Here is a 72,089-nt window from a genome sequence, read left to right as displayed (position 1 = left end):
TTTCATGCTTGGGAGTTCATGCATATCATGGTTGAGGAAGAAGCAACCTATTGTGGCCACTTCCAGCTCTTTGATACCGAGCTTTGTGGAGAGGTCACAACATGATAAAGGGCTCATCATATTCCATCCTCGAGTCATACCCCCCCACGCCCGCAGATATATTGTGCAGGCTTGACATGCTCTAGCAAATAGAAAAATGTAGAGTGGAAGAAAAACGTAGTGTAGGAGAATTCTCAACGCTTTTCAAAATAGTCACGTCTTCAACTACCTCACATGTATAAGATGTCTCTATCCCACTAATGTAACATTTAATGGTCTCGTAACTTGTGTGTAGCGGAAAATAGCATGAACATAGTGATCATTTCATTAGAATAGCCTCCTCATGAGAATAACAAGAGTGCTTGGGTGGAGAGAGAAACAAAAATCATAACACCTAGTTAGATAGCACGAACAATACTTCAAAAGAGAGAGAAATTAAGCAATTGACAACAGTTGAGGACCGGATTTTCATGGAGCCGGTCCCCCCTCCAAAAGGCTTTGTATTATGGTTTCTCCCATCAAGAGAGACATTTTACAATACAATTTCTTGTGTACCTTCAATACTAGCTAGTGCAATGAAGATGGAAACTTCATGCACTACGCAAAACACTTATCAAACACAACATCAATTCCCTCACGGTCTTAGACCCAAGACCTCACACACCTTCAAAGATGGTGAGAGCTAGCGGGGTATGAGAGTAGATTGAGAGGAAGAAGGAGTATTCTTACGAGAAATATGTACATCTCCTCACATAATCACTCATATTAGCATAGCTTAGCTTTGTAATTAGCATGGTAGAGGAGATGAGCATGCATTGAAGCTTGGCTCTTGGTTGGATTTGCATCACAAAGCCAAGAGTTGTTGGTGTAGGCCTCCCTTCTCACCAGCTTGGAGTAGGTGATAAGCTTTCTATTAAAGCTTGAGAAGGAGAGAGAGTCTTCTTTACTTCACACATGAGATTGTGTGAATGTGTGTGTGATAATGCCTTCCAAAAATCAGCTTCCTCTCTCTCTTGGTCGACCCCTCTTGCTTTTTTCTCTTGCTAGCATCCTATTGGACCTCCCGAGGCTTAGCTAATGGTAATTAAGCAGCATAAGTGATAGCCTTCTGACATGTGTCCCCCTTTCCCCTTTTGTGAGAGCTTTAGGTAATTATTTAATTCAACTAAACTCTCATTGGACCCCTTTGCCTCCTAGCCAATAGGAATGAGGCTAGCCATTGGGCTGCTGAATGCTCATTGGTCCCCTTGGCAGACTGTCCAATAGTCTTCTAGAGAGATTAATTCTTATTGGTTCTTTTATTAAGTGTTTTTAAATTATTTGAACTAGATTTACTCTAGCCTAATTCTCATAGGTCCACCTCCAAGGCCATCCAATAGGAATTGGGTATACCTTGTGGGCTTCTGGGCTAGGGAGCTGACATGTGTCCCTCATTCCCTTTGTGTAAAAAGGGAGCTTGTGTGTGTGTGTGTGTGTGTGTGTGTGTGTGTGTGTGTGTGTGTGTGTGAGTTTCTCTCTCATCCCCTACTGTCAAGGCTCGCCCCCTCCTATGTAGGGATTGCTAAAGACTTTTGGGACACACACAAAGCATCCAATTCCCCCAATGCTTGACCTTTGGACACAACCTTTGAATTTTGGAACCTTAGCATTTTGGAAGTCTTAATGGGCTGAATCTTAGGGTCTTTTAAGCCCATTGTTGCACATTGCTCTTTTACAGATGGACCCCCCCTTTGGATCCCTATTTTCCCTCTTTTGGATCCCTCTGTGGCCGGTCTGCTAGCTTAACCAATTTCTAGCTTTTTCTCCCTTGGCATTTCCCCATATTAAATGATCAGTTTAGCATGAGAATATCATTTAGGAGAATTGGATATTGATTATTATTACATTACCTCTCTCTTGAAATCATAGTCATCCTCGACTATGGGGTAGAGAAGATAAAGCATATTCATTAGTTTTTTTCTTAGTGGGTAGAGGATCCCTATGTTACCTACGACATCATTCCACAATGGATGACTAGTCCATTTGGCACTTGAGAGCCTGAGGCTACCGCAAGCATGTCTGCAGATTAGTCCTATCATCTTCCATAGTAGAGTGACAAGCTCTACTTGGTGTTCGGGAGACGTCGTCTCCGTAAACTTGATCTAAGCATGCATACTACTTCATTTTTGTGCACAATAAAGAAAAAGAGAGTCTTATAAGACAAAAATTTTGTTCATTTTTAACATTTGTACATTTGCTTACTCTTGGGAAGCATTGTAAGCATTGACAAGGTTTAGGTTATCCTTTAATTGTATGCCTTGCATCCATCTAGCATCTTCAAAAAGATAATATTTAAACTTAATAAGATATCGTCGGATAGTCTTACCACCTCTTAGTACCTTGTATTCATGTCGGAGAATGGACTTGGGTTGCAGCACCTCTTCTTGGTCCTCGATCTCCGGTGGGTCTTCAATAGTTTGTTCTTGAGGTGGCTCTCCTTTGTAAGGATTTAGTAGGCTCACATGGAAAGCATTGTGTATGAGCCAATGGTTGGGCAACTTAAGTTGATGCCATCTCATTGATTGGCCTAAGAATCTGGAAGGGATCATAGTACCTTTTTGCTAACTTAGCATAGTACTTTTGGTGTCCCGTAGGATTCTTGCCCGTCCTGTGCCTTAATCAAGCCTTGGGAAATTTTAATAAGACCCAATCATTTTCTTTAAAGGCTTGGGCTCTTCTGTGCTTGTCAGAATAGCCTTTTGCCATTGCTGTGAGATAAAGATAGCATCCTTAATCTTTTGGAAAGATTCTTGTAGGTGTCGACTATACTCATCTGCAGCGAAGACCTTCCCGTGTACCTTAAGTAGCAAGGGACTTTTTGATCTTCCCTCAATTACCTCAAAAGGTGCTTTTCCGGTGGAAGTATGTAAAGTGTTATTGTAGACATACTCCACTAAGGATAAGTACTTCTCCCATTGGAACCTTTGATCTACTTCCGTTACATAGGCTTTTAGTAGATCGAGAATTGTTAGGTTAGCTATTTCACTTTGGCCATCCGTTTGCGGGTGATAGGCTGAAGAGACGTTTAGCCTTGTTCCTAAATTCTCAAAGAGACCCTTCCCAAAATTACTGGTCATTCTAGGATCTCTATCCGACACTATGGACATTGGCAAGCCATGATACTTGAAGATTTGTGAAATGAAGAGGGTTGCCATTTGATGGGCTTTGATAGTCTTTTTGACGGGTATAAAATGAGCTTGTTTACTGAACCTGTATACTATTGTCCATATTCCTGTATTCCCATGGATAGACTTAGGCAATCCAAAGATAAAATGCGTGGATATGCTCTCCCACGGTGAATTAGGGATTGGCAAAGGTTGAAGCAATCCAAGTTGCTTCTCTCTATCAAACTTTGTCTTTTGGCATACCACACATTTAGAAACATACTCTTGTATGTTTACTTTCATGGTAGGCCAATAGAAATATGTTTCAATCTCTTTTAGGGTAGACTGAATCCCTCTATGCCCCGCATAAGGAGGAGCATGAGATTCATACATTACTTTCTTGCGTAGTGAGCTAGTAACGCATGATCTATTGCCATAGAGAAGATAACCATCTTGTAAAGTAAATGGTTCTTCCCTAGTGCAAGGGCTGAAATCACATCTCTAAAATTGGGATCAATAGCATACTCATCTATCATAGAAGATAGATCATTGTGAGTTGCTATGGAAACCGCATTCACTCTCGGCTATCTTGAGAGTGCATCGGCTACTTGATTATGCTTGCCAGTGCTCCGAGCCTATCACAAATTTTTGTTTATCATATTTTGTTGGTTTTCCTTGCTGCTAGAGGTTTACAATAAAAGAAAGAGTGAGAACAACCTCTTGGAAAAATTTTAAAAAAAAAGATTTGATAGGAATTTTTTCTTGACTAGTTCACCGGAGGTGAAAGGTAGAGGGAGAACCTAGTGGTAAAGGGAAGGGAAAATATGTAAATGTGAAAAGAATAGATATGATGTGGTTGTGGAGCCATGCACCCATGATTCAAGGGTCATGAGTGGCTCATATCATCATGGCTTTGGAGCCATATGATGATTCAAACAAATGGGACCCAAGTGGAAGACTTGGTAAAGGAAGGAACCAGACACATGATTTTGCTGAATTTTAAAAAAATACTTCCACTTCGATCCAAGAAAAGTTGTCTTCATCAAAGTTGTAGCTGATGAGCTGGAAATTCTGGCCATATTTTTTATATAATTTTTGCATCTACGGTCTAGGAGATATGGCCAAAATGGCGGACGCCAGTTTTTTCAACTGTGGTGGAGACCACCCCCTCTACCTTTACACACACACACCCTTCCTTTTCCACATTGAGACCTTCTCTAAAAATCAGCCATTAGTCTTCTCACCCTCCTCTCCTTCCTCCTCTCCTTCCTCCTCTCTCTCAAGCTCAAAAACCCATCAAAATTCCTCTTCTAATCACCTCTCAAGTCATGCTTAATCTTGTTGTAATTCATAAGTTCTCATTCAACCCCTTTCTATTATTACTAGATATGTATTGATTTTATGTAGATTCTTACATTTTAAAATAAGGAAGCTCTTGGACTCAAGCTATGGAGGAAGGAGTGAAGACAACACAAGTGATGATGGAGCTAATTGGTCAACAAATCACTTGGAAGGAGCTTCTTCATTGGTTGAATGTCCCTAATCAAGCTTCATTTGTACAAATTACACTTGGATCTTAACCTCACTCCTAATCACTCTCTTTCCTATATAAAGAGGCCTTCCCCTTTGTAATTTCAAGCCTCCTTCAGCCCCATTGAGTCTTTGTATCACTCACCATGAGCCCATAAGCTCATTCATTCACTCTATTCTTGCACATTCTAGAGTGCAAATTGTTTCATGCTAGTAACCTCTCCTCCTCTAACTTATGTTAATTAAGAGAAATCTTTTATATGTGTGTGAGAGTGCTTGATGTGATCTTGGCTAATCCTTGAGTGGTTGTTTGGTAATCTACATGACTATTTGTGTTGGGAGTGTTTGAAGTCATCCATTCCTTGTACACACACTAAGGTTAATGCTTCATTCATAGTGATCTCTCTCTCTCTCTCTCTCTCTCTCTCTCTCTCTCTCTCTCTCTCTCTCTCTCTCTGTAGCGGTCCTAGCCCACGCTTCCAAGACTAGGTGGTGCCCTTATCTCATTTCCCTTGTGGCGCAATGGAGTTTGTTTTGGTGTAGAGGCCGCCATTCCAAATTTCCTTCGTCATAAATTGGTGCCCCCACGGAGGAGTTCTCAAGCACCGCTCTGTCAATCCTATGAAGGAAGATCCATCAAATTCTCCGAGACTTCCACTATGGTCTCTCCAAGAAGCTCGAGAAAAGAAGCGTCTTTATCGACAAATGGCACATATGCGGGTAAAGAGAGTTAACTACACACACCCTTCTTTGCTTCAAGGAAATTCTTGTAGTCATCAAGTCCCTAGGTCAAAAAATTGTGTTGAGTGCTTTGTGGCTAGTGTGAAGACACTTCCTTTGAAGCCTCGACTTCAGGTGGTGAAAGCACTCTCAAACTCGGGTATTAACAAGTTTTTGGAGGGGGAGCTACACATCAATGGGGTGCGGTATTGGCAAGAGGCTACATATGGTGATGCACTCCAACTACTACTAGCAAGAAGGCTCAAGGTGGTTGAGAGGGTAGCCATCGAACCCTATGAACTCTACAAAGCTGAAGATGGTCACACCAAAGCTAGGCTAATCACTGGTGAGCAAATTCTTCGCATCTCTCAAATGGTGGGATCCAAGAGAGCTCAACTTCAATGAAGTGCTTCATGGAAGCTTGTATTTAATGCACCAATGAATAATCCCATTTTCTACAACTTTCAATCAGTTCAGAATATTAGGGTGAATGTGCGCATTGATAGAAAGATTTTTTTCCAACAAAGATTGGTCTTCTATTTTGGAGCTGAGAGGTTGAGAGAGATATTGTTGTCCCTTGACCCTATAATATTTCCTATTTTGGAGTATAATGTATCTTTTGATGTTCACATCTTCATCTTGCTTTAAGCATACTCCATGAATCATAGGGATTTATATGGACCTTTCCAACCTCTTGCTAGACAAACTGTGCATATAATAGCTAGCACAAAGCTTAGGTTCCAAAACATCATAAGGAACTTACTAGGCCCTCGTCGTCTAGCTGAGATTAATGCATCTATCAATCCATTTATTCTACCCTTAATAAGATATGATTTGGGCCTAGACGTTTTCATCTTTGTGCTGTATTGAGAGGAAGGCAACCCACTTTTATGATGGCTTTCCCAAATTTTTTTGGGCGTAGTGGGGAAAATGCTGGGGATTTTTTGGATAACTTGGAGATGGCTTTCCTTGTCTCTGGGAGGGATGATGAAGTATTGAAATTGAGAGCTTTTCCTTTGGTGCTCAAAGAAGAAGCTAGGGTATGGTTCCAGGCTCTAGATCCAACCCAAAGAATTGATTGGGAGGGATTGAAGGCGGCTTTCCTACGAAGATTTCAACGAGCCAATTCGGCAGAAGAACTATGGCAACGGCTTCTGGCCCTTCATCAAGTTGACCCTCATGGTTATGCAACCTATGAGGAAGGTTTTCTGAAAATTTGGGGGCAATGGTCAGACTCACTAAACCCTGGTGAGCGAGCTCCCAATTGCCTCCAAAAGGATCGATTTATCTCAGGTTTGTACCCCTTGCTAAGGGAGAAGGTAAAGAGCAAATTTCCAAATGCTTTTGAAGATGCCTTAAGAATTGCTAGGGAAAAGAATAGAAAGATTCTCTATCAAGCCCAAGCTGGCCAGCTAGCTTTGGGAGGCAATATCACAACTATGGAAGCTTCTCACATACCTCCAAATGTGCCTAATGCACCAGACCTCAATAGAGGTCAACAAGAAGATATGCTCCAACAAATAAACAATCTCACAAACCAGCTAGAGGGGTTGAGAGTAAATCTTGTGCAGGGTGCAAGAAGGCCTATTGAGGGAAATGGTGGGAATCGGCCACCAATGCGACGTCAAGCAAGGGAAATGTTGTGTTACAATTGTGGGGAAAATGGCCACGACATGTATAATTGCCCTCATCCCAGAAGATATGACTACCCTGTCAGAGGTCCTCGACAACAAGTAAGTCCTCCTCGTGCTAGAGCTCAAGCACAAGAGCAACCGCAACCTCAAATTTTGCAGCCACCTCGTGCTCAAGCTCAAGCCCCTGCTACTCAACCAAATGTGAACATCATAAGGATGGAGGAGGTCCTCAAGGGCAGAAGCAACCAGGAAGAAATAGCTAAAGGGAAGATGAAGATAGATGAAGTGGCTACAATGCCTATCAAACGTGTGCGTGTCCAAGATGAAGTAGGTAAAGAAACAAGCAAAGATGCAAGCAATGAAGCAAGTACATCTCGGGCAACTAAAGATGAAGCCAAGAAGAGAAAGACCCGTACTAGGTCTCAAATTGACATCTCTGATTTCCCTATGGGATCTCGGACACAACCTTATGACTTGACAGCTGATGTGAGTTATCAAGGACCAAAGATTACTTGGCCACAACTACTTCATATCTCCCCAAAGCTTCGACGACAATGGTCAAAAATGGTGAGCACGAGGGCAAAGCGAAGTAAGCTAGTAAGTGTAATCAAAGCATATGGTCTCAAGGATATAGTGCCTTTGGTGGAGGCTCAAATCAAGGGACAACGGATTCCAAAAACTTACATTGACAGTGGAGCAGAGGTTTGTGTCATGACAGAAAAGCTAATGCATCAATTGGGTTTAGAGGTAATGGAATCATCAAACTTTAGGGCAAAAATGGCCAATAATGTCTCTGTCACTTGTGTGGGTGTAGTGAAAGCTTTGAGAGTTTCTGTTTTTGGAATCACTACAGAGGTTGATGCTTATGTGATGCCAGTAAAGGGAGAAGGATACCCCCTTATTTTAGGACGACCTTGGCTCATGGGTATAGGAGCTAGGCAAGATTGGGCAACAGGAGACTTGGAGTTGAGGCCTCGCATGGGTGGCCATAGTCGGAAGGTGGTTTATAACCTAAAGAATGGGCGACAAGAGAACCTTGAACTAGAAACGTCAGCTGATGAGTGGAGCTCAAGTGGATGCTCCTCATCCATGGACGAGGAAGAGAGTTCAAGTGAAGAGAGTGATAGCACTCTCGAAGTCATGGGCGTCACCATAAAGGAAACTACCTCATCAGAAGACAACCCAAGGATCCAAATGGAGAATGTGTGGGATGCCAGCCTAGAGGAGATGTTATCCAAGGATATAAAGGAAGAAGAAAAGGAGGGTTATGTAAATGTTCTCAAGAAGCATGCATCATTGTTTATTTCTGATTACACTCACATTACAGGTGTCACTGCAGTGAAGCATCATATCCATCTAAAAGAAGGGAGCAAGCCAGTAGTACAAAAACTAAGAAGATTAGGAGTTGTGCAACAAAATGCACTGTTGTCTGAGGTGAAGAGACTCTTAAAAGCAGGATTCATATACCCAGTAGAAGATTCAGAATGGGTCTCCCCAGTAGTGGTGAGGCCAAAGAAGAATGGTAAATGGCGAGTGTGCATGGATTACAAGCCACTAAATGCTGCAACAAAGAGGGACCACTTCCCTCTCCCATTTCAAGATGAGATTCTAAATGAAGTAGCAGGCCATGAGAGATACACAGTGTGTGATGGCTACTCTGGCTACTTTCAAATACGCATTGCAGAGGAGGACCAGAAAAAGACTACTTTCATCACACCATGGGGATGTTTTGCATTTCGAGTCATGCCTTTTGGTCTCACCAACGCTCCAGCCACCTTTCAACGATTCATGAACATGGTCTTCCAACCTTACTTTGGTAAGTCCATAAGGGTTTTCATAGATGACTTTTGTATTTACAGCTCCAAAAGTATGCATCTCGGCAAGATTGATGAAGGATTTACTCGTTTAGCTAAGCTGGGTGGACAACTAAACAAGGACAAATGTCACATTGGGGAAAGCAAGGTTACACTATTAGGGCATGTAGTGTCCATTGATGGAATCGAGGTAGATCCTAAACAGATAGAAACATTGCTAAATCTACCTTCCCCAACTTCCATCAAACAATTAATCTCTTTCTTGCAAAAGCTAATATATTTGAGTAGATTCATACACTTACTCTCCCAAGTGATATTTCCTCTACAACAGCTGACTTGTCAAGAGACGCTTGTTTGGAGTGAAGAAAGTGATGGGCATTTTAGAGAGATTAAAAAAATGTTAGGGTCACTACCTGTAATCCTCCAGCCTTGTTGGGAAGAAACATTCTTTGTAAACCCTAGTGTGGGAGAAGAGGCCATTGGTGCTGCCCTCCTACAAAAAGATCCAAAAACATCCTTTATGAGGCCTGTGTATTTTGCTAGCCGCCTCATGGAAAACACAGAGAAGGCCTACACCCTGATGGAACAGCTAGTGTTAGCTCTCATGTTTGCGGTAACCAAATTTCGGCCATACTTGCTGCCGAAGAGGTTTGTAATTATGACTGTGGAGGATATGTTTCCCTATGCACTACAACATATGGAAATATCTGACAAAATAGCAAAGTGGGTGGTGCGACTTCAAGAGTTTGATTATACAATACAGGTTGAAAGAACAACTCGAGCATGCTTAGCCGACATTTTAACAAACAAGTGCTATGAAAAAGTTTTCCATTTGAAGAGAAAGGAACTTCCACCACCTCCAGCTCCAGAGGCTTTGGTCAATGCTTATAGCCTCTACTTTGATGGAGCATACAAGAGAACCAAGGATAAGGCAACTGCAGGCATCGTGGTCTTATCTCCATTGGGAGAGAGGATCCATGGTGAAGGGATCACTCTAGAAGATGTCCACTCCAACAATGAAGCAGAATACCATGCTCTAATTCATGGCCTTTGTTGGTGCCTCGATAATTCAATTAAAAGATTAAACGCTTTTGGTAAGGCAAATGCAAGGTACATGGGCTTGCAAAAATGCCCGTCCCTCTACTAAAATGAGAGAAGCCAAAGCTCTTATGAGGAGATTTAGGGAGGCACAAGTACATCATGTGCCAAGAGACCAGAACAAGGATGAAGACCACCTAGCATCATCAAAGTTAAATGAGTCAATAGTGGGAGCAGTGGACATCAAACTTCCACTTCAGCAAGGCAAGGAGGACTTGGAAGATATTATGCACATTCTGGAGCAAGGAGAGGCTCCTAAACACTTGAATGCAGGGGAAAGGCGATGGTTAGCTAGGAAGGCTACCAGGTATCGCATAGTAAATGATGACTTGTATTGTCTTGGTAAGGATGGTGTGCTTAGAAGAGTGCCTTTGAAGAGTGAAATTGAAGAGATTTTAAAAGCTTGTCACGATGATATGTGCGGAGGACACTTTGCACACGACGTCACTAGTAGAAAGGTTCTACAAGCTGGGTTTACTTGGCCAAGTCTTCATCGTGATGTCAAATACTGGTGTCAAACATGTGATGAATGTCAGAAAGCAGGACCACGACGGCTCATAGCTGAACCTCAGAACCCAATAAAGGTATATGGGCCCTTTGAGAAGTGGGGAATTGATGCCATAGGGCCTCTACCACGCACTCAGTCAGGTAAAGAGTACATCATCATGGGAGTAGACTACATGACTAGATGGGCTGAGGCTATGCCGACCAATAGAATTACTGCTAAGGATGTGAGTCAGTTCATCTTTGACCACATCTGTTGCCGGTTTGGCACCCCTCTTGAAATACTATCTGATAGAGGACCAGGGTTTAGAGCAGACTTGGTAGGAGAACTCATGAAGAAGCTAAATATCCAGCATCAACACTCTACTCCTTACTACCCTCAGTGCAATGGTTTGGTGGAAAAGGTAAATGGAATCATTTGCAAAATTCTCACCAAACAGGTACATGCCAGGCGCCAAGATTGGGACAAACACCTGAATGGAGCTCTATGGGCCTATAGAACCTCCTTCAAAACCACATTAGGGTACACACCCTTTCATTTGGTTTATGGAAAGGAGGCGCTTTTGCCCATTGAAGTGAAGTTAACAAGTCTTCGAATATTGGGTAGCTAGGTAGGCTCTCAAAAGGAGAAAGTACATCAAAGGATCATGGATCTAGAGAGGCTGCAATTGGATCGTGAAGAAGTCATCAACCACTATTCTCAAGAAGCAGAGAAGCGCAGAGAAAAGTTCAACAAAAAGCTAGCATCCAAAGACATCAAAAAGGGATCTCTGGTGCTTCGATATGACAATCGCTTCGACACTCGTAAGGATGGAAAGTTTCTTTTTCGATGGGAAGGCCCGTTCTTGGTCACCAAAAAGTTCAAAAATGGCTCTTACAGACTTCAAGACATTGATGGTAAAGTGCACAAGACCAGGACAAATGGATGGCTTCTAAAGCCTTATCACATCAGGATAAGGTCAGCTCAAGATCAAAGAAAGTAGGCTAGAGGCATAAATACCCCTAGCCAGGTTTGGGGGGGCTATGATCCGAGCCTATCACAAATTTTTGTTTATCATATTTTGTTGGTTTTCCTTGCTGCTAGAGTTTTACAATAAAAGAAAGAGTGAGAACAACCTCTTGGAAAAATTTAAAAAAAAAAGATTTGATAGGAATTTTTTCTTGACTAGTTCACCGGAGGTGAAAGGTAGAGGGAGAACCTAGTGGTAAAGGGAAGGGAAAATATGTAAATGTGAAAAGAAAAGATATGATGTGGTTGTGGAGCCATGCACCCATGATTCAAGGGTCATGAGTGGCTCATATCATCATGGCTTTGGAGCCATATGATGATTCAAACAAATTGGACCCAAGTGGAAGACTTGGTAAAGGAAGGAACCAGACACATGATTTTGCTGAATTTTAAAAAAATACTTCCACTTCGATCCAAGAAAAGTTGTCTTCATCAAAGTTGTAGCTGATGAGCTGGAAATTCTGGCCATATTTTTTATATAATTTTTGCATCTACGGTCTAGGAGATATGGCCAAAATGGCGGACGCCAGTTTTTTCAACTGTGGTGGAGACCACCCCCTCTACCTTTACACACACACACCCTTCCTTTTCCACATTGAGACCTTCTCTAAAAATCAGCCATTAGTCTTCTCACCCTCCTCTCCTTCCTCCTCTCCTTCCTCCTCTCTCTCAAGCTCAAAAACCCATCAAAATTCCTCTTCTAATCACCTCTCAAGTCATGCTTAATCTTGTTGTAATTCATAAGTTCTCATTCAACCCCTTTCTATTATTACTAGATATGTATTGATTTTATGTAGATTCTTACATTTTAAAATAAGGAAGCTCTTGGACTCAAGCTATGGAGGAAGGAGTGAAGACAACACAAGTGATGATGGAGCTAATTGGTCAACAAATCACTTGGAAGGAGCTTCTTCATTGGTTGAATGTCCCTAATCAAGCTTCATTTGTACAAATTACACTTGGATCTTAACCTCACTCCTAATCACTCTCTTTCCTATATAAAGAGGCCTTCCCCTTTGTAATTTCAAGCCTCCTTCAGCCCCATTGAGTCTTTGTATCACTCACCATGAGCCCATAAGCTCATTCATTCACTCTATTCTTGCACATTCTAGAGTGCAAATTGTTTCATGCTAGTAACCTCTCCTCCTCTAACTTATGTTAATTAAGAGAAATCTTTTATATGTGTGTGAGAGTGCTTGATGTGATCTTGGCTAATCCTTGAGTGGTTGTTTGGTAATCTACATGACTATTTGTGTTGGGAGTGTTTGAAGTCATCCATTCCTTGTACACACACTAAGGTTAATGCTTCATTCATAGTGATCTCTCTCTCTCTCTCTCTCTCTCTCTCTCTCTCTCTCTCTCTCTCTCTCTCTCTCTCTCTCTCTCTCTCTCTCTCTCTCTGTAGCGGTCCTAGCCCACGCTTCCAAGACTAGGTGGTGCCCTTATCTCATTTCCCTTGTGGCGCAATGGAGTTTGTTTTGGTGTAGAGGCCGCCATTCCAAATTTCTTTCGTCATAAATTGGTGCCCCCACGGAGGAGTTCTCAAGCACCGCTCTGTCAATCCTATGAAGGAAGATCCATCAAATTCTCCGAGACTTCCACTATGGTCTCCCCAAGAAGCTCGAGAAAAGAAGCGTCTTTATCGACAAACGGCACATATGCGGGTAAAGAGAGTTAACTACACACACCCTTCTTTGCTTCAAGGAAATTCTTGTAGTCATCAAGTCCCTAGGTCAAAAAATTGTGTTGAGTGCTTTGTGGCTAGTGTGAAGACACTTCCTTTGAAGCCTCGACTTCAGGTGGTGAAAGCACTCTCAAACTCGGGTATTAACAAGTTTTTGGAGGGGGAGCTACACATCAATGGGGTGCGGTATTGGCAAGAGGCTACATATGGTGATGCACTCCAACTACTACTAGCAAGAAGGCTCAAGGTGGTTGAGAGGGTAGCCATCGAACCCTATGAACTCTACAAAGCTGAAGATGGTCACACCAAAGCTAGGCTAATCACTGGTGAGCAAATTCTTCGCATCTCTCAAATGGTGGGATCCAAGAGAGCTCAACTTCAATGAAGTGCTTCATGGAAGCTTGTATTTAATGCACCAATGAATAATCCCATTTTCTACAACTTTCAATCAGTTCAGAATATTAGGGTGAATGTGCGCATTGATAGAAAGATTTTTTTCCAACAAAGATTGGTCTTCTATTTTGGAGCTGAGAGGTTGAGAGAGATATTGTTGTCCCTTGACCCTATAATATTTCCTATTTTGGAGTATAATGTATCTTTTGATGTTCACATCTTCATCTTGCTTTAAGCATACTCCATGAATCATAGGGATTTATATGGACCTTTCCAACCTCTTGCTAGACAAACTGTGCATATAATAGCTAGCACAAAGCTTAGGTTCCAAAACATCATAAGGAACTTACTAGGCCCTCGTCGTCTAGCTGAGATTAATGCATCTATCAATCCATTTATTCTACCCTTAATAAGATATGATTTGGGCCTAGACGTTTTCATCTTTGTGCTGTATTGAGAGGAAGGCAACCCACTTTTATGATGGCTTTCCCAAATTTTTTTGGGCGTAGTGGGGAAAATGCTGGGGATTTTTTGGATAACTTGGAGATGGCTTTCCTTGTCTCTGGGAGGGATGATGAAGTATTGAAATTGAGAGCTTTTCCTTTGGTGCTCAAAGAAGAAGCTAGGGTATGGTTCCAGGCTCTAGATCCAACCCAAAGAATTGATTGGGAGGGATTGAAGGCGGCTTTCCTACGAAGATTTCAACGAGCCAATTCGGCAGAAGAACTATGGCAACGGCTTCTGGCCCTTCATCAAGTTGACCCTCATGGTTATGCAACCTATGAGGAAGGTTTTCTGAAAATTTGGGGGCAATGGTCAGACTCACTAAACCCTGGTGAGCGAGCTCCCAACTGCCTCCAAAAGGATCGATTTATCTCAGGTTTGTACCCCTTGCTAAGGGAGAAGGTAAAGAGCAAATTTCCAAATGCTTTTGAAGATGCCTTAAGAATTGCTAGGGAAAAGAATAGAAAGATTCTCTATCAAGCCCAAGCTGGCCAGCTAGCTTTGGGAGGCAATATCACAACTATGGAAGCTTCTCACATACCTCCAAATGTGCCTAATGCACCAGACCTCAATAGAGGTCAACAAGAAGATATGCTCCAACAAATAAACAATCTCACAAACCAGCTAGAGGGGTTGAGAGTAAATCTTGTGCAGGGTGCAAGAAGGCCTATTGAGGGAAATGGTGGGAATCGGCCACCAATGCGACGTCAAGCAAGGGAAATGTTGTGTTACAATTGTGGGGAAAATGGCCACGACATGTATAATTTCCCTCATCCCAGAAGATATGACTACCCTGTCAGAGGTCCTCGACAACAAGTAAGTCCTCCTCGTGCTAGAGCTCAAGCACAAGAGCAACCGCAACCTCAAATTTTGCAGCCACCTCGTGCTCAAGCTCAAGCCCCTGCTACTCAACCAAATGTGAACATCATAAGGATGGAGGAGGTCCTCAAGGGCAGAAGCAACCAGGAAGAAATAGCTAAAGGGAAGATGAAGATAGATGAAGTGGCTACAATGCCTATCAAACGTGTGCGTGTCCAAGATGAAGTAGGTAAAGAAACAAGCAAGGATGCAAGCAATGAAGCAAGTACATCTCGGGCAACTAAAGATGAAGCCAAGAAGAGAAAGACCCGTACTAGGTCTCAAATTGACATCTCTGATTTCCCTATGGGATCTCGGACACAACCTTATGACTTGACAGCTGATGTGAGTTATCAAGGACCAAAGATTACTTGGCCACAACTACTTCATATCTCCCCAAAGCTTCGACGACAATGGTCAAAAATGGTGAGCACGAGGGCAAAGTGAAGTAAGCTAGTAAGTGTAATCAAAGCATATGGTCTCAAGGATATAGTGCCTTTGGTGGAGGCTCAAATCAAGGGACAACGGATTCCAAAAACTTACATTGACAGTGGAGCAGAGGTTTGTGTCATGACAGAAAAGCTAATGCATCAATTGGGTTTAGAGGTAATGGAATCATCAAACTTTAGGGCAAAAATGGCCAATAATGTCTCTGTCACTTGTGTGGGTGTAGTGAAAGCTTTGAGAGTTTCTGTTTTTGGAATCACTACAGAGGTTGATGCTTATGTGATGCCAGTAAAGGGAGAAGGATACCCCCTTATTTTAGGACGACCTTGGCTCATGGGTATAGGAGCTAGGCAAGATTGGGCAACAGGAGACTTGGAGTTGAGGCCTCGCATGGGTGGCCATAGTCGGAAGGTGGTTTATAACCTAAAGAATGGGCGACAAGAGAACCTTGAACTAGAAACGTCAGCTGATGAGTGGAGCTCAAGTGGATGCTCCTCATCCATGGACGAGGAAGAGAGTTCAAGTGAAGAGAGTGATAGCACTCTCGAAGTCATGGGCGTCACCATAAAGGAAACTACCTCATCAGAAGACAACCCAAGGATCCAAATGGAGAATGTGTGGGATGCCAGCCTAGAGGAGATGTTATCCAAGGATATAAAGGAAGAAGAAAAGGAGGGTTATGTAAATGTTCTCAAGAAGCATGCATCATTGTTTATTTCTGATTACACTCACATTACAGGTGTCACTGCAGTGAAGCATCATATCCATCTAAAAGAAGGGAGCAAGCCAGTAGTACAAAAACTAAGAAGATTAGGAGTTGTGCAACAAAATGCACTGTTGTCTGAGGTGAAGAGACTCTTAAAAGCAGGATTCATATACCCAGTAGAAGATTCAGAATGGGTCTCCCCAGTAGTGGTGAGGCCAAAGAAGAATGGTAAATGGCGAGTGTGCGTGGATTACAAGCCACTAAATGCTGCAACAAAGAGGGACCACTTCCCTCTCCCATTTCAAGATGAGATTCTAAATGAAGTAGCAGGCCATGAGAGATACACAGTGTGTGATGGCTACTCTGGCTACTTTCAAATACGCATTGCAGAGGAGGACCAGAAAAAGACTACTTTCATCACACCATGGGGATGTTTTGCATTTCGAGTCATGCCTTTTGGTCTCACCAACGCTCCAGCCACCTTTCAACGATTCATGAACATGGTCTTCCAACCTTACTTTGGTAAGTCCATAAGGGTTTTCATAGATGACTTTTGTATTTACAGCTCCAAAAGTATGCATCTCGGCAAGATTGATGAAGGATTTACTCGTTTAGCTAAGCTGGGTGGACAACTAAACAAGGACAAATGTCACATTGGGGAAAGCAAGGTTACACTATTAGGGCATGTAGTGTCCATTGATGGAATCGAGGTAGATCCTAAACAGATAGAAACATTGCTAAATCTACCTTCCCCAACTTCCATCAAACAATTAATCTCTTTCTTGCAAAAGCTAAGATATTTGAGTAGATTCATACACTTACTCTCCCAAGTGATATTTCCTCTACAACAGCTGACTTGTCAAGAGACGCTTGTTTGGAGTGAAGAAAGTGATGGGAATTTTAGAGAGATTAAAAAAATGTTAGGGTCACTCCCTGTAATCCTCCAGCCTTGTTGGGAAGAAACATTCTTTGTAAACCCTAGTGTGGGAGAAGAGGCCATTGGTGCTGCCCTCCTACAAAAAGATCCAAAAACATCCTTTATGAGGCCTGTGTATTTTCCCGATTAAGGGAGTGACTGAAGCTTCTTGCCCCTTGAAAGCACCATGTGGAGGTAGGACATCTCCCATCTCATAAGCTTGGTGGCCAACTCTATGGATATGAAATTGTGAGTAGAACTACGGTCAAAGAGAATAAAAGCATCATGTTCTCTTACCTTTTCCCAAGCATGGTATAGAGGAGATCCTTTGTGGTGAGCTTCCTCTTCTTGGATTTTGACCAAGGTAGCTCTAGGAGGCTCATGGCGGATGTTCTTTTGGGGACAAGCGTGGTACGCATGTCCTTGCTTTCCGCACTTGAAACAATGGTTATCCTTGAGATAACGCTCAAGCTCTTCAGAAGAGAGTTTGTTTTTGCATTTGTAAACTCCCTTCTCCTTAGCTTTGTTGGGATTGCCCTTAGGAGACTTTCGGACATTGTCCTTCCCCTTAGGCTCATTGGAACCCTTGTTTTTAGGGGCTTAGAACTCCTCTTAGCCCCTCTTTGGAAATTGATTGAAGAGGCCACCATAGTATGATGTATTATCGCCGATATGGTGCAAATTGCTGCTTTTGCTCTCCAAAATCCAACTTTTTGAAGATAGTGGCTTTGAGTTGTAGGTCCCAAAACTTGTCTACATATTTGTGGATGGATTCATAGGGAGAGAGCTTTAAGCTTCGCCATTCGGTGAGTACTTTGTCTTTGGCATTGGTGGCCAAAAACTGCTTCATAATGGAAGCTCTTAAATCTTTCCATGTTCGTGGAGCTTCACTGTTGACCCATAGGCTAGACCACCATTGTCTGGTGGACTTTTGAAAGTGCATAGCTACATGGCGTAGCTTAGAGGACTCCGTAAAGCCCTCATCTCCAAACGCTGCATCGAATTGTTGGATAAAGGCCAACACTTTGTCCGTAGCACCAAAAGTGTCATTGTATGTAAGCAAAGAGACGCTCTTCCCTCCCTCTTTGAACTTCTTGAGCTTGGATGACCTCTTCCACGCGGCATAGGATTTCCTATGGCCTCTTCTTTTTGATGGTTCAATGGTTGCACCATCACTTTCTTCAGAAGATGAAGAGTTTGAGGAAGATGGAGAAGAGGGTGACCTCTTTCTCACCTTTTTCTTTCCTTGATCTTCTTTGTCTTCACCATCACTTTCATAAGAGGAAGAGGATGAAGAAGAAGGAGAAGAGGGTGTCCTCTTTCTCGCCTTTTTTTGCTCTTGCATTTTGTCATCCCTCTTTGAAGTATGGTGTGGAGAAGTATGCGATGTTCTTCTTTGTTTTGGAGGTGATGGAGAGCGTTTAGCCCGCTGTCTTCGTGGAGCCATCTCCACCGAGGTGGCAGGAGACTCACTTCTTTCTCCTTCTTCGGTGGAGGCTCTTGAATTCTCTTTTGAGAAGGAGATGCGTCATCAAGGATCAAATTTCTGAGCCATTCATAGGGATCCTCTTCTTCTTCTTGAATCGGAGAGAGACTTCTTTTGGAAGTCTTGCAAAGAGGCTTCCTAGGTGTTCTCTTGTCATGGTGAGGAGCTTGGAGAATCCCATGAGCACGAAGCTGCCGTTGCACTTCACTTTGGAGGGATGGATTGCCCATGGCTTGTTGAAGCCTAGAAACAAGATAGTTAACAAGCATCGGGGCATCATTAGTAGCTTGCTCATTAGCAAAATCAAAGTTATAAATATTAAATTCACTATCTTTACTATTGTCAGCCATTCTAACAACTTTTAGGTGTAAACTTTTTAGGTGTACTTTAGCACTTCAAGCCCTAGTTGCTACTCCTCTTTACCCCTTTAGAAAAAGCACTCAAGCTACTGTACCCGTGGCTCGAATACCATTAATTGCAAGGAATAGAAGAGAGGGTTGTTCAACAACAAAACAACACCAGCTCTTGTCAAGCTTCTAATAGCTCAATAGTGGCTAAGCCATAGGCAATCCCCGTAGGACTCCACTATTAAGACCATAGCTCTCAACGGTGATGCCCCTTTAACTACACAAAGGCAAGCGCACTGCAAGGCTGAAAAATCCCTATTCTACTTACTCACATGCAATTAATAGTACCAACCATTTATAGCTAGCTTGAGGACCTCCCTTCTTGAGCAAGAAAAGAGAAACCTTGTGCTCTAATACCAATGTAACATTTAATGGTCTAGTAACTTGTGTGTAGAGGAAAATAGCATGAACATAGTGAGCATTTCATTAGAATAGCTTCCTAATGAGAATAACAAGAGTGCTTTGGTGGAGAGAGAAACAAAAATCATAACACCTAGTTAGATAGCATGAACAATTCTTCAAAAGAGAGAGAAATTAAGCAATTGATAATAGTTGAGAACCGGATTTGCATGGAGCCGGTCCCCCCTCCAAAAGGCTTTGTATTATGGTTTCTCCCATCAAGAGAGACATTTTACAATACAATTTCTTGTGTTCCTTCAATACTAGCTAGTGCAATGAAGATGGAAACTTCATGCACTACGCAAAACACTTATCAAACACAACATCAATTCCCTCACGGTCTCAGACCCAAGAACTCACACACCTTCAAAGATGGTGAGAGCTAGCGGGGTATGAGAGTAGATTGAGAGGAATAAGGAGTATTCTTACGAGAAATATGTACATCTCCTCACATAATCACTCATATTAGCATAGCTTAGCTTAGTAATTAGCATGGTAGAGGAGATGAGCATGCATTGAAGCTTGGCTCTTGGTTGGATTTTCTATTGGACCTCCCCAGGCTTAGCCAATGGTAATTAAGCAGCATAAGTGATAGCCTTCTGACATGTGTCCCCCTTTCCCCTTTTGTGAGAGCTTTAAGTAATTATGTAATTCAACTAAACTCTCATTAGACCCCTTTGCCTCCTGGCCAATAGGAATCAGGCTAGCCATTGGGTTGCTGAATGCTCATTGGTCCCCTTGGGAGACTGTCCAATAGTCTTCTAGAGAGCTTAATCCTTATTGGTTCTTTTGTTAAGTGTTTTTAAATTAATTAAACTAGATTTACTCTAGCCTAATTCTCATTGGTCCACCTCCAAGGCCATCCAATAGAAATTGGGTACACCTTGTGGGAATCTGGGCTAGGGAGTTGACATGTGTCCCTCATTCCCTTTGTGTAAAGGGAGCTTGTGTGTGTGTGTGTGTGTGTGTGTGTGTGTGTGTGTGTGTGTGTGAGTTTATCTCTCATCCCCTACTTGCAAGGCTCGCCCCCTCCTATGTAGGGATTACTAAAGACTTTTGGGACACACACAAAGCATCCAGTTCCCCCAATGTTTGACCTTTGGACACAACCTTTGAATTTTGGAACCTTAGCATTTTGGAAGTCTTAATGGGATGAACCTTAGGGTCTTTTAAGCCCATTGTTGATGGACCCCCCCTTTGGATCCCTATTTTCCCTCTTTTGGATCCCTACTGTGGGCGGTCTGCTAGCTTAACCAATTTCTAGCTTTTTCTTCCTTGGCACTTCCCCATATTAAATGATCAGTTTTCCATGAGAAAAGCATTTAGGAGAATTATAAATTGATTATTATGACAACTAAAATCATTAATGTTATGCTCTACTTGAGTACCTCTTATTTCTCCAAAAAATGGTCTAAGTTGGAAACCATTCAATCACTTGGCAATTACCTATCGTGACTCATCAGCCAAAATAAAGTATTAGGCCCCACAAACTAACTATCTAACATGGTCCTACATACCTCAATTTCAGTTTTCTAGGTCTTGGTCCCAGTTTATTGTTGTAAACCATCACCCAATCTCCTGCAATAAAAATCTTAAACTTTGTATTCCTGTTGATCTAAGCTCGCCTTCTTTGGTGGATAACCTCTGCAATATATATGCTTTGAATTCTATCTTCTTCCAGTTTCAGTAATGATTTCTTTCTATAGTTGACTAACTCTTTAGGAGATAATTTTTGCTAAATTGCAACCCTGAGGCTTGGTACTAGAAACTCCATAGAAAGTACTACTTCCAATCCATACACCAACTTGAATGGTGTCATGCATGTAGTCACCTTAAATGCTCTCTTAAAATCCCAGAGTGTTGAATCCAACTTCTCATACCAATATGTCCTCTTCTGATTCACCAACTTTTTTATTATCCTGATCAAGATCTTATTGGTACTCTCTGCTTGTCCATTTGCTTGAGGATAATATATAGTTGATTTCTTGTGCAGTATCATGTGTAGTTAAATCAGTTCAATGGTCTGCCCTCCCTTTGGCACAACAAACACTTCTTATTGAATTCTTGAGCATCCTTTATAACAATTGGCCACAAAAGTCCAGCTTGAAATATTTTTCTTGCAGTTACATCTCCTAAAAAATTCCCTCTTGAATTACTTGCATGAGTCTCTACCAGTACTGCTTTTTGTTCAAACTAAGGAACACATCTCCTAATCACCTGATCAATTCCTCCTTTGTACAAAACTCCTGTAATAACTGTAAAAGGTTTACTTCTTAATGCTAGTCTTTTCCTCTGATCTTTAGTCATTGCTCCAGATAACACCCCTTCAATCAAGAACTGAATCATATCATCATACCAGTCCCCTGACCGGTCAGTCACCTGAACTAGAAACAGCTATGCATTAGACAATTGATCAGGCACTCCTACAGAATCTTCCTCTTCTATTTCCAAAATACTAATCGGCTAATACATGAAGTCTTCCTAGAGTATGTATCACCACATAATCAATTCCTGCAAAAACAGTATTCACCTGGCCAACCTCCCTGAAAGGTGGGGTGTATTCATGAAGTAGATCAATGCCTAGTGATCCACATGAAAAATTATCCTATTTTCCAATAGGTAATGTCTAAACTTCTATAGTGCATAAATCATTCCCAAGCACTACCTCTCAGCAACTATGTAATTCTTCTTTGCAGGTGGTAGTACCTTGCTTGCATAGTAAATAGGTATGAGCCAACCTCTACTGGTTTCTTGCATTAATCCTGCACCCAGTGCTACATGAGATGCATCCATAAAGATGTGAAATGTCAACTTGAACAATCAAAACTGGTGCTACAGTCAGCATCTTCTCCAAATTCCTCAATGCTTTGTTCTACTCTTCTCCCCATTCAAATACAACATCGTTCTTTGTAAGCTCTGTTAATGGTGTGCATACATGAGACAAATACCTCAAGAATGTGTTATGCCACTTCACTTGGCACAAAAATATGCTCTATTGTTTAATTGTTCTTGGTTCTGGTGCCTTACTGATAGCCTCCACCTTTCGTGGATCAATAGACACACTTTCTTTAGAAATAACGTGCCCTTAAAAAAATCCTCTTTTAACTGTAAATGCACATTTGGCTAGGTTTACTGACAATCTAAATTTCTTGCATTTTTGAAAACACAACCTCAAGTGTTGAAGATGCTCTTGCTTCTTTCCAAAAACACTAAAATCATCCAAGAAAACCCTCACAAATGCTGTAAAAGGAATTCAACAAACACACGTTGTACTACTTTCTCAAATGTTGGTGGAACATTTTTCAAGCCAAATGTCTTCACATTGCTATCATAAACTCCCCATTCAGTCACAAAAGTTTTTTTTTCCATGTCTTCAAGTGCCGTTGATATTTGGTTTTTGTAACCACTAAAACCATCCAAAAAACTATAAATCTCATGTCTAGCTATTGCATCTAGTAGTGTATCACAAAAAGCTAAAGGAAATGGATCAGTTAGTGTAGCATCATTCAATTTCCTATGGTCCACACACACCCTGATCTTTCCATTCTTCTTTAAAACTACAACAATTGATGACAACCAAGTAACTTCATCCAATGGAGAAATGAAACCTATAACCAACAATTTGTCAATCTCTTTTTTAACTTGTTTGGCATAATTAAGATTCATATTGTACCTTTGTTGTTCACATTAATTTTGTGTCGATAAAAGCTAGCATCCACTCCTTTCATATCTGTGTATTTCCATGCAAAATCATAATTGAATTCTAACAACAATTCCTTCAATTTCAATTTAAATTCCTCGTCCATATCTGCTGATACCTTCACTATCTGTGGTTCTTCCTAAGTGTTCAAGTTCAACAGTTCATCCTGAGTCACCCTACCAGTTCTTTCCATCCGATGTTCAAAGGATCTCTCTGCTTGCTTCACTGCTTCAATGGCTTCCACCTCTTCTTTATTTTCAATTTGTATATTCTTCAATAGATCATTACCCATCTTGTTAGTTGATTGCTTAATCTCCTGAGAAATCATTGGTTTTTGAGTTATTGATTGTATCTCATCATCTTCTGGCTGTAACACATACTTGGTTGCTATCTTGTACACATCAACTTCAAAGATAGGTACAACTGATGAATTGGTTCTAAGAAATTATTCCTCTACATCCTCTCCAATTTCTTCTACCATATTCAGTCCTTATATATGCAGTGCCCTGAAACTAGGTGGTATTACTTTTTTTGCATCCATCTACATTATAGCTTTCTTCTTTCCTCTTTTGATCATTATAGCTCCCCATAGTGGCTTTAATCTTGCTAGTATTAACCAGGGTCTTCCCAACATCATTGGATAAGAGCAAGTAGACTCTTCCAACCTGAGAAGTACAAAGTTGGCTACAAACTGCAGTCTCCCAACTAAGATCTTCAAATTCCTCAAAATCCCCAAAGGCTGAACCCATCTATGGTTTGCCATCTTCACCTGAAAAGGTGCTGGATCCCATTTCAAGAGATTTAGAGGTTTGCAACAGGTTGACTCAGGGAGAATAGTAACTCTTGACTCGCCATCCAAGAATACTCCTGGAACAAACACCTTTTCAATAGATACCCCCACTATTGGTACCTTGTAATCAACATCCATTGGCAAGACTTCACATGCTTCTCCACAAAAAAATTCTTTAGTTTCCCTGCCTATTGCCTGATTTGTTCCTTCCACTTCATTAGTCAATCTTTTCAACAATTGTTGTGAAAATGCACCAATCTCAACACTTGCTTTACAGTAATTGATTTTGGAGTTGACAATAAAGCTTCAAAAAATTCATCACCATTGTCCTAATCTTTTAGTACAGTCTTGCTTTTCTCTAATTCTGTTTTCCCTTGGTCAGCCAAGGAGCCTGCAACAAACTCCCATTCTTCAAGTGGTATATTCCCTCCTTGGGACTCTCGCACTTCCTTGAGTGTTTTTGTTCTCACTGCTTTCTGCTCCTTCCAATTCAGAGTACCTTGACCTTCTTTTTCTTGCACGATTGCCTTTCTTGGTTTTGATTTTGACCTTGTTACAACCATGACTTTAGTGCATCCACTCCTCTCAGGAATATCCTCAATTTGGATACATGCAATCACACTTGTAATGCTTACCCATTCCTTGAGTGGACTGACACTCATGTACTTTTTAATTAAGTTTATGCTCCTCCTGATGAAACTTTACTCTCTCTTGAATCCATTCCTCTCCATTCCATTCTTCTTCAATCCATTCCTCCAAAATCACTAAATTAGCTTAACCTGGAGGTATTTGTTGCTGTTGGGGTGGAGGTTGTTGATTCTCTTCCCGAGGCTTGTTATATTGTTATTGTTGTACCTGGTGATAGGGATGCCTCTATTATTTCTGTGTCTACACCATAGTTCACAGTCAGGTCCTTGTCTATGTCCCACTACTCCACAATAATTGCATTGTAAATGTTGTATATTATTCTGACCTGTGTTTTGGTACCCCCAATTATTTGGGTTTTGGAACCTTCTCTGAGGTGCAGGTACCTGATATATCCTGTTAACAGTTTGAGGAGCTACCACATTTGCAACTACCTCTCTCATTTTTTGAGTAATGTACTCATGTTTTCTTCCTCTGAAATTGAATTATAATAACAGTTTTCATACTCATGACCAAATCTTTGACAAACCTAACAATATGGTTTTCCTGAAATTCCAAAATGGCTCATTCCAATTGTCTTCAGTTTATTCTGAATACTTTTGTTGACTGCATCTATAGTTACTACTTCCTTTTCCTGCTTCTTTTATTTATTGTGTTTACCTTTATCCTTCGTCCACTCCTTCTTTTCTTGCTTCTTCTTCTTCTTCTTTTTTGACAATCTTCATCATGAGTATCAGTTTTCTCTTCAATATCTTGATCTGAATTCCGAATCATTTGACTCTAAGTCTAAATCCTCACTCTGCTTTTTCTTCTTTTCCTTTAGTTTTGCCTTACCTCCACATCTTCATTCAGCTCTTGCAACTGCTTCAATCAAAGCAGTAAAATCCTGTGCATTTGCCAATGGGGTCACCTTGCTACTGCACTTCTGTATTCCTTTTTGAGTCCCTTACAAAATTAGTCTCCCAATTTCTCCATAGAAGGATGTTGTGCTGCCTCTAGTCTATTGTTCAAAACTTTGAAATTTCTGTGCATAATCTTCAACCAACAAGTCTTTCTGCTTCAATTTCCTTAATTTCTTCAAAATGTCTTCAGGTGTTTTATCATCCTTGAACATTAATAAAAATATCTACTTCAAATCATTATAATAATTCAGGTGTTTTATTATCCTTGAACCTTAATAAAAATCTTTGCTTCAAATCATTATAATTAGCAATGGCTGCCATGCCATACTGCAAGAACCAATCCATGGCCTTACCGTGCAGTGTTGCTGCAAAATGCTCTTTCTTCATTACGTCCAGATGTAATGCCTCATAGCCACTTGTAGACCACCTTGTTTGAAACTGACCAACGTGGTTGTTAGCATCTTGGAACTTTTTGTGCTAAACTTTGCCGCACCCACTTTGGGATTTGGTGCAGCCATTGGAGGTATCAAAAGTACTGTAAGTGCTCTTACTAGGATTGGATTGAAAGGAAAAGTAGGCGTCCTTGATCGTAAAAATTGCAATTGTCTTCTTTTCCTGAAGATTGTCTGAGCTAGCAATATATTAACGAGTTGTCCCAAAAGTGGGTCTGCTGTGGGAAGAATTGTTTGTTGGCCTCCTTGGTTTGCAGGTGGGTTCTCCTACAGCCTGTGTTCAGGTCCTTGTAGTTTAGTCCCCGCCCCAACAGTTTTTACTCATGCAACAACCCCCCTTATAGGTTTTTCTTGGTCATCACTACCAGACTCTTCTTCCCATCTTCCCCTTGAAGAGAATTCTCTCCTTAATTCAAACCCACTCATGCATTGCTTCTTCTCTTCTATCTTAAGTACTGTACCAACACTTTCCTTTCATAAAAGCTTTAACATGAAGGCAAATTAAAGGCACCAAAAGGTAAAAATGATGTAACTACCTTGTCAGCAATTTCAATTTTGATTTCTCTTGGTAGCTTTGGGAAGAATTCCTCCAAGAAGTTTGCTGCATATTCCTTAGACTCTTCTTGCAGGGCTACCCCATTTGAGAATTCCTTAGGCGGTCTATGTCAACCAACATTTCAATACCCTCCAATACTCCTCAATGCCATATGGTGCATGCTAAGTTCGAAACAACCGCCGCAGGATTGCCAAAGTGCTAGGAGCTCACAACCCTAATAGAGATTCGGTAAGAGACATACAATACAGGGGAAAGAGATGACAATAGACCGCACATTAAGTCACAAATTTGCAAAGCATATGAATAATAAGCACCATGATTGAGAGAAAGAAGGTGCTGGTTTACCGTGTATTCATCATCATCATCAATTACAGACCCAAAACAACAATACAACTACAAGAAGCCCAAACTACAAAACTGCCCGTTGGTTACCCAAAAAATTGCTACACGCCATGACACAACTCGGGTATTTAAACTACCTAGGCATTAGACACTTGTGAAAACATGCCCCTAAGGTTTAAAACTAAGACCTTAGTTACAATCAAAATGGTAAGTACCCTGACACATCAAGCACCAACAACGGCTATAAGGTGGGTGGAGCAATATGCCTTGGTCCATAGAGCTTCAATTTAGGACTGTAACATAATCTCTCATAAGCATTTGAAAACATTCAGCTTGGACCTTTGTATAAGTATCCTGCTTTGGCCTCCAAACCTGTTGTATTTGCAATGCCTTGACCAACCTATGGTGTTGATGGTTGTTTTGTGCCTTTGCCACTAGGACCCATATCCAAGGCTGATTTCTTTGTGCCTGATATAACTCTTTGGATACCCAGATTTGCTTTGCTGGCTATTGAGTCGCTAAATGTTGCCTTTGCTCTTGATTTGGTACCTTAGGGAATTTTGACATCCAAATAGACGTCGAGTTGTTTTGAGCTCGAACTAACTTCTTTGGTACCCATACCTTTGTGATAGAATCCTAAGTTGGTATGGTTTGATATGGTTTTTGGGTCTGTACTGGCTTGTGGGTTTGTGGTGTTTTTCTTGCATTGGTATATCTTTCCTAACCCATACTTGCTTTGTGCTTTGTTGTCCCTTGGGTAGCCAAGGTTGCTTCTTGTTGTGCTTTTGTCTTCTCTGTTCTTGTGTCGTTCTTGATGTTGGCGATGTTGTTGCCCTCTGTCTTTCAAGTGTTGGTTCTTGTGGAAACCTTTTTGGGATCCACTGGTTGTTTTCTATATACAAGGGTTTTTTGCCTGCTTTCCCATTGCTAGCCCGATTTTTGTTATTTTAGTGAATGGAACCGTCTCACTCTTGGTTTCATGTTGAATTTGTACCAGATTGGAACTCCAATCTATATGAACATTGTACTTCTTTTGTGAGGGTTGTCCAAGCAAGAGTTGGTGTTGGTTTTGATGATCAACTACCACATAACTTTATATGTGGGTAGACATATGGATTGATTTGAACAAATAAAGTTACTAGCCCTAGAGGTTTGATATGGTGGTTAGTATAGCTCTGCACTTCTTGGTGTGCCGGTTAAAGCTTTTCTTTGTGGCCAGGGTGGTTATATAATATGAGGGAAATGACATTTCCTTGGGCCCTTGTATCGAGTAGAGCGATGGCTTCCACTTGATTGTTGTCAACTTTGACCTTAATTACTGGATCAACTCTATCTTCTTAAAATTCATTCAAGGAAATAGCCTTAATCTGTAATGGTCTCCATGTTGCTACTGTTCTCGTATAAGCCTTCATTTAGCCATTCATTCTTTATCCTCTACTTGTGCTTCTTCAACAATCCACTCTTTCTCTTTAGTTTGTTGTTTTTCTTTGTGAATATGCTATAATGTATCCTGGGTTAATGGCATAAGATACTTCTTGAGCCTACACCCCTTAATCTAGTTAGGAATTTCTTCTCCTTCTAATGCCGCAAGCTTGATGGCCCCACTTGGAGATATATTTTTGTTCTCACAAAGGGTCCCATTGCTCGCTTTTTAAATTTTTAGCATGTTGTTGCAAGATATAAACCAAGACATAGTCACCCATTTAAAATTCTTTTGATTGCACATGCTTGTTGAAGAACTCTTTTTGCCTTTGTTTACTAGCATAGATAGATGCTACTGCTTTAAGACGTAGCTCATCTAGCTTTTCTATGTCATCTAATCTCAAAGACAATTCATGACCTATCCATTTAAATTGTTTAGCTACTCTCAAGGCTGGGATTAAGAATTCAATAGGCAGAATGGTGTTAAGACCAAACACCATATTGTAAAGTGTTGTGTCAATGGATGTCTTATAGGCCATCCTATATGCCCATAAAGCATAATGTAACTTTTGGTCCCAATCCATTCTTGAATGTCATAATTTTGGTTAGTACTGTGCAAAGTGTTTTATCAGTAGCTTCACCCTATCCATTGGCTTGTGGGTGATATGAACCAGACTTGGTATGAATGATCATAAATTCCTCTAGAAGATTTTCAATAACTTCGTTTAAGAAATGTGTGTCTCTATCACCAAAAATTTCTTTGGGTAATCCATACCTTAGAAAGAAATTTTTGTAACTGTGCAATGGTTATAGCATCTTCTTTTTGTGTGGCTTTCGCTTCAGCCCATTTTGTGAGATAGTTCGTGGCAACAATGATATATTGGGCATGAGATTTGTAAGTGAGAGGTGAGATAGGTTCCGGAAAATCTAATTCCCACTTAGCAAATGTCCTTGCTCCCATCATTGGCTGTAATGGCATCTCATCTCATTTTAGAGGTACTTTAGTACGTTGGAAATCATCACATTGTTCAACATATTCTTCCACGTTCATGTGTAATGTTGGCCACCAAATTCCAACAATTAAGACAGTCTTAGCTGTCTTATCTCCCGAGAAATGGTCTCCACTAGTTCCTCCAGATATTTGTTTTCTATTGCACATATCCTGCACTAGTTATCTTTCCCTCTTTTGTAAAGTTGGTTTTCAATTAAGGTGAAATCTCTAGCCTCCAATTCAATGGCTCTTTGTTTGGACCTTGTTATGCTCTCAAGGAATGTCCTAATTGTTAGGTAATCAACCATATATTGACTCCATTGAGGTGCAATTGTTACCTAAAATAATGTGGCATATTCCACAGGTGGATTGTTCCTGCATGAGCACAATTCATGACATATCTATGTACACCAACATGCATATGTGGCCAATACACTCCAAGTTGCTTTAGGCATTGGTGTGTCTTCTTTTGGGAACAATGGAAGTCTATGTTCTGTACATGCGATTCCATGAGATATCATTCATATTCCTTTGGACTTATGTATAATCACAATATTTTGTCCGAGTCTAGATGGTACAAGTGTCCTCCTATAATTTGAAAGTTCTTAGCTTGTCTAATCGTTTGTTGCTTAAAGTCTTGTTCAATCCTATCAAATGCACCTTATTAGGTCAAAAGTGTGACTTTTTCTTGAGACCATTTAGGAACCATCTCGATGTTGAAGAGGTATGGATCAGGTATGTCATCATCTACCCCTTCTACTTCTTCTTTGCTTGGTGACCTAGAGAGGTGGTCCACTCTAAGGTGTGTTTTGCCTTTCTTAACCACTGCCATAAAGTCAAACTCTAGAAATATAACGAACCAATGAACAATTCTCCCTATATTGCAATGTTTGTTTACTAGATACAACAGGGCTTGATGGTCTGTGAAGAAAAAAAATTTGTTGGCCAAAGGATAATGCTTATATTTCTTTACGGCATATATCGTACCTAACCCCTCTCGCTCTGTGGCTGTGTAGTTCTTTTCCACACTGTTCAATTGTCTACTAGCATAACAGACTGAAAAATCTATTGTGCCTTCTCTTGGTTGAGCCAAGATATAGCCTGTTGCAAATGACAAGGCATCTATGTGAGCATGAAATATTTTATCCCAATCTGGGTCTTTAAGAACTGGTGTAGATATAAGCGCATCCTTAAGTTTTTTGAATGAATAATCACACTCTTCTGACCAATCAAAGACACCTATTAACCTGTACAGGGGTTGTGCAATGACTGCATACATGTGTATGAACCACCAGTAGTACCCACAATGTCCCATGAAGGATTGTACTTGCTTGGCATTAGTTGGCTTTGGTATCCCCACAATCACCTTGATCTTGTCAAGATCGAAAGATATACCAATTTTGAGAGACAATATGTATGATTCTGCCTTGTCTCACCATGAAGACACATTTTTTAGGATTATGCAGATTCTATAAGGGCCTTCACTTCTTGAATACCTTTCTAAGATTCTCAATGTGTTTTGACCTAAGAATAGAGTGTACACAAAGTTCATCCATGTATATCTCTAAGAATATCTTTAAGTATTCTTTGAAGGCGTGTGTCATTAACTCCCAAACTCATCCATCACTAGTTCTTTTGGTTTCTTATGTTTTGTTTCCTTTCTAGTCTTTGGAGCTTGTTTACTCAAGCTCCTAACACTTTCCTTTGATTTTGTGTCCTGAGTTTTTGTGAATCGACATGAGATTTTATCTTTTACACAATCTTCAACCTTTAAAAGCATTAAGAACTCTGTTTTACCTTTCACTCTCGGCATTGGATTCTCTTTGGTCATATTTAAACCTCTTTTCTTTGTATAAGTTCTTGTCGTCTAGGTTTTTGATTTGGAAAGTCATAAAACTTGACATCCGCTATGGTTTCCTCTTGATCACTCGGGTTATGAGAACATTCATTATCTACATCATTTTCGAATTTGAAGTGCTCTGGAGAGTCGTAGAACAACTCTTCCTTCTCCTTTTCATCGTGCTCTATCATTTTGGATTCATTTGAGGCTTGACACTTGTCTTATTCTTGAACTGTGTTGACCATGTAACATGGTATAACATCATAGCCATCCTTGTCACAACACTTTGTCATGGGACCATCTTCAATGGCACACATATCCAAGGTTGCTAGAATGTGTTCCCTTTCTAAAGGCTTTAGTGCTTCTTCTGGGAAGGCTTCTGGAATATAGTCTTTGTCTTCTAAATCCCTTTCTAGGATACATTCCTCTCATTATAAGCTACCACAATCTAAAGCTCAATACATACGTAGCTATTTAGACTGACCTAGCCATGCTGGAAGTTCAAATCCGGCCAATGTAGCTGAATCCAACTCTTCAATAGGAGTTCTCATCACATCTTGTAACTATGGTCTTTTAAAGTTATTTTGGTTGTGGTCTCCATATTCCTTAGGTAAATATGGTCATACCCCCAATTCTGGACCATTTTTAATTGTTTCATGAATGGTCTTCCAAGTATAATGTCATAGTTGTTCTTCTTGCCAAAGTCAACAATGGCAAATGTATGCTCATATTCATTTCCACAAAGGTGACAACTATTTTCTTTAGAAGTCCTAGAGGTTTCTCCATATATCCATCCGGGAATTGTAGTTTCATTTTGGTTTCTCTTATAGCATGTTTTCTCCATTTTTTCTATGTTTCTTTTGTAGCAATGGCTACCCGAGCCTCACTGTCAAGAATTTCCATGATGGAGATACCTTGAATTCCATAGGAAGAGTCATGTTGTCATTTACTCCTTCACAGTATTCTCCATCTTTGTTTAATGGTACATGTGTGGTGTTTAGGTGAGGCTTTTCAAGTTCTCAGATTCTCTCTTGAATTTGTGACGAAGGATCCTTCACACCAAACTTTTCTAGATAGTCTCCTACCATAGTCCACATGTTAGGTCATATTTGTAATAGCTCAACTAACGCTATTGTACATGTCATTGGTGTTGGCAAAATGTCTAGACCCTTAATGTCAATGAACTTCTTGGAAGAGAGTCTCTGTGATGGGACTGCTACAACCTCTAATTTGGAATCATGCTCTCCCATATAGGAAGATAATGTTCTTAGTGAATGGGGTCAGCTATCTATAGATAGAACAGATCCTTGGTCTCCCCAATACAATTGCATTTCTAGATTTATTTGAGATCTTGCCTCAAATATATCTATTGATGGAAGAAACACTCCTCTCCCATTATTGGTCTGGTTTAAACGTTTGCTTAGCTCCTTAGCTTCGTTGGCCTCTTTGACCTGTGTCCATAGTTTGTCAAGACCCTCTATTTCTATACTCCTTTGGTATGCCTGAGGGTGAAACACGTCGGAAGACTGATCCATGGTTTCATGCTATTTTTAGATTTTCATGATTTTTAGTGCTTTTTAGTGAAAAGCGGATCCGCTTTCTTCTTTAGTGGACAAGGAAAACTGGTGATTCAATTTTATTGTTTTTTATTATTTTTTGCTTTTTACGCAATTTTTAGCTTTTTGTGCTTTTTGGTGTTTTTAAAAAGCAATGTGCTTTTTAGGATGACTTAGCATAAAAATATTAATTTTAGCCTCCGTTGGATTTAAAAATGATCACCCGGAGGAAAAACGGGACTAAATGGAATTTTCACGAGAATTATTTTTATAAAAAGCAGTATTGTAAATACACCCAAGCAGTATGGAAAAGTCATGATTATGTCGGAACATCATGGTGCGGCATGGTCTAGTCAAGGTTCCATTAGTTGGCCAGATACTGTTCAATTGATCAATTTTGCGGTAAAAATCGGATGGTAAGTGGGAGAGTTGACCACTAAAAGCAAAGGAATGTTTTTTTTGAAGTTGTAGCTATTCCTTGCCCAAAATTAGCGCTAGTTTTCTGCTTGGGAGTCACTCCAGCTTGGCCCAATGCCTATAGAGTCACCTGTAGTGCTCAATTTTCAGTGCCGTCTGTTGCATCTACTATCGCAAGGCAATAATTACCTATTATATGGAGTGGTGCAAGCTTCTCATCACCATCTCCATAAGCTCTTCTCTCTCGTATATGGGAAGAAGAAGAAGAAGAAGAAGGATATTCTCTCTCTACTTACTATCTTCTCTCTCGTTTCACGGTGTACGCGCTCTCCAAAAGCTCTCGTGGTGAATACCTCTACGTAGCTCTCATCACTGCTCTCTTGCGACAAATCAAGAAGCCTTTTGATGGCCCCTAATCAATTCTAAAGCACGGTGAGAAGCTCTAAACTCCATAGCCATCATCATCTCTCTCTGTATGTCGTTTTTCTGAGTAGTCACCCTCTCGATGATTGTTTTTTCATATACGAGTACATGTATGGATTTTCCGAGTACGTATGAAGTTGCCCCCATGATAATGTCATCATGTTTAACACGTTTATTTATGCACACGATGTGTTTATGACCACATGTGTGCATAAAAAGCTCTTTTTGTTTCACGTCATATAAGAGATAGGAACACTATTTTGGTCATAACTCACAAACCGTTATGAATCAACCCAAACCCTTTAAAGCAGGGATGAAACACATCATTTGGAATATTTTCTCTCTAGGTGTCATGTGAACATCATGCACGAGCTAAGAGATATGGTAAAAAAACAGCTTGCTACTCCCCACTACAAAGTCAAAATTTGGGACGGCAGGCTCCTTGGAAAACCACCATATAGATTCACCGGATGGGCAAACCCACTTAGAAAATTGAAAATCTTGATTAAAATTGATGATAAATTCATTTAGGTCTCCGTTATCACCTTGGGTATGCGAGTTATTAATCACTCGATAACCGGTTTTACATACATGTGTAGGGGTGTAAGGGGGAGTACCATATAACGTCATGAGTTAACCAATCCGTTTATGTATGATCTATGATTTATTTTGGTGAGTTTATTTCAGTTGTTAGATATCCATAAACTCATGTGAGGGTATAAGGTTAGTCAACCAGAACCGCATAGGCAATTATGAATAAGGTGGCCATCTTTTTGGATTACCGTTTGTTGTGTATCATATGGGTAAAGTTATGTGATAGGGTGTTAGTCTATATTATGGATCTGAGCTTGATGCATTGGTTTGAGGTGAAACACTTTCATTTGCATCTTATGCATGCTGCCGAAAATGGCAAAAAGTTATTTTTCGCATATGTATGAAGTTATGGATTATGGTTGACCTAAAGGTCAGAGTTGTTTTGCATCATGTTTATGGTGATGGAATGATAACATATGATGTATGGAACCTTAGTGATTGATGTGGATGCCTCATGTGCTTGGGTATGAATGCTTTCCACTTTTCTAGGTCAAAACTAGTCCTATGTGCTAGAGAGGTGGTGCAGATATGATGCATCAACCTTGCATGGTTGGATGTTGTCAAAATTGTATTTTTATATCATGTTTAGTTTATGGTTGGACTTATTATATGTATGAAAAGCTCATGTCTTAAGAGTCATGTGTGTGGACTCTGATTGACTACATGGGATATGTCCAACTCCAAGTGTGGGAGTTGGTTCAGTGTGAATATGATTTGTGGTTAAGGGATGAGATTCCCTCATGGATTATGGTTGTGATTTTATGGTGGAATCCGGTGTGGCTCTCGGTTTTTTCTCCGAATATGGTTATGCTGTTGAAATTTTTGTAGCCATGTTATGTTCTAAAGTGGTTATGCAAGATTGGTTGTGTCTCACCCGAGTTGGGTGGAGTGCTCACCCATGTGAAGTGATTAGATTATAGTTTATGGTTTTGAGATTAGATCATGAAGTGGTAGACCTGTAAGGGTAGAGACCCTGTATAGTCTAACTGCTTGGAAAAGATTGTTTGTGCATATAGAAGGTGTTGTTGTGATTGGACTCACATGTTATGTTTCTTATGGCAGCATCACTACAAGATTAGGATCACCTATATCGCTTGGCCATATATAAAAGGGTTGTTGACCTGGGGCTTTGCTAGATCGAGGGTGTTGCCTAGGTATTCTTCTTTTTGTTAGGCTCATCTACACGGTCAGTGTGTCGGGGGTTGAATGACCTACACGGCTAACACGTTGGGGATTTTTCCTTGGCTTTGTCTAAACACCCGATGCTGGGCATCAAAGATGCGTGGCGCCTAAATTGGTATGATTGGTGTTGATACCCTACAATCTACTAATACTTGGGATCCTTTCAGAGCTCGTGTTCATGGAGGGAGGTGAAGCAGCCTCAATTTATATCTAGCTCAAGTAGGTTGGAGGTGTTATGGCTCGCTCTCGGCTGTAGTAGAGAAAAAGTGGATGGGTAGACCGATCGATCCCTACACAGGGTCAGGTGCTCTGCTAGTTGTCTTGTCATAAACTGTTTGATGTTATGGTATACCCAAATTTTGTCATTGCATTAATATATGGTTTCCTGTTTCATTTAGATGGGACATTTAAAAGATTCTCTGTTTTTATTCTCTCATGTCTTTGTGCACTCTATTTCATCCTCCACTATACTCTCTCTCTGATCTTCAGGGAATCTGATGTACACATATATTCACCCTCCACAATGTTTTATTTTTCTTGAGTACGCTTTCATTCATAACATCCATTCAGGGGTAGCACTAGTCGCTAGGTGCCTTTGGATGCAGTTCTACTCATGGCCTAAACTCCATGCTTGGTTGCGTGCTAAGAAAGCCTCCCCTATGCAAAAGCTTTCGCAACTCTGTTTTATATTGTATAAAGGTGTAAATTGTATATTTTATGCATAGACCCATGGGGAGGGGTATCTCTCACTTGGTATTAGAGACAATGCTTAAAATTATGGGGATAGCCTAAAGCTTGATAGTAGTTGGGTTAGTTATGCATCATGCACACATTCATGCATGTTGTTTGGGAAAGGATATTGTATTCATGATGCACCTATAAGTAAAAATTGGTTGGTGGTACCTGCTTGACTTGTCTTCTTGAATGGAAGTATTTGGTTTAAATTATACGGAAGTGGTTGAAGTGTTCAACAACGGTGTTGTAATTTCTTTGAATGTTTGTTTTGTAGTAACAAATGCCTCCCGGAGTGACGTCTGAATGCTTTAGCCAGGGGAATGAGGTTTTGGCCATAGTGTTCAACAATATGGCAACAAGTTTATCAAGAGATGAAAGGAAACTCTTTTACTTAGAAATCAAGACCAAAATCTTTGGCATTCCAGGAAGCACAACTTGTTGGAAGAGTGTTGACCGTAGTTAGCTTACTCGTCACCAAGAACCCTTCTATCAATTCTTTATTTACATTGACGATAGTCCAAGAGGCTGGTTTATCAACCTCAGGCTACTTCAACTCAAGATGTGGTTAGGCCTAGAAGACATGTTCTACTACTTGGCAATGCACTCCCAAATGTTAAGGATTGCCAAAGTTTCTAAGAAGTTTGAAGCTCTTGCATCTGTCATAGAAAAAGAAAAACTAGAAGATAAATATAGACCAGGTTGTTGCATGGGAGGTCTGAGAGAATACCCTGTTATAAGAATTGAAAGAATATTTAGAGAATTGGCTCCGAGACATCCATAACATTGTAGTGAAATCATAAAAATCAAAATTTGATGAATAAAAGAAGCATAGACTTAGTTTTGGTTCACATGTGTACTAAGTCTTCTCTCTCCTTGTCTTTGTTTTTAGATGGATCTTCTTAATTGTCTAGATGAACTTCTAAGTGATTTTTCACAAAGGGTCTTTTTTAATTACGCGGTCGGATTCAATAGAGATCCGAACACTTAAGTAGCATGGGAGTTGTATGTTGAAGCCCAACCTGAACATCAGATGCAAGTGCCTAATAGGTTTATGAATGATCCATAGCTTTTGGTCAAGGAAAAGATCCAAGAAGGTGATGTCAAAGTACAAGGATATGTTCTTTACCTTAATCTGTGTTCGCTTTTGGACATACAGAGTCGAGAGCTCATTCTTAGTAAGAAGGCTCTCATGCTAAACCAAAAATACGGCTTCTGTGAGAAGGTCATGATCAAAGTTTGTAAGAATTCAAATGGCGGAAAGAGATTCTATAATGTACCCCAGGATTGGTTCAATAGAGTTTATGGACCCATTCTCAAATACAATCCTCACAATGTCACTATTACCTTTGATACAAGAAGCCCAAATGTATTAGTGACTTTGCCCAATCACCACCAATGGCAGTAAAAGTGAGAAGATATTTCTACACAAATGATGTAAATGAATGGCATGCTGAATGATGTAAATGAATGGCATGCTCATGTAAATTGCTTTAATGGGTTATCGCTCATGGATGTATCACGAGGAGAGGAATGGTAAGAAAAGGAAGACGTGAATTTTAGTGCACAATTTGAAGTTCTAAACTTTGAAACTCGAGACGTGAACGAATATAGGGGTAGAACTTCGGTTGTAGGAACCATGTAGGAACCAAGAATTGGTTCATAGGGCCCTTTCATATTCATGTATCTTCCTAAAGACACTAAGTATCTTCTTGGTTTTTTATGAATATAAATATTTGATTTCGATATCACTTATATTGTTTTGTGGTCATAATATTTGAGTTTGAATCTTGGTTAAACCCAGCTTAAGAAGAACTACCAAAACAAAGTTTATCATTCAGACCGTATGAATGAGTGATTGTACTCAAGAAACCAGAGATCTCGAATCATAGTATCAACATTTCTTAACCCTTGTCAAGTATGCTCTAGCAAGGATGACGCAAGAGGTCAAGGTAGCTAGATTTGTGTCAGGGTTGCATAATCCTATGAAGACTAGACTCTAGAGTCTTCGTCTTACCAACTTTGCAGATGTCTTTGATGCAGGCAAACCCATTGAACTAGAGTTATCCAATACCAAAAAGAGAAAACCAGAACCTACTCCTGTTCGCAAAATCAAAAAGCTTCGTCCCAAGAGGAACAAGGGTCTGGAAATCCCCAGCAAAGAAGAGAAAGCTTATTACGTATGACGGCCAGACAAGATTACTGGTGTTACACTTGTATTGATCTTGGCCATCAATCCAGAGATTGTCCATTTAACAATAAAGCTTCACAGGATTGGTGGACAAATTTGAACGTAGAAACTTCAATCCGAATCAAAATTTCAAAATTTTTAGACCTAGACCATCTACAATTTAGAGGAACTTCAATCAACAAAACTTTAATCAAAGTTAGAGACAATCTCAAAACCAAGGTAACTTTAGACCAGTCAATCTACCTTTTATCAAGAATTGACCGCCTCCCAACAATAACAACAACGAAAATGTTAACCGTCAACCTCGTCCAGGAGGAGGAGGAAATCAAAGACCTCAAGGAAGACCTCAAGTTAACGGAGCTCAAGGGGCTATAGGTGAAGGAAATCGGGCTAGTGCGTATATTCATGCTGCAATTGAACAACAGGGAGTGAATGAACAATTTTTAGTAATTCAAACTCCAGCGGAGTATCAAAGTAACCATTTTACCTTATTGATTAATTCAGAGAGTACACATTCTTTCATATCTCCTAAGTGCATCAAAAATCTCATTTTACATGAACACCTTGATACAGAACTTACAGTGAAATTAGCTACGGGTAAGAGGGTTAAATCTTCTCTTCAATGGGTAACTTAAATTTTGTTTTGGATGGTCACAATACTTCTGCAAACTTCAAAGTGTTACCCATGGGGATCTATGATGGAATCCTAGGAATGGATTGGCTTAAAGCCAATGATGCTCACATACATCGTAAAGACGCTTCATTAACTTTCAAAAATGACCAAAACTCTAGGGTTACATCTACTGGGAAACGGGGAAAGCCTAAACTCAAACTAGTCAACTTTACCAAACTTATGAAGAGTTATAGGAATACTGAAAGGATTTACGCAGTAAAGCTAAACCCTAAGTAGAAGAAGTTAGATTCACATGAACCCGAATGGATAACAAAATCTAATGATGTATTTTCCAAAGAAATTTCACAGTTACCACCCAAGCATGATATTGATCATGCAATAGAGCTTACTCTAGGAGCCCAACCAGTTGCCATAGACCATACAAAATGTCGGTACTTGAATTTATGGAACTCAAAGAGCAACTAACTCAACTTCTTGAACAAGGCTTCATTTAACCCAGCGTTTCTCCATGGAGTACTTCTGTTCTCTTTAATCATAATAAGGATGGTTCTCTACGTCTTTGTATTGATTATCGTGAATTGAATCAGGTAACAGTTTAGAATAAGTATGCAATACCAAGGATTGATGAGTTGCTTGACCGATTACATGGAGCATCTATCTTCACAAATATTGATCTTCAATCAGGATAATACCAAATTTAAATCAAGGAGGGGGATATACCAAAGACATGATTTAATACTCATTTTGAACATTATGAATTTACAATTATGCCTTTTGAACTTACCAATGCTCCTGCAAATTTTAATCATCTCATGACCGATGTGTTTCAAGAGCATCTTGATGATATTGTTCTTGTCTTCTTTGATAATATCCTAGTTTACTCAAGAAACAGAGAAGAATAGAAACAACACGTGCGATGAGTACTTGAACTTCTTCGTCAAAATCAACTTTATGGGAACGTAGCAAATGCACCTTCTTCACTGACAAGGTGATTTTTTGTATTCAAGGATGGTGTTTCTACTGATCCGAGAAAGATCGAAGCTCTTATAGCTTGGCCTACACCAAAATTAGTACGAGAAGTACGTGGCTTTCTTGGTTTAACAGGATGGTATCGTACATTTACTCATGGCTACGCTAAGATTGCATCTCCATTAAATAATACACTTAAGAAGGCTAAAGTGTTTACTTGGAATAAACGTGCTCAAGCTAGTTTTGAGAAGCTCAAAGAAGCTTTTGTGAATGCTCCCATACTACAGCTTCCAGATTTCTCAAAGGCATTCACTGTGCTCATGAATGCAAGTGGGTAAGCAATCGGTGACGTTTTGTCTCAAGAAGGAAAATCAATAGCTTATGAATATTGTAAGTTATGTATACATGAGTTAAATTATCTTACGCATGACTTGAAGTTATTGGCCATTTTGCATGCTCTTAAAGTATGACAACATTATCTTCTTGGAAGGAGATTTGAACTACATATTGACCATGAAAGCCTAAGTGGATATACACCCAACCTGACCTTAATATGCGGCAACAAAGATGGATGGAGTTGTTATGCGAATATGATTTTGGAATAGAATATAAACCTCGGAAAGAAAATCTTGTGGTTGATGCCTTGAGCAGGAAGAGTACTATAGCGGCTGTCACAACCTCTACTACTTCCTTGATTGACCTTGTTCAAGAAGGTATGACTCAAGACCCATATTACATAAAAATCTAGTTCTTGATGAACTTAAATAATCGCACGAAGAAGCAAGAGAGATAAATCAAAGGCTTCCACGTGGAAGGAAATGACCTTCACTTTAGTAATCGTCTTTGTATCCCAAATCAAGGTGGGATCAAACTTCAGATACTACAAGAAGCTCATGATATACCTATAGCAGGACACCCAGGATATATTAAGATTGCCATTATGCCAACAAAAAAGATCAGATGTGGAAACTCACATAACTAAGTTCCCCATGTTACTTCAAAGAGTGGAGGCACGTCCAATGGACAAGATGATGAATTCTTATTATGTTCCGGGTTGTGAAAGAATCTCCAAATTGCACTGGCTATAATAAATCAATTTGGAAATGATATCATGGTAGTGTCAAAGAAAAACAAGAAGCTACGAATCTATTGGTTACCAAAAGCTGAATGCAGCGACGCTGCTGGATCCCTTTCACTCCCCATTTTGGATTCTACATTGGATAACATGGCCGGTCAGTAGATATACTCTTTTGTGGATGGATATAGTGGATATAATCAAGTGCAAATTGTAGTTGCAGATCAACCAAAGACCGCATTCATCACAGGATAGGGAATATTTTTGTGTATGTGACTAGGACTGGCTATGGATGGCCTAAATCCATTTGGAGATCAACATCTTACAGTGTATGGCGCGTTGTCATTGTCAACTACAACATTCCCCGTGGTTGACTACCAAGAAGGGGCACCTGTGGCTAAGCTTGATTGTGCCTGGGCGGTATAAAGTGAAGAATATGGATCTGTATCTTCCTCCACTATTGGAAGAGCTATAACAATTGTGGATTGGCATAGAAGTGGTGGATATGAGCCGACACCCAGGTCAATGGAATGCTTTGATCAGAGGCATTCTAATGTGGACCATGCATGACTATCCCGGACTAACAGAATGCTCAGGTGAGTTACACTCAAACTCAAACACTGTAAATCTTGGTTTTTCTCAAGCTTATCTATTGTCATGTGTATACATGCAGGGCTTAGAACAAGCGGATACAGAGCATGTGTCACATGTGGACCTAGACTGAATGCACGTTGGGCACCCTCATTGAAGAAGAAAATCTACGAAGGTCATCAAGCGTATCTTCCAAAGAATTATGTGTTACACGATGGATTTTTGGGAAGAGGGCCACCGAGGATGTCTGCACAAGCATGGTTAGAGCAGAAGGAGATGTGTGATGACGGTTTGCCCCCAGGGATGAAGAGACTCTCTTTATGGTACAAGTTAGCATATTGGCTCCGACTCATGATCAATCACTTGCTTAATCCAATGCACATATTCAAGAATGTGGTTAATCTGCTATGAGACCATCTGACCGGCACGAAAGATACTTTGGGAGCCAAGGTTGACCTTAGAAATGTGGATCGTATGGAGCAATATTGGCCATAGATAACATCCGATGGATTGATAAAACTCCTTAAAGTGCCATGGATTTTGATAGGAGCCCATGAACACAAAGTAAAAGAGACCATTCAATCTGTGCGGACCCCCATTGGCGTAATGCACTCACTCCAAACGTGTTTCACTAAAGAAGGAAAGCTTACCGGTTGAAGTCACAAGAGTGGCATAAAATGTGTCATGTATGTTTGAAGTGGAATATATCATAGTGGGAATTGTGTTAAAAATTCATGTGTGGACTTTAATATCATTGCTAGACGTGTTTTGCAGTTTATTTTACTAGTGGCCATTGAGGGATGTTTGTCTCCTGACATCCGTAACACAATCTACAAACTTGCAAAGTTGGTGCAATGGATTTCACAAAATGAGATCAATGTAGACTCCATACCATTCGCCAAACTAAACGCTGTGGAGGTTGTGTGCATGTTTGAGAAACACTTTCCTACTACCATGCTAACCATTCAGGTGCATCTTCTTGTTCAGATAGTTGATGAGGTGGAAATATCTGGCACAGTACATTCCAGATGGATGTTATTTTTAGAACGTTTCATGAAAACACTTAAGGGATATGTGCATCAAAAGGAACGTCCTGAGGGTAGCATGGCAGAAGGTTGGCTGGTATTAGAGTCCCTAGTTTACATTGGAGAGTGGCTAGACGGATTTGATAAAGCCCAGGACACGCTATGGCCAACCATAGATGATGAGCGCATATCTGGGATTTTCATGTGCAATCTCGGTGTTGAGAAGAAGATGAAGGAAGATCTAGAGGCTAAAATCAATCGATTTTCCATGCTTCACAATCCAGTGATGCAAAAGTGGATTTCACAATACGAGGATGCAAAGCAAGAGCGACAAAGGGCACGAATCGAGTGGAGACGGGGAAGACGACCACCGATGCACTATCCAGCGGTTCTGGAGAGCCTACCAACCTTCATGAGCTTAAATGGTTCCACAACCAATTGAAAAGTGCACAACAGTGTGGTGAAGAAGTGACTGAGGAAGAGTGGGAGTACTCTTGGGGTTGTGCGACCAAGGTAAGTTTGCAATGTACGACTAGTGACTTTCTAGATGTTTGAACGGCCGTTCATAATCTTTGTTGGTTGTAGTATAAGTCATACACAACAGCATGGTGTAAAGATCAACATTTTAGGGTGGAACGGATCGCCAAAAAGCGTTTTACTCAAGATTGTGGAATCATGGCAAAATTTGAACAGTCTAGTCGATGACGAGCCTCTAATGCAGATCCTGTGGTGGTGGAACTCACTTACTTCGACACGCTTCAAGAGATTTTGAGCATCGATTATAGAGGATTTTTTGTCGACTTGTTCAACGTGCAATGGTTCAAGATAAAACATGGAGGGTTGCAACGCTACTGTGCATAGAGAAGAGTCTGGTTTTCTTGAGGTGGATTCAACTAAAAAATGGACTGACCTAAGAGACACTTTTGTACTACCCGAGCATTGTGAACAAGTAAGTTATGTGCTTGGAAGCTATCCAATTTTAGAAGTTATGCTTGGAAGCTCTCATGTAAGTTATGTGGCTCTAGTAGGTGATATTTCATCCTACAAAGTCTGCATCAAACTGGTGGTACGTCATAGAGGTAGCCCCTCGTAGTGCACGGACGTATGAACGCTATCATGTGCCAATCATAGTGGAATCAATGGAGGAGATTGGAGAAGATGCTTAGTCAGAAGCCGCTGAGGTGGTGCCAGACGAGCATCAAGCTGCTACTCTCTATGGGGTGCATGTAGAGGATCTACAAAATGAAACGGAGGACATCTACCTAAACGGAGAGCTCTATATAGATATGGGGAGTTATACTGAGCTATGTGAGTTTGAGAGAGAGACCTCTTAAAGCCATAAACATTGTATTTGAATAATTTTGCTTCATTTTATAATATATATTGTATTGACGTGGCTATACTTGAGAGATTTAAATTGTGTTTAGTCGTCATTGCATCCACTCCAGGTACGTATGCTCCAGGTACGTTCTCACAAGCAGGGACACTCCTCGGTGTGTCGTGAAAGTATGATATGCTGATGAGCACTGCACTCCGAGTGCGATGGAGACTGAGGCTACAATTGCGAAGGAGGTGATCCATCTCTGCTCATAGATGCTGCTCGTCCCTCCACTAGATCTAGTTGATCGGATGAAAGAGACGTTAAGAAGCACTACTACTGCTTCTTAGCGTCTCTTTCACCCGATCAACTAGATCTAGTGGAGGGGCGAGCACTGAGCAGCATCTATGAGCAGAGACAAATCACCTCCTTCGTGATTGCAGCCTCAGTCCCATCGCACTAAGAGCGCAGTGCTTTTACAAGATACGTAGAATGGACACGTGAACCAAATTCACAAGAACTTCACAGGAATCTCTCCACACAGGAATCCCTCCCCCTTTATGAGTCCTCTCTCTCTCTTTCTCTCTCTCTCTCTCTCTCTCTCTCTCTCTCTCTCGCTACTTGTCCATGTTGTCTTCTCCATTCAATATTAAGACTAAATGTTCGTGTGTTTAATGCAGATATGGATGATGATGAGTTTCTTTCTTATTTGTCACCCTAGCAGAGACAGTGGTACGAGGATATTCATCGCTCTGGAGCATCATCATGCCATTCTACTCCTTTAACTTCGTGATGCAAGTTGTACTGTGTGTGTGTGTGTGTGTGTGCATGTTTGATTCCCTACGTAATCATGTAAACAACTTATTTTAATTATATGATGCTTATTTTAACTATATGATGGTGTTCCACTCTTCAGTGCCTTGGCGAGAATAATTCATATGTCTCTGTCTCCGGCCGAGAAGGGATACACTGAAATGGAGAAAGTGGTCTTTGCAATCTTGTTTGCGGTAAGGAAGTTTCGATCGTATCTTCTCCCTGTGCCATTTGTTTTTCTCACCTTAGATCACAATCTACCATATGTAGTACAACACATGAGCCTCTCATCTAGAATAGCAAGGTGGGTGCTTGAACTCTAAGAATTTGAATACACTTTCCTTGTAGAAGATAGCACAAGAGCAGGACTTGGAGACATTCTCACCTACAAAGTGAGAGAAAGGGAAGGATCACGACTACAAAGAGAGGAAGGCTCAAAACAGTTCAAAGTGAAGGAGATTGATAATGCCCATACTTTATGCTTTGACGGAGCTTATCAACGCCAACAAGACAAAGCAGCAGGGGGAATCATCATTTTGAACCCACAAAAGGAGGTAATGGTTAGAAAAGGTATCACTCTACCCAGTGTTCACTCTAACAATGAGGCTGAGTATGCTGCTCTAACCCTTGGGTTAGAAGAATGCAAAGAATTAGGCATACAAAGACTTATTATAAAAGGTGATTCTTTGCTAGTGGTCAGGCAAATCCAAGGGACTTGGAGGTGCAAGAATCGTACATTGTTTGAGTGGCTTAGTAGTGTAAGAGCTTTGATGAAGGGTTTTAAAGCAACACAGGTACAACACATTGTGAGAACTCATAACAAGGAAGCAGACTTACTCGCAAATGAAAAGCTTCAATGGCGGTAGGAGGTGTGAAACTATATGAACCCAAATATCAAGGTCAAGAGGAGCTAAAAGACATTATCTTCTTTCTACAAGCAGGTGAGTGTCCCAAACACTTAGACAAGGTGCAAAGACATAGACTAGTTAAGAAGGCCACACCTTACCAGTTGATCGGGGATGTTTATATCACAAAGGGAAAGATTTGGTCTTGAGGAGAGTACCAGGTGTGCAAGAGATAGAGAAAATTCTTCTTTCATGTCATGATGATGTCTGTGGTGGTCACTTTTCTCAAGATATTACAAGTAGGAAGATTTTACAAGCAGGGTTTATTTGGCCGAGCTTACATCGTGATGTCCAATATTGGTGTAAGGCATGTAAGCCATGCCAAATTGCTGGGGATAGACGACTAACATATGAGCCTCGAGTCCCAATAATATCTTATGGCCCTTTTGAAAAGTGGGGTGTGGATGCAATAGGTCCCCTACCTTGTACTTCTACAGGGAAGATTTTCATCATCATGGGTGTTGACTACATGACACGATGGGTGGAAGCAACAAGCACAACCCGAATCACAGCTGAAGAGGTATCAAAGTTTATTTTTGATCATATTTGTAGTAGGTTTGGAACACCCCTAGAAATCTTATCAGATCGAGGCCCGGGTTTTAGGGCTGACCTTCTGAATGATCTCTTGAGGAGGTTAAAAGTGTAACACTTGCATTCCACACCCTACTATCCTCAATGCAATGGATTGGTGGAAAAAGTGAATGGAATGATATGTAAGATCATTTCTAAGCAGGTTGTGGACCGGCCTAATGATTGGGATCGCCATTTGACGTCTTCTCTTTGGGAGTATAGGACATCTTTCAAGGTATCTACCCAATTCACCCCTTTTCATCTAGTTTATGGACAGGAGGCACTTCTCCCCATTGAGGTAGAGCTCTCAAGATTGCGCGTTCTTGCAAGAGTGGCAAAAAAACCAAAAGAGGTTCTACATGAAAGGATCTTAGATCTCCAACGACTTGAGCTAGATAGAGAAGAGTCCATTGATCACTACATCACCAAAGCGACAAGCCAAAGGGATAAAATCAACAAGAAGCTCAAGGGGAAAGGATTGAAGGAAGGTATGTTGGTTCTTTGCTATGATAACCGACTTGATACTCGACTTGACAAAAAGTTTTTGCAAAGATGGGAGGGACATTTCATGATAAAAACAAAGTTTGGGAATGGTAGTTACATATTAGCAGATTTATCAGGAAAACTCCACAAGACCAGAGTCAATGGATGGAGATTAAAGCCCTACTTTCAACGTATCAATCCGTTGATAGGCAGTCATCTACCTACATCGTCTAAGCTCCAAATTGACATGGCTCCCTTCGGCTTGGCAAATGCTCCACCTATTTTAAAGCTTTGATGTGCAAAGAAGAACCAGCCTTGGAATCTGAACATACCCAAGGCAACCCTCCCATCTCCGATTTATGGGATTGAGGTAATGAAAAGCAGGTCTAATGGAGTAAAAGAGTGCATGACACTCCTCATATTGAAAAAAAAAAAAGTGGAAAAGGAAAAATGACAAAAAAAGAGAGAAAAAAACGAAGAAAAAAAAGAAGAAAAAGAAGCAACACCGTCCTCCTAAAGATATGAATATCTCTAGGCTTGGGGGAGGGCTAATATGAGTGGCATAAAATGGTAACCATCTTTTTGCAACATTTGTTAGCCTACTCAACGTCCTCTTTCTCATATGTGTATATATTTTTCTACACTATTAAGTTATCTAGAGTAAATTCCCCCTCTTCGTTTAACCTTTGTGGCGACACATACATTATACTCTTCCCAAAAATGTCACCTTAGTCATATATTTATATTACCACCCTTTTCTTTTTTGCTTTGTAAATAGAATAAGCATACAATAACCAACTATATACCCCCAAACTTTCTTACCTCTTGTGAATTAGTAGTAGAAAAATAATATATCAATCTTCCACTCCATATAGATAAATTCCCATGGAAATCAACTCTCCACTTGTCTTTACCAAAGATTATGGTCCCTCTCTACAAGTCTTCTATGCCCCCTACATAGGTGGCCCAATATCTCTTAAGAATATACATATAGTTTCTCTCCTTTCAAAAAGACTCCAATTGTATATTCTTTTCACAAGAAAATAATATTGGGCCCTCCTCTATTTGTTTAAGCATCATAGCCTTTTGAAAAAGCATGATTCCCCTTGGATGCATACAAGCAAAGGACCCATACAAGAAGACTTGGAAGCAAAAGGTTCCCTAGCCTAGTGTGGACCTTCCAAAACGAATTCCTTGGTACATGGGCGTGAAGAATAGTCCAAATTCATATCAAACATGTTGAGAAGGACAATTTTGCCTTTTGAAGCATGTCATTCCGAGCTACAGGTAAAACGTTATGGTCAAAATAGTGTAAATCTGTCAGATTCGCAGCAAAAGGGAACTGTAAATCAAGTAAATTAAGAGGGTGAGATCTTATTTTTCCCCTACTCATCTTCTAGAAGAGCAATGAGTGTTCAAGGTCACTTGCATGTGATGGGACCAACCTAAAGATGCTTTCTAAATGCCAAGATAGACAAGTTGAGATACCCCGCAGGAGCCACCCGTAGGGCCTCATGGTGGGGCCCACCTACATTATGCACCCCTATGGAGCCTTCACGGTCTAAAATGATATTTTTGATGAAGAAATAGTCCCTTTTATGTCCAATATTCAATGAGTGGTCAAAGGACACTTAATTAGGTCTAATCACTCACTCTAATTAAGTGTAGCATACTCCCACTCCTACACAACTATAAATAGCCCCCCTTGGAGAGACTCAAGGACACACACCTATATTTTCAACTTCATGTTGTTTCTTGATCAATAGTAGAGAAAACCCCAACTCTCCCTCTTTCACATCCTCCCTCCTAACCCTCCTCTTTGGAGGAAGTGCAACTCTATTCTCCACTCTTTCCATTCTACAATCTCTTACTCCATCAACCCAATAAATCATTTGTAGCACCTCAATAACTTGTAAATACATCATGATCTCTCTCATGGTTATGTTAATGATCATGAAATCATCTTCAAAACTTTCAAGTGCCGCAATTCGTGATGGTTAGCTAGCGTCTGTCCTCCCCTTAAAAAGTGTGCGAGAAATCAAGTAAGTGTTCTATTCTCAATTTACCATTGGTTTGTTTCTCCACACTTATTCAATTGGTCTAAAGAAATTTCTCACTCCAACTCTCTTTTGCTTCATTACATATGCATGTGGCTACCTCTCATGGTGATTTTATTTGTGTCACGGCATTGCATAGATGGAGATGAGCTCTCTATGCAAAGTGTGTTAGTTTGATGTAAGTGATTCTCTTGTGTGTTTGAGAGGCAAGTCTTGTGCGCATGATTTTTTTGATGAGTTCTTGAGAGAGGAAGAGTTTGGATGTATTATGGGTATTCTTATGGGGAGAAGGTGAATGCTATTCCACAAATTGCATATATTCATTTTTGATGCACGGCATTGGGTTGCATAATCGTTGATGGTGTTCAAGTTTCCAAAGTGTATATAGAGTAAGGGGGTTTTCAAAGTGTGTTGCTTGAGTGGGTGAGTGCAAGTGTTATTTTGATTGGTTTCCTTCTCCACTCCCAAAAGAAGGTGGTGCCCCAAGTAGTGTGTGTACCTCTTTACGAACATTTTGTGAGGGTAGGCCCATTGGTTTGGGTTTAGAGGCCCCATTTCAAAAAGCTCGCCCTCAGCGGCATGGTTAGTATTATGATTTACTCTTTTCTATTTATTGTATCATTTTGTAAATTATATGTTTATACTTACAGAAAGCTTTCTTATTGTTTTTTTTTGCAGAATTCGATAGATATGCCGCTTGGACGCGATGAGACGTCTGATTAGACGACGTGAATCTAGCCGTAGCTAGATATCATTAATTTCCTTTTTTCATAGTATATGTATAATGAGACGACGTGTATACTTCTTTTTGTAACTATTGGAAAACCATGTATATTTTCTCAATAATGACAATGGTGTTGTAACTATTGCATTTACAAAGATATTAACAATCAAGTGATTTTGCCTATGATGTGTACAATTGTCATTGATTTAATTTCATCAATTTACTTTTGTTATTTTTGTATCTTTATTTTGCAAACAATACTATGGATGATGGAGTTAATGGTTATATTGTCTTGTGGGTGACTACTTTGGGTCTATACCTTGCACTTTCTTTCAAAGGTGAATCTGGGCTTATCTTGGATTCATTTAGGTTTACTCTATTATTGAAACATTCAATATGGTTGATTGAATGTCCTGCCACCAAATTTTTTTACTCTCGGGCATCACTATAAGCGTCTCTATATAAGGCTCTGCAATGTCACTATGAGTGTCGCTATAGGCAGCCTGTAAGCATCGCTATATGCATCGCTATATAGCGACGATTATAGTAACGCATATAGCGACGGTTTTAGCGACGCTCGTAGCGAAGTTCCCATAGCGACGCTATTAGCGACGGTCTTAGTGACACCGGGGAGTATAAAATCCCAATGTAATTCTGTCGCTAAAAACGTCACAAGTGCAGACAAACTCTTGTAGTGAATTGTAGCTCATGGATTGGCCTTTGAGTCTAAATATGCGTAGATATTAAAGAAGGAGACACATGCCTATCATTGAGGCTTCTAGCAGACTCAAATGCAAGTCTTCCAAGATTTCGATAGCCAATTCTTTGACAAGCACCAATGAGCTTATGCCATTTGACACGCAGACAAAAGGGTGAGACAAGGTTTCTTTCATTGAATTGTACAAGCTGCATCTACTTGAGAAAAGCTATTGTTTTCTTAACCTTCTTTTGTTTGGCATACCATTGAATAAGTGTATTCTACATGCTTACATGAGCATTCTATGCCAATGAATTTGCATCAAGCCCTCTTATAACCATTACCATTTGAATTAGTTGGCCACTCTATCTGGCTATTATACTATTGTGGAGAGAGAGAGAGAGAGAGAGAGAGAGACTATTATTGCTAGCAAGTGAGAGTAGAATTGAAACGGAGATACAATGAGAGTAACAAAAGAGAAATACCTTGAAAGACATAAGAGAAGATAGAGATAGATGAATTATGAGAGATAGAAAGAATGTGAATTTCCTCGTTTTCTTAAAGCCAAGCTCAAACCCCTCTAATTTGTCGAAATTCCCAAAATACCCTTCAAATGTTTAAAATTTCCCCAAGTACCCATGTATCTATTTTGGTCGGATTGATCAAACGTTTCTAATTTTCATTCCTTTTTGACAATTGAGATGCTTTTTTTGAGTGGTTAGCATGTAATTTGTCACATATTACCTCACAAAACAGGCGGTTATGTCCACAAAGATAACACATAAGTGTACTCATCAACAAAATGTCAATCATTGAAGAACAAGAATACATCCTAATTCCTCTCTGTCCTGCCACACATTGGATATATATATATATATATATATATATATATATATATATATATATATATATATATATATATTATATAATATATATAGAGAGAGAGAGAGAGAGAGAGAGAGAGAGAAGAAGAAGAAAAGAAGAAGAAGAAGAAGAAGAAGAAGAAGAAGAGTTTTAACGTCGTAGGAAACTACACCAAATACTTGGACAATACTATAGTGCTCAAAGGGTGTCTGATACAACTTTAGCTATTTAGCTCTTCTATAGGTAACGCTTAAATTACCTTCTCTACCGGTTGGAACAAATTATTACCTTCAATTTGATGACACCATTCCATGAAAAAATAGATAGTCTAGTAATGGTTCCCTTTGTGATAAGATCCCATTACCATATTAGAAAAGCTCAAAATATTGTCCAAGCCTTCAAATTTCTCATCAACCCAGCAAATAACAACAATATTATAGGCTCATGTTTGACCTTGCCTGTCTTGGCAAACTATGCACATCAAGGTTGCCTCAATCTCTCTCTCCTACTCTACTAAATCTTCCTCTCTCTCTCTCTCTCTCTCTCTCTCTCTCTCTCTCTCTCAAATTTTTCTTCATCTTTGGAGACCTCTACCTTGATCAAAAGTGTGCTTTACATCGATTGAAGAAAGGCACCAACCAACCTTTCATGTGCCAAAAGGGTGACATTTGACTTGCCCTACTAGTGCTAGAAAAAAACCGGGGTCCAGTGTATTTTAACTGGCTGAAATCCTTAAATCCCGGTTAGATTTTGAGCTTGCCTTGAAGAAAAATTGGAAATTTTCACAAGTTTTAGTGTAATTACCGGCAAAAGCTTCAAATTTTGACCTAAAAACCGGGTGAATTTCAAGTTTGTCCTTATTTTCTTCGGTTAGGAAAAATGCATTTTTCTAGCCCTGTGCCCTACATTTGTCATTGTCAATAGTGTTCGAAAAAAACCATTTTCACAAACATACAAAAATCCCTCCAGACAAATCTGGACCGGAAATTTTATGATACTAGCCAGTATTTTTGCAAAATTACACTCCCCTCAACCGGCTCCTTTGATTTTGCAACCGGCTCAAGGCTAATTAAGCTGAGGCACACTTTTCCCAAACACTCCCAGCCTACATGTGACGACCTGAGATCTCTCTCATGCGACTCATCCCTACAAAAGGTAGGGAGCGGAGGACTCGAACACAAGTAGCTGCGCGAAATAATTTCGAGAGATGCTAGCGTAACCAACCCAGCAGCAGCTTGATGCTGTCCTAGCCAACAACCCATATTTATAAAAAAGATAGACCAGGAGCGATGCCCACAACCACCGGCTTCCCTGCGCACGGCCGTTGCTGCCCTTGCTGAGGTCTCCTCCCCTCTCTTGCGGGGTTTTGCACTGCCCAGCTCCCTTCCTTCACCATGCCTCTGCCTCCTCTTTGAGAGACCTTGCCCCCCCTGTGCGACCTTCTCTCACGCTCTCTGCGCTCTGAAGCGAATATTCTCGTTTATTGAGAGATTTTCTCATTTTCCACCAGCTGGTAGCCCCTACTTGCACACATCCCTTTTAATCAAGCGGGAAATCTGGTCGCCATTGACAGGTCTTTTGCAAGGAAATAGGGAATGCCTCTTTTTTCCTCAAGTAATCATGTGTGTGTAATCTCTTGGAATTTCCGCGCATGTTAACAAGCTGCTGCCGGACTGTGCCGGATTTGGGTACTCTCAGATTTTACTTTCTGAAGATCTGCTTTCAAGCGCTCGTGTCAAAGCTTGCCATTCTTGCCTTCATGTTCGGAAGCCTCCAGACTTCAACAAGGTGAGAGCGCTTTGTCCATTGCTTTTGTGAAGGACAGTTCAAGGTCTTGGATTGCCTGTTGTTTGGGTTCTTTGAGTGCCTCTTGAGAAACTTTACTGCTCAAAGAGAGTCCTTTTCATGCTTTTGCTTCTCATTTCGTGCTATCCACAATGTCTGAAGCATCGCCCCTCGCCCTTTAGCCCATTGTCTAAAGCATCACGCTTTAGCCAGTGATTTGGGTTCAACAAGTTGGGGCTTAGTAATGATTTTGGGAAGGACAACTGAGAGACTCATTTTTGGTTGGATATCATCCTGCTTACTGTTTAGAACATGTGAGAGTCTTCATTTGTCTTCTAGCCTCTTGCTATGTCATCTTCCCCAGAGCTCTCTGTGCTCGTAGGGTGTGGTAAAGCCTTTGCACTCATCATCATACCAATGGTTTTGTGCATAGTCCTTGTTGGGGGGGTGTGAGTAGTGTGTGGAAAGGAGCTGAGGGCTGATATGTATATTTGTCACAACTAAGAAACTTCACAAAACGTTTCAAGCGTTTTGAAACTTCTCTTGGACGTTTCAAAGGTTAATGCTTTTTACTTGGTCCGAAAGCATGTCTCCAATTTGAATACAGAGAGGCGCTTGGTGGTGTCCGCAAACCATGGGGGAAGTCACTTTGCTTGTCATGGAGGCCATGGGAGGAGAGAGAGAGAGGGGGCGTGTTTGGGGTTTCTCTTAAGTGTCGAGAGAGAGGGGGAGGGCTCAAGTGCCCCCCATAGTAATAGAAGTGGGAAAGGGCTGCTTATGGTATGATGTGTGTGTGTGGCTGTACGTGAATGTATGTGTGTTCTTGGTGTATGCGCGTAGGGCAATGTGTATGCATTGAGGTGGGGGCGCTGAGCAAAGCTCGTGGTTGTGGCAAGTACATTGCTGCTTAAGCAAGCACTTCCATGGCAGCCCCCTTGCTTCCTTCAAAAAAGCTGAGCATGCCGAATATACCGAAATACTAGAACGCTGGAAATTGGCAAACGTTGAAACTTTGGGTCGGACGAGAGATTAACATCCTTTAGAGGCTAACTTGACTTGTAGGACAGATCAAGTGCATCTTGGTGACATCTTCTGGGCATCCATGCCATGAAGGCATGCAGAAATAAAAATGAAAATACAATGATTCTGAAAAAACCTCTTGGTATAGCCGCAATGGGGTTCCAATATATAAACTGAGAAGTAGCGAATGCAGATAGAGGATGTATTCAATACCCAGGGAGTGGTGTTCAGAACTCTGCAATGATTGCTTTGCCTCCTCTGTAGACTGCCCACTTGCCGTTCTTCCTTGCGTTTTGCCAATTGGTGTGAAAAGTCCAACAGTTCTAATGCAGATAGAGGATGTATTCACTCCCTGGGGAGTGGAGTTCAGAACTCCACAATGATTGCTTTGCCTCGCTGTTCTTCCTTGCATTTTGCCAATTGGTGTGAAAAGTCCAACAGTTCTACAATGTTTTTTGATTATCATGAAGGGTTTAACAGTTTATTGAAGTTTTCTAGCTATTATTTCCTATATTCTAGTTGCTCGTCATATTTGCGACTTATTGTTCATGATTGGCGGTGCCATTTTAAACATTGCATAGTAGCATGAGTTTTGCATGGAAGGGTTGTTTATAATGAGCCTTGTCTCCATCTTTGTACCGAGTTTTTTTTCGGGCATTAGTCATAGATGAATTGTTATGAAGTATTTTGCATTTCATCAATCTGCTTGGTGCAGGTATCTAACCTTGAGCAAGTGGTTACCAGGACCAGGAACATTAAGAGCAGGGGCTAGGCTTATATTGGATTAGGTTAGAACTGTAGCTACTGGATACCGCATATAAGTTCAAACCTTTTTTTTAAGAAGAAACTCACGCTTCTCATAAGTCCAAACTTGTCTGCAGTTCTTGTTCTCTCCCATTTTTATCGGGGTGTTCATCTCAGCTTTGATGACGTTGGAAGGGCATTCCCATGACATAGTACCAAAACTGAAGCAGGTTATAGAGCTAAGCAGCTTCTCTATGGTTCAAAATTGAAAGTTGTTATAGCTTCTCATTTTATTAATCCCATCTCATTGCTGTTTCTATGTTTATCAGGACTGGCTCAATTTTGTTTTTGCTAACTAGAAGATCTAGATACCTTTCCACTTTTTCAATTTCCTTCTTGTTCCTCAACAACTTCAGGTCAATTTATAGCACCACGTAGTTTAACATGTGAAGCACCTCTTATCAGCAGGTTCATTAACTTATTATAATTTAGGCATTTTTATTTATAGCCGTGGGGTTCATCTGGAGCCCGCTCGACCCAGCATTTCCTTCCTAATGGGTTACCACTTGAACCACAAGTCAGTACCATGCATGGTCAGTTTGCCCTCAGGACCACAACACTACATCCATGGCATTTTTCCTTCTCTTCAGCCCTGGCGTTTTCCATGGACACCTTGCCTCAAAGTAGCAGATTAGTACATGTTGTCAGCATCAGCATTGCATCAAGCTTGGTAATTTCAGCCTATCCATCAGCCATCAGTTTTCAGCCTACCCATTAACTTCAGATTTCAGCCTTAGCCGCTCCAAAAGTTGCAGATCTCAGCATATAGCACCAGCATTTTCAGATTTCAGCACGTCATCGTCATCATCATCATCAGCACCCTCGGCATCGGCCATAGCAGATCAGCCCTTAGCTTCGTAAGTTTGCAGATCCAAGTTAGATACACTAGCATTTTCTATTTTCAGCCCTTAGCCTCTCATCTTCAAGCATCTACCGCATGATCCCATCAGCATCTCAGCATCTAGATTCATTATATCAGCATTTCTGCAATCTATAGAAAATACCTCTCTAGCAATAGAGAGGGGGGGCCCTTGGGGTTTGGGACTGCATCCGATGTTAGTCTCCCCTCTCTCTCTCTCTCTATCATTCACGGAACCTTCACTCACAGTACTCATTCTCTCTTCTCTCTCTTTGTCTATTGCACATCTCTTTCATGAAAGTAGAAGGAACTTAAAATTTTCTCTCAGATGTAGCTCTCTGCCCTGACTTACATGTTGTGCTCAAGGGAAAACCAATCAAATGCTTTATAATCTTATAGGTATTTGATCAGAAATAAGGACATAGCAGCTTCTTTATCCTTTGAACTGGTTGTTGAGATTCCTTCAAATTGTCAGAAACGCGTAGCATTTCTTTTAAACTTCCTTTTAAGGTCTGGCCCTAATGTGACTGGCAGTTCTAGGAGCTATTACTATTTTGTGCACCGGAAGTGATTGAAGTTTTAAGCTCAGGATGAGTGCTCAATGCATGGAGGAGGCATTTCCGGCTTATTCATAGACATATTCTTATGGAATCAAGCACAAGCCCCGAAGCATGCAGAAATGGGCCACAAAGAAGGGGCGAGCTTGCAGGCTGCAGGGGCTACCAGTTAGATGAGAAGAGTAGGAGGGCCAAATTCGGAGCCACATGAAGGGGTGATAAGGGGGAGCTGCTGTGGAGCAGTGAAGGAAGGTCGACTGAGTAGTTGGAGAGAAAGATGACCGCTATGCAGATGTACCCGTGAGCAAGCTAGATGATCTGTCTGTTCAGTCATCAATGGATGGGAAGCATGTGAAAAGGTATGCCGAAGGGCCAGTGCTATCTTAACTCAGGTTATTTGGTTACTTTAATCAACCTACTATGTGAGGGAGCGTATTTTTTGGAACAGATGCCTTCGAGATGAAGTTCATTGAACATCACAGTTTGCTGTGGTTAAGTACGTTCAATAAGTTCAGTACTTGTACATCAATATCCTATTTTTGATCTCCTTTCTAGGTGAGTGCCTTTAAGATCTCATTCTATCGTTCTTTATTCTATTTTATTCTGTGAAACGCTGTTTCATCATGCCTTCTTTGCCATTTCTCCGATGTTACAGTTCCATTTATGTATGGTATAATGAATTTGTTGTCAGTTTGTTTATATTTGACTATGTAGCTAGCCTGTGCAATCGTCTTGTTTGAAAACAATGTTCAGATTTGTCCTCAGTGAAGGTTTGAAAACGATGTTCAGATCTGTCCTCAGTGAAGGTTGTCAGGTTTCGTTAAGTGAAATTTTCACCGATGGTGTTCTAACTTCTCTAGCTTCCTAGTATCCCCCTCACTTGGTAGACATTGGCTTTAGATCTACGCTCACCACTGCCAGCCAATGCTAGATTCCAAATTTGTTTCAAGTTAGCAAGGCTTTGCCACAAACTTCTGTAGTGGCAAAGCTTTCTCTTTTCAGCCTTCTTCGGCAAGGATGATGACGATGTGAGGAGGAGTTTTTGCTGACGCTCACAATGGGAGGGCAACACCTTGCAAGCGAAGTGATGCATGACTTGTGGTCATGCTTGTGGTGGCCATAGCAATCTAGGGATGGACCAAGATGCATGACTGCTATTTGCGCCGCATAAAAATGCCAGACTAAGCTCATTAGGATGAGGACGGGCCGGCACTCGAAACGGATGAGGATGGCGGCATGATGCATGAAGATGTATGCGCTTGCCACCCCTTATCTGAAATTGGAATCTCTAAACAAATCAATGGTTTTTATTTTTTTGAAGCCATTAGGAATACATATCAATTAGGTGGTACTAGCTGCAAGATAATAGAAAAATCTCCAGAATCTTCGAAAATGCTCTCCCAGGTGAGTACGCAGGTCCTTGGAGATGCCCTGGTGGTGTTAAGAAAAAGAGAATGAAAGCAAAGGTGGAGACTGACCGTAGGTGTCAGGGAGGAGAATACGTCACCATGGAGCATAGGCCGAGCAGTGAGGCTAGGTGCGGCAGGCTCAGAGAGCCGAGTAGGGATGGCACAGGACGAACACTTTTTTTTTTAATAACAAACAAAGAGCCTTCACAGTCTAGGCGCTTCGATGCAGTGGTTAGTCAGTATAAGATAATGGTTAAGATAATCATATGAGCACTTTTACCTTTCCTCAGGTTACAAATTCTATAGTCTCAATTTGTCACATGGTCATACGACTTGACCGGGTGTGCCATCTTGAGGTATCGATTTTTACCTTCAGTTCTTCTACCTATGCATATGGCTTGACCGGGTCTCTTGAGCTATCTATTCTTACCAAATGTGTAGTTGTGCCTCTTTTTACGATAAAAAGCGTTAAAGTTTTTAAGATTGTTAGTTTTTTTTCCATGTAGTTACAAATTCTATAGTCTCAATTTGTCACATGGTCATATTGCTTGATCGGGTGTGCCATCTTGAGCTATCGATTTTTACCTTCAGTTCTTCTACCTATGCATATGGCTTTTGACTGGGTCTCTTGAGCTGTCCATTCTTACCAAATGTGTAGTTGTGCCTCTTTTTACGATAAAAAACATTAAAGTTTTAAAGAATGCTAGTTTTTTTTCCATGTAGTTACAAATTCTATAGTTTCAATTTGTCACATGGTCATATGGCTTGACCGGGTGTGCCATCTTGAGCTATCGATTTTTACCTTCAGTTCTTCTACCTATGCATATGGCTTGACCGGGTCTCTTGAGCTATCCATTTTAATGTGTAAGATAGTCCTTAAATCCCAAGTGGGAGCCCAAGATGAGGTGGACAGTTTTTTTGAAAAAAGAAATTATGTGATGAAAATCTCATGTGGGAGCCCAAGAAAAGGGTGTACTGATTTTTTTTGAAAAAGAGGTCTCCGTACAAAGTAGGCTCTGGCGAAATTTTTAAGATTTATATTTTATGTACAAACTCAAAATTAAATACAGATGGTGCTTTTTTAAAGTGCATTTTGCTTAAGCATAGACGTGCATTCATATCACATATAATTGTTTTCGTTCAAAAAGATTAATCTTTTAATGAGTTGTTTTGTAATGTGTTTTGATTTGACGAGTGAAGTTTTTCATGGTTGTTTAAGAGTATGCATTATTTGTTATTTAAAGAACAATCCATTCATATGTGTGTCTTAAATCCCATGTGGGAAGCTTACTAAGTAGGTGGCTACTATCATATGTTGTGAGATTGAGATTTGTATCAGTTTACAAGGCAAATGTTATTCGTTTTTTGACAAATTACATTGAAACGATTGGTTTATTTTAATTTAGTATTCATTATATTTGTTGCTTTTCATGTTTTTTTCTCTTAACATCTATTGCAAATGAAAACAGACTACAATGTACACTTCTGTTCATTTGCAGATTAACATGTATTTTTGCAAAAGCATGTGCTTCTAAAATTGTTATGTTACTAGTATACATAAAATAGTGGGTCATTACATTCCGTACGAAATCCGTATGAGGGGGGATGGCTCATTGCAAGAACGTCCGTATCTTGTGCGTATGTAGGGGGGTAGGTTAGCATGTAAGATACCGTACATAGGGGGTTTTCTCTAATTTTGATGCACGCAGGTGACATCCCCCCATTACCAATAGTGAATCCCCCGGGGGTAGGACATCTCCCATCTCATAAGCTTGGTGGCCAACTCTATGGATATGAAATTGTGAGTAGAACTAAGGTCAAAGAGAATAAAAGCATCATGTTCTCTTACCTTCCCCAAGCTTCCTCTTCTTGGATTTTGACCAAGGTAGCTCTAGGAGGCTCATGGCGGGTGTCTTTTGGGGACAAGCGCGGTAAGCATGCCCTTGCTTGCTGCACTTGAAACAATGGTTATCCTTGCGATAACACTCAAGCTCTTCAGGAGAGAGTTTGTTTTTTCATTTGTAAACTCCCTTCCCCTTAGCTTTGTTGGAATTGCCCTTAGGAGACTTCTGGATATCGTCCTTCCCCTTAGTCTCATTGGAACCGTTGTTTTTTGTGGGCTTAGAATTTCTCTTAGCCCCTATTTGGAAATTGATTCGAGAAGCCACCATAGTATGGTGTATAACAGTCGATATGATGCGTGGCCTTTGGGAGTTGACATACTCTACCATTTCTTCAGTTAAGGACACACAAAATTATTGGTTTTTCTCTCCAAAATCCATGTTTTTGAAGACAATAGCTTTGAGATGTAAATCCCAAAACTTGTCTACATATTTATGAATGGATTTGTAGGGAGAGAGCTTCAAGCTTTTCCATACGGTGAGTACTTTGTCTTTGGCATCGATGGTCAAAAACTCCTTCAAAATGGAAGCTCTTAAAGCTTTCCATGTTCGTGGAGCTTCACCGTTGGCCCATAGGCTAGACCACCATTGCCTGACGGACTTTTGAAAGTGCATAGCTACATGGTGTAGCTTAGAGGACTCCGTGAAGCCATCATCTCCAAATGCTACATCGAATTGTTAGATAAAGGCCAAGACTTTGTTCGTAGCACCAAAGGTGCCATTGTAGGTAAGGAAAGAGATGCTCTTTCCTCCCTCTTTGAGCTTCTTGAGCTTGGACGACCTCTTCCATGTGGCATAGGATTTTCCTCTGGCCTCTTCTTTTCAATGGTTCAAAAGTTGCACCATCGCTTTCTTCAGAAGATGAAGAATTCGAGGAAGATGGAGAAGAGGGTGACCTCTTTCTCGCCTTTTTCTTGCCTTGATCTTCTTTGTCTGCACCATCACTATCATAAGAGGAAGAGGATGAAGAAGATGAAGAAGAGGGTGTCCTCTTTCTCTCCTTTTTCTTCTCTTGCTTTTTGTCATCCCTCTTTGAATTATGGTGTGGAGAATTGTGCGATGGTCTTCTCCATTTTGGAGGTGATGGAGAGCGTTTAGCCCGCCGTCTTCACCGAGCCATCATCGAGGTCGCGGGAGACTCACTTTTTTCTCGTTCCTTCGGTGGGGGCTCTTGAGTTCTCCTTTGGGAAGGAGATGCATCTTCAAGAAGAAAATTTTGGAGCCCTTCGTATGAATCCTCTTCTTCTTCCCGAATCGGAGAGAGGCCTCTTTTGAAAGTCTCACAAGGAGGCTTCTTATGTACTCTCTCCTTATGGTGGAGAGCTCGGAGAATCCCATGAGCACGAAGCTGCCGTTGCACTTCACTTTGGAGGGATGGATTTCCCATGGCTTGTTGAAGCCTAAAAACAAGGTAGTTAACAAGCATAGGGGCATCGTTAGTAGCTTGCTCATTAGCAAAATCAAAGTTATTAATATTAATTTCACTCTCTTTACTATTGTCAACCATTCTAACAACTTTTAGGTGTACTTTGGCACTTAAAGCCCTAGTTGCTACTCCTCTTTACCCCTTTAGAAAAAGCACTCAAGCTACTGTACCCATGGCTCAAATACCATTAATTGAAAGGAATAGAAGAGAGGGTCGTTCAACACCAAAAGAGCATTAGCTCCTGTCAAGCTTCTAATAGCTCAATAGTGGCTAAGCCGTAGGCAAGCCCCGTAGGACTCCACTATTAAGACCATAGCTCTCAACGGTGATGCCCTATTATCTGCACGAAGATAGGCACACTACAAGCCTGCAAAATCCCTATTCTACTTACTCAAATGTAATTAATAGTACCAACCATTTATAGTTAGCTTGAAGACCTCCCTTCTTGAGCAAGAAAAGAGAAACCTTGTGCTCTGATACCAATATAACATTTAATGGCCTAGTAACTTGTGTGTAGCGGAAATAGAATGAACATAGTGAGCATTTCATTAGAATAGATTCCTAATGAGAATAACAAGAGTGCTTGGGTGGAGAAAGCAACAAAAAGGATAACACCTAGTTAGATAGCATGAAAATTACTTCAAAAGAGAGAGAAATTAAGCTATTGACAACAGTTGAGGACCGGATTTTCATGAAGCCGGTCCCCCCTCCAAAAGGCTTTGTATTATGGTTTCTCCCATCAAGAGAGACATTTCACAATACAATTATTTGTGTTCCTTCAATACTAGCTAGTGCAATGAAGATGGAAGCTTCAAGCACTAAGCAAAATAATTATAAAACACAACATCAATTCCCTCACGGTCTCAGACCCAAGACCTGACATACCTTCGAAGATGGTGAGAGCTAGTGGGGTATAAGAGTAGATTGAGAGGAAGAAGGTGTAGTCTTACGAGAAATATGTTGCTTGAAACTTATGAATATCTATCCAATCCATTTTGGTTTGTAAAGCATCACTGGATTGAACAATGAAACAATTCCTTCATGAAAGTTTGATGTCATGAAACAAATATTGTTTCCTCACCTAGATTCGTGCAAGGTGAGTGCGTTCTTGAATATTACTAGTGGTGTCCCTATGATTCTTGATTGCACAACAATATTTGCCATGGTGAACCCTAGGGATTACGGTGGTTGTGGAGGCAATAAGATGTTTTTCATTATTTCCATCCGGATGGGGATATCCAGGAACATGTGAAAGATGGTGTTATTATATGTCATGAATTTCAATTCCTTTTGGATTCAGCCTTGTCTACAAGGTTTTTGTCGGTCATAGACAATCGAGTGGATAAGTCACCAAATCCAAATGTGACAATAGTTGAGTTGTCGGATAGCTCCACTGAGGAACATGAAGAGATTGCCAATAACAAGAACATATTTTTCTATTTGTTATCAAGCAGAGCTAGATAGTTCAGTAGAAAAGGAAAAGAACACATAAATACATCTATGTCGGTGGACCAAATAGAAAAAACTCAGAGTACGTTGGAGTATATTGCTTTAAATAGCCACAAGCATCCCAAGTTGAGTAAGATGATTTGTAGATGTTCAACAATTAAGAGGCACATTGATGCAGTTCTGCAAGTATATAATTCAGATTGCATCTATGAGCTGGAGGCCGTGCCAGATGGTGTCCCAAAAATGTTAGGAATGGAACAAAAGTATGATGATCATTGCTTTTAAATCCTGTTCGTTCTAGAATGAGGTATCCATCATTGATCAAAAGAAGTAAAGGTGGTGGCCACCTCATCTGCAAAAATAGCTCATGTTCTATCAATGCAATTAACGGGCAACCAAATGAGACTTCTTGGATGGGAAAGTTGCAAACATCAATAGCATCGGTTGGCATGTTGAGCTCCAAAAATGGAACCTTTGTTGCTTCCACTGTGGTAATAGTCCAGTTCTGTTGTGAGAGTGTCCTTGCACTGTGTACTATGTGCTCACGAAATTCAATTGGACTTGTTTGTTCATCCACACCGGTAGGCATAATCACCCCGTCGCAAAGGGAGTTCTATGCTCGACAATACATAGAACGAGGGAGCTTGTATCTCGTGTGGTTTCTGAAACACCAGTAATAACTGGACCTAGGCATTTGCAGTTGAATCTGGCAAATCAGATGATAGTGGGGGTAGTGGTTTGAGAAAATGGGGAGGAGCTAAATAGCAAAGAGCTACTGTTTGTGCTCAAGGAGATGTAGCCATTGATTCATACTCAAAGGTATTGAATTATGTTTATGACTGCCAAACAATAAACGTCCTCCTAGAGACTAATCTTTAATTATGTTTCATTTAATTTAGATTCAAACACTGGATGAGAGAAGAAACTACCACAAGGATTGGTATTGGTGCCCAGTCTCAACTGCTGCGGCTACAAAATAGTTGTGGCCGTAGGTTCTTCCACAATATATTTTTCGGGTCAATCCATAGATCATAAAAAAAGATGTCATGTGTTCAAAATGTTGATCAATGGCCCGGGTTTTGGTGTGGAACTTGTGAATAGGATGTGACAAGATGGAAGTGGAGACTTGCAAAAAATTTGGGTTTGTTTCGATCACGTTCGTAGAGTTGTGGGATGGACAACAATGAAAGCACATGTCTACGATCCTACGTAAGTCCTACTTACATGGTGTGGTTGTTTTCCGTCATTCCATTATGGTATACAATAGTCTTCAACTTTGTAGGATTCAAGAAATGCAAACAATTGCAATCTACATAAGGAAAATTGCGGCAAAGGAAACGATCAACGTGCGTTATTGGACCAGAGTGTCATTTTAAGCCTCAAAAAGAATTGAATCGGCCACAACCATGGAGGCACAAATTGTTCTGCACACTGTAGTGAAGGTAGGAAAGCATGAAAAATTCATGGTGGAGACATCTTCTTTTCACATCCAGAAAGAGAGGTATGAAGTTCTCGTTGCCAATAGTCCGATGTGTACATGTGGAGACTTTGCCAAACAAGTGGCACAAAGAAAACCATATATGGAATGCAAGCATATTCACTACACCTTCTTGCACTATTTTGGCTGGATTTGAACCACAATATGTTTATCCATCATAGCAAGATGACTAATAAGGATCTGCTACACGTATTCAGCTGTAGACGAACGTCATAGATGATAATTTTGATTTTGAGAAGATCATTTTGATTTTTTCTATTTTATTTGGATTTTATAGTGTGCATACAAATTTGTATGGCATGAGTTGTAACTGATAAAATAACCTACCGCTACTATGACAAAACAAACTCTTGTTCAATTTGCAAGTGTATGATCTATTATGTGATGCCAAAGGAAACAACAGTAACACGTTTGGTGATCCATGTGGGACTACATGACCACAATGTTCAACCAGGTACTAGAAAGGCAGCTCTTGAAAAGGTGCATAATCTTGTTAAGATAGTTTTAAAGATTGAGAAGGGGGGTCCTAGAAAAGTACAGATGTTAGTTGCTCATCAAATGCTATTCCAATCTTTGATTAAAGAAGATGATTTAGAAGCCACTGATGTAGAGCTTAACCATTTTGTTGAGGAAATGATGTCCCTTGTTCAAAATAGGGGATTCAAAATGATTGTATCGAATGAGAAAGCTAAACAGGGTCAACTTGTTGGTGATTGATATGACAATATACTATTGCTACTGAAACAGTGTGTTTTTCCATTCTTTCATGGTAGTCGTTTTCCAAGCCATGGTGGACCTAACGATAAATGTTACATATTCAAAATGAGAACAAAAGGACCTGCTTTTGGAGTTGAACTAGTCAATCAAATGAGGCAAGGAGGGACATGAGATTTGAGTAGTGCTTGGGTGCACTTTGATCATACTCATCGGATTGAAGGATGGGAAACTATGTCCTACTCGGTTTATAATCTTGGGTAAGTGAATTTATACAAATATATTAGATATCATATTTTCGTTATAAGACACTTTTTATTTCATATTTTCTCTATGTGTACAACATGCGAGTATTGTCGGTGATTGCAATATGTGAATGCAAAGAAAAAGACGAAGAAGCACAAATCTTGTTTTGGAGAAATTTAAACACAGTTATAGAGAGGTGTGGACATGAACTAGAAGATTTTGTTGGATTTATGTCTGATGAAACCGGGGCTAATTGGTTGGCTATACGAGTTATATACAATGGAGGATGGAACAATGTAACGGAGGAGAGAGAGCGCTCGTGTCTTTTCCATTGGGAGCAGAGTCTACACAAACACACTAAAAAACATATCGCTACAGATAGACAATTGCATCACATTGAAATGTGCAAATCATGGCGCTTAGCAGAGACAACAAATGAGGCCTCCCTTCTAGCTTCCACAATACGAGAATGGTGGATAAAAAATGTGACAGGGGATAATAAGAAGGCCTTAGAGAGATGGTTTAATTGGTGGGAGCAATGGATTGCCCATTGGGGTAGCTCTAAGACAATGATATATCATTCTTTGCTTTGATTCATATAACATACATGAAAACAGACATTAACTTATATATGGGTTTTATCATATTGTATTTATAGGTCAGCAAGAGTCCATGGGAGAAGGCTCACATTCCAAGCATAAACTTATTAGAGAGCATCCATGCAAGTTGGCTGGCAGGTGAAGGTGGTAAACGCAAAATATCACTTTATGATGCATGTGTCAGTGATGTTTTGAATGCATATATTCAATGTGCAAAAAGATTGGGATACAACACAGGTAGATACATGGGAACGGGCCCTTCCATAGAAGAAATGATGGCTAGTGCCAAACGCAAAGAATCTCCAAATCCAACTCATTTTGCGAGTACATTGAAAGGCTTGGTTGCTTGTAGTCCTTTGTATGAGGAGCCTATGATGGAAGGTGACAAAGAGACTATACAATAGGGGAAGAAAAAAAGTGCAGTCGGTACAAGCTCACATAAGCCTGGATATGTAGTGGAATCAAGGCAACACAAAAGCAGAGGGAGACCATGGAGTATTCATTTTGATAGAGAGGATAATGAAGAGGTATATGTTGTCATTGATAGTGAAGCAAGAAAAAGCATTCTAGTGCAGCCAGGGGAGAAACTAGCAAGGTGTATTCAAGAGGTCAAAGTTGCCCACGAAGAGGGCTTTATGAATGATGCCAACCAATTGCATGAGGAAATGTTTTGGAATGGAAGGGAAGAAAAGTTGTAGCAACAAATTACAGAGACATCAAGTGGGAATGGTTGCTCCATGTTTTTGGTCTGAAAGAACTTTTGAAGACAAAACAATCGCACAATGGATATGGTTCTGCAATTATAAAGTAAGCCATACACAAAAAATACAGAGGCAAGTAAAACTCTCACCTATCGTTCCTACTTTCTAGCAAGTGGATATTGGAACCAACTTATCAAAGGAAGAGAGTGATAGTTTGGTGCAAAGTGGATTTCAATTTGCAAATTTTGCAACACCACTATGACACGTGAACAAATGCTACTCTTACACAAGGAGGATCCAATAGCAGGAAGCGTAAGTGGACACATGGTATTTCCAAAGAAGCGCAATAGAGATTGGAGTGAGCTGCAAGTATGGTTGCAAAGTTCTTGAACGATAAACTAGAAAGTGAACAACACATAGTTTTTCGGGTTTTGACAGAGAGTTGTTATGATGTACACATTAAGGTAGAACCTAGTTGCACTTGTCCCAATTTTCAGAAGAGAGAATCTACACACAAAGCTTTTTTGGCATGTAAGCACATGTACTATGTCTATGTGCATATTCTTGGGCTTCAACCAAAAGAGCACATGGTCATTCATCAGCTTGCACTAACTCCCATAGACCTTACATTTGTACAAGGTCAAACCCGCAAGATAAATCCTGTGGTGTAGTGAACCTAAACCTTAGTGAATGTCGTCTAGAGGTATACATTGAATGAGATTTCTCTTAGCTTTTCTAGAGAATGTCATCTAGAGGTATGCATTGAAGGAGATTTCTCTTATGTATGAGCTGTGGAGTAGCTTTTTTAGACACATGAAACTTTTTTGAATCCCTTTTAGTTATAGAAGCATGCTTTGTGATATCTATCTAATGCTTTGTGATATCTATCTAGACATTTGTACAAGCTCACAACTAGGACTTTTGGAAACTTGTACATGTTTTTGGTGTGTATAGTTAAAACAGACTCTAAATCTTAAGTCAAGTTTTTGCAAGGTAATATATGTTTTTTGGTGTGTATCATATACTTATGTCTTTGTTTTGGATTAATTCTTTTGTGCCATTAGAAAAGGATCTAAATCTAAAATAAAAAATCTCACAAAACTGGTTTTGATTGCAAAAGCTCAAAATTGAAAGCTTTCAAATAAAACACACTCTAAATTTGGAAGGTTGAATGTGGTTTCTAGTGGCATATAGGTTCTCCAATTGTTGTTGATCGTGGGAGAGTCGAGAGACTGTAACAAGGAAAAATTTATAAGCTTCCCTTAATGGAGAACATTTGCAAGGAATGCTTGTTCCACAAGTGTGATGCTTGCTTTTGACAGAGTTGCACAAAACTGAGCTGCACAATTGTTGTTGATCGTGGGAGAGTCGAGAGACTGTGAAAAGGAAAAATTTATAAGCTTCCCTTAATGGAGACATTTGCAAGGAATGCTTGTTCCACAAGTGTGACGCTTGCTTTTGATAGAGTTGCACAAAACTAAGCTGATGACAGGGAAACAAAATGCAGGTAGAAGAGGCCCAGAGATGCACCACAACAAGGCATAGAAGGGTCCCTCTGAGGATTTATTGATTGCTATGATGTTAGCGGGTACGCCGTGACGGACGATGGAGCACAGTGAGAACACAGACCAACAAACTGTCAATCCGAGGACGTAGCTGACCCGACTAGGGCATGGAGGCAATCTCTGGGTTGTCAACCCTGAGCTAGACACGAACAACACTCTATAATCACTAATCCTACCACAACACTACCATAAAGCAAAGAAACAGACAACGCATCCTACGAAACACTACAAGCTCGAAACAGTCTCAAATCATATCGGAATGACTCGAAATCGGAGGGTAAGACTCACAAGGACATATCCTATGTGGTCAAACACCTAAACCCTGAAAACCATAATTGTAAGACCTCTAATCGCTGTCGCGATAGACTCAAAATAGCAATTTCCAAAGTGTCCGGAACTGATCTACAAAGACATCAACACGAAGAGCTTCTCGCCTTGATTCTAACAACTACTGGATCATTTAGATCGGATGTCGTTTGAGGTACTTACGACCAAATATAGCTCGTAGCAGGCGGGCTCGCGATGTGGTCCTCGGCTTGCATTGCTTGCGTTGACGCGGAGAGCTCCTCGATGCTAACACGCTCCTACTCTCATATCTGCAATGTGATTAGTGTGCGTGACGGTGTGTGTGCGTGAAGCTCATTACTCTGTGCTACAGAACCCACGACTGTATATTATTTGAGATAACGTAATGTGTTTTACAAAGCCTTAGGTTTTAGCTTATATACCAAGCCTTCAAACCTAATGTCCGGCCAAATGACCTGAATTGTCCCTAGGCTTCTACAAAGCTTAATTACAAGAAACTGAGTTGGCTTTACTCATTATACAAGCATCTGCGGCCAAAATACAAGTGCCGATTTAAAATATGAGGTTCCCGTAAACATTACAAAAGTGGCCGTAATGGCTCAAAGTAATAATAACGGGATATTCGATGACATCCATGAACTCGTATCTTCATGTTGTAGCATCCATCTTCATCTTCATTACTTCATCACCATCTTCATGTGGAATCTTTACAGAATCTTTGAGGAATCTTTAATGGAATCTTTATGAAAACGTTGTTGAAAGGGCATCCTTTCAACACTCTCCCCCTCCGAATTCTTGTTGTCCCTGACAAGACCCTATGTCTTTGCTGGCTTTGACGAGTTCTTGATGCCTTGGTGTTGGTTGAAGTTGTTGTGGCAGCCTCTTCTGTAGTTGGTTGCTTTGTGTGATGTTAAAGTTGCCTTGAAGTTGTGCCTGTAGTGTATCTGAAGCCTGGAACTCTCCCCCTCCGATTGGTTGTTATATCTTGAATTGCATGAGGTTGTATCGACTTGTTGGTGCAGCAGGTCGTTGTCATTGTAGCTCTAGTATGCTTTTCCTGTGGTTGTTATCTCGCAGTTGTACCTGTAAGTTGACTCGAAGCTTTGTCAAGCTGTTTTTTTAGCCTCTCCCTTTTGACTTGTCAGTAGATTTGCAATAGTAGTGTGGGGATATCGTGGTTCTTCTTGCTTTTGTTGTGATAAAAAATAAAAGAGTAAAAGTAAAATATAGCGTATATACAAAATGAAGGTCTTGGATACTTGGATAAGACTAAAGAGAAAAACCCAGTGGGGAAAAAAATGTCTTTAGTCATAATTAAATGCGAGGCTATATGTACTTAGGTTCTGATGTTATAGAGTTATGTTGAGTTAAAGTACATATGGCCATATGCCTACTAGTATGGACTTGATATACATGGATAAGTGTTAGTAGCTTGAAGTCAGAGTCATTGTTGTTAAGCAAAGGCTTATAAACCCTGTTTCCGCTTGTTCATCGTCATTTGTTTGTGTAAGTGCATGGGTGGAATAAAAAAGAGTGCCTAATGCATATGTCCAATGATGGGACATTTATATGCTTGCACAGAGTTATGCATGTTAAACAAGATGTTGTGCGAGAGAAGAGTATTGATGGGTTCTTCATGGAGTTAATGTAGCGAGCAAAACATATAGCATGAGTGCTTCAAAAGCTTTCACTACTCACAAGAAGGGTTTTCGTTGTCGAGGTTTCTCCACTCTTCCTCACTGTGTCAAGTGCATGAGTGTTTTTTTTTCTTTTTGGACTACTCCGCCTTCTCCACCTTATATATTTTATGGACTTTGACTCTTATGCTCACCTCTTCCAGCATGAGCGACATGACTTTATGTATGCTCAACTCTCCAGCTTGAGCAGCTTATACCTATTAGCTAGACTCATAGACCACAGAAAAATATTAACTTGAAGCTTGGGTCTGACACTTCGCTCATTTAGTGGCTTAGCTGTCCGACTCTAGACTCTTATGCCATGTAAGTTTAATGGCGACTTGGACTTACCTGATCGCGGCCTGAAATCCAATTCCATATGCTTTTGATGTTTAGGCCTTTCTCGTTAGTTTCTGTTTGAGATGCCATGTTGTCCAATACATTGGCATATATCTGCTCTTCATTCTCTGGTAGCAAATTGTGGTTGCTTGATGAGACAGGTATTGATGTTGAAGCAATGGTTGATGAATTCTTCTTCTTCCAGATAGTGTTCTTCAAAATTGTGACCTCCGTATTTACCGTTGCTTTCTTTTTGTTGTTAACAGGCTGTAAAGGAGTTGTGCATCTTTCTTGTTGTTGAGCCTCAATTACGGATTTTGGAACCCACATTGTTCTTGGGCCTGGTGTGATGTCCTTTTCCACTTGCCTTGTTTCTTCTTTGACTTGATGGTACCTTTTCTTTAATTTCCAAATATGGCTTTTACTTTTGTAAAAACCTTGCTCTTGTAGTAATTGAGGAGGGATCCATCTATAGGTTGTAGTACTCTTGGGTGTAGCGGGTGGCTGCTCTTCATTTCTTGATGTTTCTTGCTTTTCCTTGGTGATTCCTTGATAAGCTACTACCTTAGGTAACTAGTGAGGCGGTCCGGGGCGGGCAACAAGAAGAGTGGCCTCTAGACACCCTTTAAGGCTCCCGTGCTGCTCAATGGGGCTGGGGCACAACACAACACAAACCAAAACAACAAACCCATAGCCAAATCCCAACTACACAAGGGGCACCACCTAGTTTAAGAGCGAACTAGGACGCAAAAGAGGAGAATCGTTAGAGCAACCCACAAACAAGCAAGGAATTTACACTAACCCTAACACCAATGGAACACTCTCACACACTAAAACACGAGAGAGAGAGAGAGAGAGAGAGAGAGAGAGAGAGAGAGAGAGAGAGAGAGAGAGAGAGAGAGAGAGAGAGAGAGAGAGAGATAGTGCTCGGGTTGCTTTGAAACGTATCGGCAATGATCAAGCAAACACAACTATATATTTAAGAAAGAGAGAGAAAGGGGGAGGGGGTGCTTGTTGCATTAATACCTTCTTACAAATCTGTCATGACAAATCAAAGTGAGATTAGTATTTGTTCAACATAGCTTGCGTAAATTTCACCACAACGCATCACAAGAAAAGCCACCCCAATCACTGTCTTAAGGCCAGGGGAGTCCTCTCCACCCTGTCGCCCTCTTACAGTATGTGGGATTTATGGCGAGATTGATGACAACACCAGAGACAAGCTATCAAGAACTTTAACAAAAAACACCAAGACACTTACGCATCATCGTTGTCCATTACTTCACGTTGGAAGGGAGACAAAGTATCCAAGCTTAGTCCAAATCCACCCTCCTTGATTCAGCAAATGTTGGGCTTACACTAGTAGGAGAAATGATAGATTTCCTACTCTCAATTAAATGATCACTCTCTCTCTTACAATGGCATTGAGTTCCCTTGCTAATCCCTTATTACAACACATGCACATGCATAAGACAATGAGCTTCCACTCAAGAGCTCCTTCTAGAGAGGTTGAGCTTGGCTTCTCAAGCTATAGCATAGTGCTCTTGCTTATGGCTCCTCCTTTTGTGCTAGCTACACCCTCCTTTTATAGCAATTTTGAAGGCTAGGGTTACTCCTCTAACCATGGTTGGGTTATATTTTCAGCCATTTATCTAATTTCTTTTGCTTGGAATTATCAAGAAGTTGGTGGGGAAAGAGAGAGGAGAGAAATGGAGGTGATAGGACTTTTCATAGTGGGTTAGTGTTAGTAGAGTTAGTATTAATTTACAAATGGAATTGGATATTTACAATGGGAGTATCCATGTAGGATACAAATAAGGAAGAAAAACTCTTAAGAGGTAAGAAAAGGTGGATTTCTTACAAGGTTGATGCTCCAAGTGTCTTGAGTAGGGCCAATTTTGACGCTTGTTGACGGTCCACTAGCTTTGACGGTACATTTTTTCTCCACGCTTGACCTTCCTTGAGAGACAAGGTAATTGAAGCTGAGTAATCAACCACCATGATGCTGTCTTTTAAGAGAAGAGGCTGAATTTTGTGGTTTTTTTGATAGATATGGGTAAATTGGAGGAGGAAAAATGAGGCTAGGTGGTCAATTTTGGAATGGAATTGTGTGTGGGAGGTATGAGTTCACCATGGTTTCTCTTATTCTTCAAGGTTGAGAAGAAGGTGAGTAGGGTGAAGAGAGGAGTGGTGAGTGAGATGGGGATGATGAGTGGAGAAGTGTGTGTGAAAGAGGAAAATGATAAAGTGGAAGAGAGAGTGTGGCTGCATAGCATGGGAAAATTGAGGTCCACTAAAAAAAATCATAGCTCACAGCTCGTAGCTCAAAAAAATATGAAAAAATTTGAGGCAAAAGTTCAGCCCACGAGATACAACTTTTGTTTGTACCACCTTTTCAAATTCGGAGAGCAAGTGAACTTTAAAAATTCAGCAAAACCGATCGTTTTTTTCCACTGCAAAGGTCCTTGTGGGGTCCTTCTTTGG

The sequence above is a fragment of the Adiantum capillus-veneris genome, chromosome 20 (genome assembly GCF_014529385.1).
Source record: "Adiantum capillus-veneris isolate H3 chromosome 20, ASM1452938v2, whole genome shotgun sequence".
In the NCBI taxonomy this organism is placed as follows: Eukaryota; Viridiplantae; Streptophyta; class Polypodiopsida; order Polypodiales; family Pteridaceae; genus Adiantum; species Adiantum capillus-veneris.
This window is presented reverse-complemented; position numbering follows the sequence as displayed.